General features: G+C 36.1%; 1 protein-coding gene across 1 annotated transcript in view; it reads left to right on the top strand.

The window, feature by feature from the left end:
• Nucleotides 1-71,628: 71,628 nt before the first annotated feature.
• The window catches only part of LOC145685167 (uncharacterized), a 4,926-nt gene continuing 4,465 nt past the window's right edge, over nt 71,629-72,089 (top strand). Inside the window, exon 1 of the mRNA XM_081757519.1 lies at nt 71,629-72,089. This exon is cut by the window's right edge and continues 4,465 nt beyond it. Within this exon, the coding sequence (XP_081613645.1) occupies nt 71,629-72,089 (461 nt within the window).

The raw sequence follows: 72,089 nt of genomic DNA, 5'->3' as shown, positions 1-72,089 counted from the left end.
CAAACATAACACACTCTGTCTCAAACAAATGATGTGTAATAAATGAGTTCACATTCTCATTTGTGGGAATATTCAAGCCTAAGTTCAAGTGTAAAATCATAACTTTTACATTTAAATCAATATTGTGTGATATGCAATATGGCGGAATAAAAGATGCCTTCCATGGTGACCACACTCCAAATCAATGCAGGTTTTGCAATAATACAATTTCTAACATTTATTTTTCCTCCGTCCGCGCATGTCGTTATTATTGTTCTGTCCCAATACTTTTCACTAACCCTGTATGCAGATCCACATATGTATTCTCATAGTATATAAAATTAAACTAATCTTCCCCACAGAAGATTTTTCATACTATACTTTGATCCAGGGGTAGAAATGTAAATTTAGAAGTAAGGGAAAATCAGCAATAGATAAAGTTTGATTGGGCTATGTCACGAGAACACAAACTCAGAAAGACAGGAGTCAGGGGCAGACTGGCCAGAGCCGTTAGGCCGCAATCGCGGCCAAGGCCCTCTCAAAAAATGAAACAATAAAGAAAGAAAGAGAAAGAGAGAAAAGCTAAAACAGAAAAAAAACTAAATAATTCGGTAGATCACTGTTATTATGCTGCCAACACACACTCCTCTTCTATTCTTTCATCGATCAGTAAGTTATCTTTTTCAATAAGGTCCTTTTGTTACGGGATTTGTGGCTTGGTTCCTCTTTCACTATGGTCTTTTATTATCAGAAACTGTGATTTAGTTTGTACCTGGGGCCTTGGACCCTTCTTTCAATATATTGGACTGTTGGGACCTTCTTACATTACATTGAGCAGTTGTGGCCCTGAGTCCTTTATTCATTATATTGGGCAGTTGGGACCTTCTTTCATTTCATTGAGCAGTTGGGCTCCTCGGCACTTTCTTCATCATGTTGAGCTGTTGGGACCTGGAACTTTTTTCATTATGTTGGGCAGACTGGGGTCTGGTTTGGGGTCTCATCGTTGAAGACTGGGGTCTGGTTTGTAGCTGGGCCCATATTTAACCATAGGCTGATTGGTCCTTTATGGATGTTAATACATCTTGTAGGTCTATATTTGATAACTCAAAAATGGAAAAACGACCTATTTTTAAAAAATTATGTTCTATCAAAAACGTTTACAAAATTGCAGGAGAAAACAGTGGAAGACGGCAAGAAAGCGGACATTTTCAGCATAATGGTTGATCCTATTTAAGATATTTCAGTGCTGAATCAGCTTACTATAGTAATTCTCTGCGTTATAAGCGGTCAAGTATTTGGGCGGCTGTTAGCAGTTGTTGTAAAGAGTGACACTACAAGACAAGTAACTTAAAATGAAAACAAAAGAATACTTTGTGCCAACAATGTTTTGATCTCTGATATTGTAAGTTGCTCTTTTGATGGAGCTGCTAACTTGAGTGGATGCTATAAAGGAGTTGAAGCATTACTGGAGAAGCATAATCCTAAAATCATTTACACCCAATGCATGCCTCATGCTCTTAATTTGGCTATGACAAATTTGACTGAGTAGATCCCTGAAGCTGCAAACTTATTTGGTGTGGTTGAAACCAGTACCGTGTTCTGTCTGAAAACTACAAAAGAAATAATGTTTGGAAGAAAATGATTGATGCAAGCCACGAGGAGCATGACGCAACTACGAAAAGTTCAAGAAGTTGGTGCAACATGATTGTGGAGCAAAAACAAGGCACTGAATGCGGTAGTCGATAGTAACGAGTTTCGTTACGAAACATGAAGCCAAGACGAACACTGTAATGATGTGCTCTGTGTTTCAGGACTTGTTTACAGAAACGAAGCACGTTTCAAAATACCTGCAGTCTCACGGATTGGACTATCGTACAATCTGGAGACTTTTAGACAACTTGCTGCAGTAGCTTCAGAAGAAAATAGAGGCAAAAGATGTCTGTTTAAGCTTTACGAAAATACAAAAATATTTTGTGTGAAGAAACAACAGCTTGTGCACTCCGGTGTAGAGATAGCAATGGAAAAAGACTTTCCGCCCAGAAGAATCTTAAAGAAGAAGAAAATGTCAGTAGAGCTTGCGGCAGTTGAACTGGGAAAGAACTTGTGAAAATGATTTATTCAGAATAAAAAACTTCAACGAAAATTCTGAATACAGCTGTTACATGTGTCAGTAATAGATTTCAGCAGCCAAATGAACTCCAAATGCTGGATCCCAAGCACTTCGGAAATCGGGAAGAATGGTGTGTCTGTAGCAGCTTTCAGAGTTCTTGCGAAAAAACTAAATATAAAGTAGGAGGAAATATACAAGGATCTCCAGCAGTTCTTTGTCGTATATTCTGTCACAAAACGTTCTGGTTTTTGATGATCCTGAAGAGAATGATGACCCTGAATCCATAGAAGATGATGATGATTATGCATCTGAGCATGCTATGGGAAATTGAACATTTTGGACGGGATTCACGGCAAAAGTGATAGTGATGCTGCAAACAGCTTGTGTAAAAATTTTTGTCATGTGCAGGGAAAATTTTGTACCAATTTCTGTCAGTCTAGTTGTTTTAATAATTTACACATTGCATACAAACATGCGTTGTCTCTACCATGCATACAACTGACATGTGAAAGGTGCTTCTGAAAGTTAAAGTTAGAGAGTAAACAATTCTCAGAACTAATTTGTGTGAAGACATTTTGGAAACATTTTTACTAATGAAAATGGAAAGAAATATGTTAAATTTAGTATCTGTGAACAATGTTATTCAGGAACTCTGCCATTAATTATCTGAACTGAAAAGAATCTTAAAGTTTTAAAATTATTAGTTTTTTGGTTGATCAGCAGTGTTTTTCATTTTCAGTAAAACGTCGTGTTCATTCCAGAGTCAAAAGTTATTAATGTTTGTTGCTATTTTCAGTAAGCTGTTGTGTTCTTTTCATAGTAAAAAGCTATTGGCTACTATTTGTTTAGTGTTTCAGCTACTGGGGCCGCGGTGGCTCAGTGGTAGAGCGTTCACCTCTGGTGCTAGGGGTCTCGGGTTCAAACCCTGCTCCCGCCAAGTGAACTTTGTGGTGGACAAACAACGTGTGCGTGGGTTTTCTCGGGGTTCTCCCGTTTCCTCCCACTTTCTTCATTCCACCATTTCATTCATCTCTCATCATCACCGTCTCCTTTAGCCTAACCGGCATAACCGTGGGACGTAAAACTCAAAAATTTCATTTCATTTCATTTTTGTTTCAGCTACTATGCAGAGTGTCTCAAAAGACCCATGGCATACGGTAACTCTCTTATTATCAGAGTTACAACAAAATGTAAGAGGGGAAACCGTCTCCAAATATAATGTTTTCAATTTAAAGTGCAAGAATTTTTCAAATCGGACAAGCCGTTTGGGCTGTACGCTCTATATGCGCATAATGTTACATGAAAATGCAACGTTACCATTTACCTGGACCCAGAACATAAATGAATGAAGTTACTGTCTATTAGAAACTTTATTTGAAGACGGTATCTCCTCTTACATTTTGTTGTAACTCTGACAATAACAAAGTTATCCTAAGTAAAGATATTTTAGACAACCCGTTTTCTCTGTATATTTCTCTTTCGACAGTGCCTTGACTTAATTCAATATTCATTTATGCATTGATCTATTTTGAAATTTCACCGAAATTTGTCTGCAGCGCGGCTGTATAAGATAGACCAGGTTTGTTTCGGGGAGGCATGAGCCCCTGAGCTCATACCTGGTTGCGCTACTGATTGTACGATATTTTAGAAATTGATATTTTAGTCTGAGAGCCCTCCATGGTAACCATGGCTAGGCTGTAATACACCCAGTCCGCCTATGACGGGAGTGCAAGCAAACTTTCATGGAGAACGACTTAAGCGAAAGCGATTGTTGCAAACCAATCAATAAGCAAACAAAACTAATATCACCATTCAAATTTCCTTTTTTTACTAACAACCACAGATATAGTTCCTTCTTTTGCACAAACACTTCAATTCACTAAGAGGACACAAACCCCTTGTGCATGCTTGATCTCAAACCTTGCTTTGATCTAAAGCTTTTTACCCGTGAAACACCGGGCCCTTTACACCTAACAATATTCACCGGGCCCTTTTGACGCGGGAACCTTCCTGAATTGTGTCACTTTGACGTGAGGAACTTTTGACTCAGGCCCGGCTGACGCCTGGCCGTTTTAACCCGTGCCCATTTGTAGCGGTGCCCCTTTGACCAGGGCCCGTTTGACGTAGTTCCCTGTTGACTCGGGACATTTTGTCGCAGAACCATTTTGACCCAGGCTCTTTTGACGCAGCGCCCTTATAACTCGAGCCCTTTTTTCGCTGAGACTTTTTACCTGGGCCCTTTCGACGAGGGGTTCTTTTGACTCAGACATTTTGTAGCGGGACTACTTTTGACCCGGGTCCGTTTGATGCAGGGCCCTTTTGACTCGGACCCTTTTGTTGTGGAACTATTTTGACCGAGGCCCTTTTGATGAGGGGCGTTTTGATTCTCACCCTTTTGACTCGGGCCCTTTTGTTGCGCAGACTTTTGGCCCAGGCCCTTCTGACACCAGACCGTTTGACTTAGGCTTTTTGTAGTGGAGCCCCATTTCACCTGGGCCCGTTTCACGCTGAGCCCTTGAGATTCGAGACCTTTTACTTGGACCCTTTTGTAGTGGGACTATTTTGACCAGGGCTCTTTTGATGAGGGGCGTTTTTATTCTGGCGTTTTGACTAAGGTCCTTTTGTTGCGAGGACATTTAATAGGTCTATATGACGCAGGTCCGTTTAACTCTTGCCCTTTTGTGTTGGGGCCCCTTTTTGACATGGGCCTGTTAGACGCAGGGCCTTTTGACTCAGGTCCTTTTGTCGTGGCACCATTTTAACTCGACCTTTTTTATGAAGGGCGTTCTGATTCGGGCCCATTTGATTCAGGCCCTTTCGTTGTCGAGATCTTTCGACCCAGGACCTTTTTACGCGGGGCCGTTTTGACTCGGGTCCTTTTGTAGCGGAACCCCTTTTGACCCGAACTCGTCTGAGGCAGGTCCCATTTGGCTCGGGCTCTTTTGGTGTAAGACCCTTTTGACCCGGCTGTTTTGATGAGGGTCGTTTGGATTCGAGCCCTTTTGACTTCTGCCCTTCTGTTGCTGAGATGCTTCACTCGAGCCCTTTTGACTCCTGCCCTTTGATCCGAGCCCTTTTGTCGCGGGTCCCTTTTAACTCGTGGTCATTTTAGCGGGGCCACTTTTGACTTGTGCCCTTTTGTTGCGGAGAACTTTTGACCAAGACCCTTTTGACGTGGGTCAGTTTTGACTCGGGTCTTTTGTAGCGGGGCAATTTTGACCAGGGCCCGTTTGACGCAAGGCCTATTTGTCGCGGACCCTTTTGACCCAGGTGCTTTTGATGAAAGGTGATATGATTCGGGCCCTTTCTTGCTGAGACCTTTTGAATCTGGCCCTTTTGATGCGGTGCCGTTTGACTGAGCCCTTTTGTAGTGATGTCCATTTTTGACCCGGGTATGTTTGACACATGACCGTTTGACTCGGGTCCTTTTGTTGTGGGTACCTTTTGGCCAGAGACCTTTTTACAAGGGTCGTTTTGATTCGGGCCCGTTTGACTGAGCCGCTTTGTAGCGACGCCCATATTTGGCCCGGACCCGTTTGACACAGGACCTTTTGTCTCGGGTCCTTTTGTTGCAGGACCCTTTTGGCCAGAGCCCTTTTTATAAGGGGCGTTTCGATTCGGGCCCATTTGACTCAGGTCTTTTTGTTGTACAGACCTTTTCACCCGGGCACTTTTGACGTTGGGCCGTTTTGACTGTGGCCTTTTGTAGCGTGGCCCCCTTTCTCCGGGCTTGTTTGAGGCAGTTCCCTTTTGACTAGGACTCTTTTGACTTGGAACCCTTTTGACCCAACCCTTTAGATATAGGTCGTTTTGATTCGACCCCTTTTGACTCGGGCCCCTTTGTTGCGGAGATCTTTTAACTCAGTCCCTTTTGATGCATTGCTCACTCGGACCCTTTTGTAGCGGGGCCCCTTTTTACACGGGCTCTTTTGATCCAGAGCTTTTTGACTCGGGTTCTTTTTTGTGTGATCCTTTTGGTCAGCGCCCTTTTTATGAGGGACGTTTTTATTCGGGTCCTTTTGACTCAGGCCATTTTGTTGCGGATACCTTTTCACCCGGGCACTTTTGATGCGGGATCTTTTTGGACTGGCCCTTTTGTAGCGGGTCCCTTTTGTCGCGGGCTGTTTTGACTCGGGCCTTTCTGTGTTTGCCCTTTTGTCTCACCTTCTGATATGGAATCCTATATATAGGGCAGCAGCTGAAATACCTGGGACAGGGGACCTGGTGCAGTATGAGTAAATCAATGATCGATCGGTCCAGGACGCAGTAAAACTAATTACACCACTGTTTATATATCTTCCTTTCTATTCTCTGAACATCATGTCTGGAGATGAATGTTCTGACTAATGGGCTACAGCGGCGAAAGACGATATACATTATCAATATTAATGTTATGGATTTTAACTTAACATATATAGAGCAATAAGATGAAAAACACTATATCGGTATTTTGCCCTCCCCCCGTTGGAAAAAGTCCTGTGGGCGTAAGTAATTATCATGTTTCTTAGTTACTGTATTACATTGTTCTATATACGGAATAAATACTTCTGTGTTTTGTATAATAATAAGAACCTTATCTACATTTATTACGGTCCTTGCTTTACGACAGCGAAACATGTTTACGTTCAGCGTAATCAGTTTCCATTCTCAAATAATTACAGTGAGAGGAATGAAATAATTCACGCACACATTTAGCTCTTAGAAAAGTGCCCTGCGAACATGTCGTAGTAAAGTCCTGAAGAGTGAAAAGCTCTAGTAGCAGTTCTTAGCACTTATTAACTTAACATATAAGACAGTAAATTGAAAAACTGAGAATACGAATATTTTCAGAGAGGACTGTGCGGTGATGCTTCTTATCTATGTCTTTAGTCCCTATATCTACATTATTTCCCTAGTCAATATAAAAACTCTTCAAAATTAATCATACTTTCTTATGCAACCATCCCTTCCTTAGAGTACTGCGCGGTCACATACCCGTCACGGCGATGTAAAGGCACTTTTGGCGACAAGGATACATAAGGATATAAGTAAATATATTTTATTATAGTTTGGTTTGCGTATTTGTATCTTTCTTTATATAAGTTAAGAAATGAAATCCAGTTTACCTGAAAAGTCAAAGTTTGCGATTTTTTCGAGCACTTCCGGTTCGAATTTTTAAATTCTGTTTTCACGGTTAGTGAGACCTAGTTACCCGCTTTCCGAAAAAAAAATGCATCGCTTCTGTGTGCAACCGTTTCGTCGCAAAAAAAATCGAGAAATCATCAAATTTTTAAAAATTGCCAATTTTGGGTGCCATTTTCTCGAGAACACCATAATTAAAATTCTGAAATTTTGTCAATGGTTCAACTTTACATGAATAATAAACACACCAAATAGCATTCTCGACCATTGCTTCATGAATTAACTACAGCCTTTTGAAATTAGCCTTTTGAAGATTCGTTAACTTTGATGTCACAGTTGGCAGCACTGGAAACAATGAAAGTGCAACAATTTAATGATGCTTTTGGTTCACATTCATTAAATAAAGAACAAAAAGTTTTCCTGGCTACTTTTTATTACTTTGATCGAAATGGCTCTCTGAAATGGTAAAATGAGCCTCGAACTACTCCATCTTATTAGATCGATCTAATCTGATATGGACATTACAATTATGAAACACACACATTTTAAGTGTACTCTAAACGGCCGTCCAATAAGTCCTGATGATCTACAAACTACCTGAACTATTACCTCAATGAACAATGGAATGCTCCAGACACAATCCCAATAAGTGCGATGTCATTACAGTGATCGAAAATGGACAAAAAGTTAAAAAATCGAAAGATTTTCTTACGCGTACTACCAAAGAAATTTACGGGGTGCTTAAACATATCAATCTCACCATAAGAATGGTTCACTCGAAATTTTATAGTATTCGACCAAAGTGGGTCAGTCCGCAACCTGTTAGGGAGGTGTTTGTGTGTTGTGCAAATTTTAAGTTAGCTGCTACTGCGTTGCAACAAATCAAAGGAGTAGCCTGTGTTGAAGCTGTCATGAGTGACCTATTTCCATTAGTAGTATGATTCGTATAAAATGACAGTTGTCTTCTAAAAATAATGTGGTGATTGTCATGAAGCGGAAGAAGTAAGTATGGAGTCTTTAATTATTGATCCTGATGAAAATGAAAATATTACATATGCCATATGGCAAATTATTAATGATCTTGTTAAAAAAAATCTGTGACACTTTGTTGCTGGTTAAAACTGTAAGAACTTTAAATCATGAATACATTGAGAAAATCCAAAGAGAATTAATTGCTACCGAAAAGCATCGTGTAAAATTTCAAGATACAAATTCTATTTTACTGCATGTGGACTTCGTTGAAAACTGTATTCTTATTCTGCAAAGTGAAATTCAGAGTGATCACTGAAAAACGATCAAATCTCCATCTTTACGGCAGTGGTATATTATTATAAAACAATTGACAGTTTTGCTGTAATAGGCGACGACAAAACACATGATTCTGCTTGTACTCATAGCCATGGATAAGATTCTAAAAAATACTTGAAGAAAAGCAAAAATATAGGTTTTAGAAAAAGGTTCGAATACGTGTAGATAAGTGTGTAAAATTTTTTAAACCGTTTCAGTGATTTCTAATGTGATGCATCCCACTTTAAAAATTGCTTTAAGATGTTCGAGACACGGACAGGTCCAATAAAGCAGTGGCTTTTCAGTGAAACGGGCCGTGGCAAGGGTCTCTGCGACGGTATTGGGGGTGTGGGGGGAAAGGTATAAAGAATGTGGCAACACGGCATAACCTTATGCAAGAACAGATTCACAATATTAAAACTGCAGAAGAGTATAGTGCAAGTACAAACTCCGGGTATTACTCTCGTAATGTTGTCAAGAACCGAATTGGACAATTTTCAAGAAAGAAAGAAAAAAAACAGAATGGGAAAGTGTGCGACCGGTAACTGGTATTCGACGAAGTCGTCTTTGGCTTTTATGGCAGTAACGGGTCACCATGGACTAACTTCGTTCTTTCCCCAAAATCGAGCTTCTGCAATTCAAAGTGTAAATTTAAGATTATATTACGGTGTTTTTTTTTTGTTTTGGAGGGGATGTTATGTTCAGCAAAGCAACACTTAATTAAATTGTATTAGAATTAACACGATGCTGGTGTTGCTTGCACACCGCTTGTTCCTTGCATAAAAATAAATAATTAAATAATTATTTATTATTAAAATGTTTTAAAATGCAGCGATAAGTAAGGTATTTTCCAATAGTTTACATTAGCTTGATATTTCAAGTCTTTTGTGTGTTTGTAATTTTCACTTTTACCCAGGGATAAAGTAGATACCTTTACCTATCTTTTCCCATTGTAATTTTTAGAAGCGTGTGATGCCACAGGTATTTTCTGGAAGTGAGGAGACGACATCCACCTGCGTTCCCCCACTTTTAGCCCTGCTTTCACCCAGGGGTAAAAGTGGATCTGAAAAGGTGAGGGGACGGTAGCGGCATGACGTCACGGCGTTCCCCCTGCCTATCTTTGCCCATTGAAATTTTTTTAGGAATTGAGGGACGCGGTATATATTTTTTCGAGGTGGGGGGACGGCGTCAACGCGCATTCCCGCACTTTTATCCCTGCTTTTACCAAGAAAGAGCTCACTGTTGCAGGTTAGGTTGTTGTACGCCTAGAAAAGTTGAGAATGCAAGAATTTCCCGTTTTCAGCCTATTTTAAAAAAATCTGCGCATTCCCGTCAGTGATCAGAAATTTATGGTTAACGGGAAATTTCCCGCCAACTGGTATCACTGACAGAAGTTGAAATACTTGCTCCCTGGCGCTGCAAACTATATGTAATATAATTAAGTGTAAAAAACATCCACATGTATCTTAACATCGTCATTTTTGTTATCATTATTTAACGTAACAAATGACGTTATATTTCTTCGCCTGACGTGTTTGGAATTTCATCTCCAACATTTGACGTTGTTATGACGTAAGTGTGCTACTAAGGCCGAGTTCGATTCCTAGCGGGAGCTCATTTAGTTAGTATTCCACGTTAATCAGTAGGTTTCTTTAAGAAAATTTCCCGCGAGTGACAAAATTTTTCCTTTTCTTATGAATTTTCCCTGGTTTTGTAGTGTCCAATACCTATGACAGAAGTTATGTAGTAAGATTAATTTAGCTATATTAAAGGAACTACGAACCGCATTTGTTTTATTCATTTGCTTTTTGCTTCTATTTTTTCGTGTATTTTTTATGCATTTTTAAAAAAAATATACACCGAAAATCTCCAAGCCAACAAAATGAAATGAAATCTTTCGGTTTATCGTCCCACGTTCATGCCTTTAGTCTGAGAGAGACGAGGATTAAAGCAAGTGGACGTCAATGTAAGAATTGATTGAATGAGAAAGTAGAACAAAACGAGGGTATCCCGAGACAGCCCACGGACACGATCTTGTTTACAACAAGCTTACTTGGCTGAGGATGTAAAAAGGGACCCCACGAACCAGAGATAAGCGCTCTACCACTGTGAAACCGTGACCCGCCCATTCAGCCAACAATGGTTGCAAATTATGCTACTTTCAGCACACAAAATCTATATCTATTGTATTGGTTTACTTCTGAAGAACAAAGAAAACTTTAAACATTGATATTTGGGGATTTCCCTGGGTTTTTTACATTTTATCGAAAATTTCTCTTTTTGTTAAATTTAACTATGAAATTTTCCTAGATTAGGGAAATTTCACTCAAACTACGAACACTGATCAGTAGGTCCAAGGCACGCTCCTAAAAGGAACGTTAAACTCAATGTTAACTCAACAATATATATATGTGTGTGTGCTTATGTGAATTTCCTCACGTCTGTATGGTTAGCACATACGCCTTGAGCGCGGGAGACCATGGTTCGATTTCCGCTGGGATCTCTTGTAGTTGTTATCCCACATTAAACTGTAGATCAATGTCTTAAATAAGCACATATATATTGTATACACCTTTGGTACACTTATCTTCTGATCCGTCGAAAATTTCGGGACACAGTGTCCCGCAGACCGAAAAGTGAATAGCATGGGTACAAAGAAAACTTGTCATGGAAATTTAACCTTTTCATGCTATGTTAATCCTTAATACAATGAAACTAGCTTGGCCAAGTTACAATGGAAGAAATGCAATCACCTGCAATACCCTGATAGCAGAAAATATTCTCCAGGTATTATTATCCCCCTCTCCTGCAGAATGAAAGCCCTGACGAAAACGCAATATTATTTACATATAATTACAACCTTAAAAAGCTAACTAACTAGCCAACTAGCCTATGGAACCTGGAGGTTCAATGCCGCGTTCACAAAAGCTCTACACTGACATCTATCCTTAGTCAATTAGATCCAGTTTCTACTTTGTATTCCTACCTCTGCGAGATCCATCTTAATATTGTTCTCCCATCTGCGGCTAGGTCTTCCTAATGGTCGTTTTCCGAGTGGTCGTCAAGTCAAGACTCTGAAAACGTTTCAACTTTCATCCATTGTAGCTACACGACCTGCCCACTTAAGCCTTCTAGACTTGACGACCCATGTTGGGTAAACCTGGGTCCTCGTTATGAAGTTTCCGCCATTCCCCATTCCCCCTCCCCCAATAACTAAAATAAATAACAATTGCGATTATTTTTATTTCTGCACAAGGGACGCAATTAAAGTCCCAGTTCAGCACCTTCACACTTAGATTTTGCCCTGGAAGAAAACCTATTAGCATTGTTTCTTGGTTTCTCATATGATCTCACATACATAAACAAAGTATTAGAGTGTATAACTTCATATGACATAGTTAATGGAAATTTTCTCCTGAAATCAGGAATTCTTATACGGATAAAAGTAAAGTCCCACTTCAGCACCTTCCCACTTAGATTTTGCCCCTGAAAGAAAACCTATTAGCATTGTTTCTTGGTTTCTCATGTGATCTCACATACATAAACAAAGTATAAGAGTGTAGAACTTCATATGCCATAGGTAATGACTCGAATGTAGCTAGGCCCCACCCAGCCCAATCCAGGTCCGGGAAAATTTTGGAAATTTTTGTCCCAAGCCAGACCCGGAACAAATTAATAGTGGAGCCAACCCGCCCAAGCACGGTCACTAGGGAGAACAATTAATTATCTATATAGCAAAAGTGGAGCCGCTGAGAAATACCAACTGTAAAGGTTGCATGGTTTTTAATACATTTCAGTCTTGCTTTCTTTATTGCAATTACCAATTAACTAAAGTCAATAATAATTAAAGAACTGCAAATAATCCTCCGACCCCGGCCCTACCTGAAGCGCAGGCCCGCCCAAGCCCGTCCTGGGCTAAGGAAACAGCATAGCTGGACATCCCAAGCCCGACTCGTGCAATGCACACAAACACACAACACATATATATATATATATATATATGTGTGTGTGTGTGTTTGTGTGTATGTGTGTGTGTGTGCGTGTGTGTGTATATATATATCTCCAAAATATTAAAAAATATCCAACATAATATATAAGGATATGCAATTTAAATTAGAAAAATATTCCAGAAACATTTGCCGTAAAATTCATTTTAGGTACAACAAGGAATATTACTTTTATGTAACTGAAGCATATATTGTGATAATAATATGAAAGTATTTCTTTGATATATCAGAAAATATTATTAGCTAAAACCACAAACTATATTCCAAAAACGCGATGGTAAACAGATTCTATTCATTATTAATATATGTTTTAAAGGTTTAAATTAAACATTAGATAAAATATTCCGAAAATAATTCTAAAATAATGTATGAAAATATTTCATTTAAGTTACAGGAGAAGATAATGAAAACATCTGCATACAAAATTAATAGGCGTTTTAAAATCACTTCTGGAAAATATTTCTAATATTACGAACGAATTTATTTTTAAAATACTCGAAACATTTTAAAAATTGTATTACATACGTTTTCTCGTAACAGTAGAAAGGATTGCAAATACTACGCTGGGAAACTTTTATAAAATATATGGAATACATCTCCTATTCTGTTTCTAAATCATTTATGTAAAATATTTTTAGTATTATTTCGAAAACATTTTCTCTCTGAACATTGAAAACATTACATTACATTCAACACAATATTTCTAGTACAATTTGTGAAAATTTTCCTTACATTATTTTCTCCATAAGTAGAAGCTTTGCTTTGTTATAATTAAATATAAACTAATTATTTGCTGCGCAAAACTATATATTTTCATTAAAATTCAACATGTGTTACAGTTTCGCGAAATAACTCTTTGGCTTCATCAGACACTTAGTGATACAATATAACTATACAACTGTATATACAGTTTTGCTCAGCAAATAATTAGTTTATACATTATTTTGCTTCTAACTTTCTAAAAAATATACTTCCTTTACTTCATAAAATGTTTTCTAAACATTTCTTAAAAAAAATATTTCCTGTAAATATTTGGGATATTTCTCAGATATAACGAGGAATATATTTTCTCCAGTAACGGAAGAGTATATTCTGAAAACAATATAAAAATGTTTCTATAATATATCAAAAAATCTTGTCAACTTCAAACACAAAATATTTTCCAAAACATAATAAAAAAAATTTCTATTCATTTTTAATGTGTTTAATTTTCCATGTTTTGAAGTTTTACATTCAAAATTCGGTAAAATATTCTGGAAATAATACTAAAATATTGTACGAAAATATTTTATTTAAGTTATAAGGGAAGATTACCAAAATACTTTTGTAAAAATTAGGTAAACCTTTAAAATATTGATGAAAAATATTTCTTATAACACGAAAGAATTTATTTTTAAAATATTCTAAACCTTTTTAAAAATATATATTCAATATGTTTTCTCGTAAAAATATAAAATATTGCATATAACGTATTAAAAAACATTTTCTAAATATATTGAATATATTTCGTTTCATTGTTTTCCGTATCATATATGGAAAACGTTTTTAGTATCATTTCGAAAATATTTCCCTTCTCAACAGTGAAAACATATTACATTACATCCAAAACCACATTTCTAATATATTTTGTGAATATTTTCCCCGATTTACCTTCCGGCAAGCATTCTCAAAATGTACTCGCGGTAATTTCTAAAATGTTTTACAAACATTTTTGGGAAAATATATTCGGGAAATATTCAGAATACATTGGGGAAACCAGCATGGAAATCTCCAGCGAATGAAAACCTTTTGGAAACCCAGGAAAATATTTTCTTTTGATTGAGGAAATATTCCTTGCAGTGTGGGAATCTTGTCCACCACAAACTTACTTGCCAAACCAGAGGAAGCACTCTACCACTGAGCCGGCGCGCCCAATTATTAAAACAATTTAATGATAATAGAATAATTGGAGGAATGAAATGTAGGAGGAAGCGGGATTACCCTCACAAAACCCACGGATATGATTACCCCGAACACCACAAACTTAGTTGACCCACCTGAGGAATCGCTCTACCACTGAACCACAGCGCCCAATGATTAAACAAATTCAATAATAATAGAAGAATTGGTGGAATGAAATGTGGGTGGGAGCAGGAGTACCCTGATAAGACAGACGGATACGATCTTGTACACAACAAACTTACTTGACAGACAAGAGGAAGCGCTCTACCACTGAGCCACGGCGCCCAGCGATTATGGAAGGTCAATGATAATAGAAGAATTGGAGGAATAAAAAGTGGGAAAAATCGAGAGTACCATGACAAAACCAACGGATACGATCTTCTACATTACTTGGTCCAACAGAAGAAGCGCTCTACCACTGAGCTACCGCTGCCAATGATTAAACCAAGTCAATGATAAAAGAGGAATTGGTGGAATGAAAAGTGGGAAGAAACGGGAGTACGGTATGTAAACCCAAGGATACACTCTTCTCCACCACAAACGTAAGTAGCTCACCAGAGGAAGCGCTCTAGCACTGAGCCACGATCTTATCCACCTGAAACGTACTTTGCCCACCAAATGAAGCGCTCACCTACCAGTGATTAAGGTAGGTCGATGATAAAGAGGAATCGGTGGAATGAAAAGTGGAAAGAACGGGAGTGCCATGAAGAAACCCACGAATACGATCTTGTCCAGTACAAACTTACATGGCACATCAGGCGAGTCTATCTACCAATAATCCACTCCGTCCAATGATTAAATAAGTGCATGATAATAGATGAATTGGTGGAATAAAATGTGGAAGTAATCGAGACTACCTTGACATAACCCAGGGATACTATCTTGTAAACCACAAACTTACTTGGCGCACCAGAGGAAGCGCTCTACCACTGAGCCACCGCGCCCGATGATTAAACCAAGTCAATGACAGTAGAGGAATATGTGGAACGAAAAGTAGGGAGAAACCTGAGTACCCTAAGTAAACCCACGGATATGATCTTGTACATCACGAACTTAATTAGTGCACCAGAGGAAACGCTTTACTACTGAACCACTGCGCCCGGTGATAGAAGCAAGTCAATGATAATAGATGAATTGGTGGAATGAAATGTGGGAGGAAGCGGGAGTAGCCTGAAAGAAAACATGAATACGATCTTGTATACTAAACTTAATTGGCCCACCAGAGAAAGCGCTCTACCAGTGAGCCACCGCACACAATGATTGAAGCAAGTCAGTGATAATATAAAAATTGGTGGAGTGAAAAGTATGAAAAGCGGGATTACCCTGAGAAAACCCTCGGATACGATCTTGTCCACCACATCCTTAATGGTCCAACAGAGGAAGCGCTTTACCACTTAGCCACCGCGCCGAATAATTAAACCAAGTCAATGATAATAGAGGAATTTCTGGAATGAAATGTGGGAACAAGGGGGGTACCCTGAGAAAACCCGCGGATACGATCGTGTTTACCACACAACTTAATTGCGTGGGGAACGAAACAATAAGGACCCAACTCACAAGACGAAGCGCTCTACCAATGAGCCACCGGACCCAATGAATAAAGTAAGTCAGTGATAATAGAGGGATTGGTGGTATACAAAGTGGGAAGAAGCAGGAATACCATGAGAAAACCCACGTATACGATCCTGTCCTAACACAACTTACTTGGCTGCGTTTCGAAAAATTAATACCCCACGCACGAGAGAAAGCGCTCTACCTCTGAGCCACCGCGCCCAATGATTAAAGCAAGTCAACGATAATAGAAGAATTGATGGAATGCAAGTGAAAAGAAATGGGAGTACCCTGAGAGAACCTACGGATTCGATCTTGTCCACCGCAAATTTACTTGGCCGAGGTCGAAACAATAAAGACCCCACGCACCGGAGTAAGCGGTCTACGATTGAGGCACTGCGCACCGCAACAAGAACAAGAAAATTGGAAGTTACTAGGAAACATTTTAAGAAGCAATATTTTTCAATGGTAAAGACTACTGCGCGATGATCGTCTTTTAATAACTCCATGAGCAGTAAAGACTGATACGTCCCTCTCTTATTATGTCTTTTTAACACCATATGTTATCCGGATATGATCTTTTTTCGTCATCCGGATGTAATCTGTTATCCGAATATTCTATTATCCAGACATTATCCTCTACCTTAATTTTATAAATTATCCGGATAAATCCATTATCCTAATATATATATTATCCGTCATCCGTTATCGGGATATCTGTTATCCGTTATCAGGATATCTGTTATCCGTCATCCGTTTTGTCATCGGTCAACCGGATATTGCAAATCCGGATAAGTTTCTATGTAATATCAGAATAAAAAATATCCAGTTGTAGCCCTCCCTAATCAGCACCGTCAGAGGTATACACGACTAAACGTCTTCAATTCTGCTACATATTAGCAGGGCGGTTCTACGGGGTGATCGTGGCGATTGCTCCCCAGAAAGGGAATCTTTCTTATTTTATATATGAATAAAACCCATTCCAGAGTTCGGAAGTCTTAAAAGTAACTCTAAGTATTTGCACTATGAAACACCGAGCCGCCAGAAGTCCATCGTAGGTCCGCCTCTGGACAAGAGAATGGGAAACACTTATTATTCACATTCAGTTTGCACATCTCAACAAATATACTCTGTTTTCTCTCACTTACATCTACTACTGCATTCTGCTTAACTGTAACGACTTTTTATATTTAAAAATAATTATTCATTTTTTAATAATTGTACATGTTTATGAGTTCAGTAATGTACCATGAATATAGTCAACTAGAAGTGTTTGTGTAGCGAAGCAATAACAACATGAACTGTGAAATATTTTCTCACAAATTGTCGAGAATTGAGAGCCGACAAAATTTACTTTTTCTTTTACCGATTACCTCGAAATCACGGTAGTCAGAATTAGCCCAGGATAGTGGATTTATATTAAGAAAATGAAAATCTCAGGAAAATGCAGAAGTATTTTAGTCAGAGAGAAAAAAGGAATGAAGTCTCTAATTTCTAGTTCTTTTAGTCTTATAGCTCTTAGTCCGCACCAAAGTACTGATAGAAATATGGCCAATGAATTATGAATATTTTGTAAAACATTCCACTTTAATATTACAAGAAATTCATCTTCCGGCTTGCTTGGTTGTGAAAAGTAATAGTGTGTATTGTTATATTATGTAAAGCATGTGTACTGTCGCTGATTTGTGATAACAATCAGAAACAAAAGTAAAAGGTAAATTACAGTAATAGCTTTCTGTTAATTTTTGTATTCAAGGGGAGGTGGAAAACCTACTTTTATCTTAACATTTGTTTTTCCTAAAATTTCTATTCGGGTTCACACCCTTCCCCCTCAACATTGAATACGGAAATGGGGAACTTATTTAGAATTTGATTGTTGATTCCAGTATATTTCAAGCACCACTTCTTGGGCCTCGGCCTGTGATATGTCGATACATCACTATCGTCGATATCTTTATTATCATATATCAACATTCGATATCGCGAATATATGGACATGAATATATCATTCTAAATTTTCGATATCAATATTCGGGGGGCGGCGAGGTATAAAGGACCCCTAAGACTTGCGATGGATGAAGAAATTAAACTTACATTTTACAATATTGTTTTCTAACAATAATATCTTTATTACCATAAATTGCAATGTAAATACATCCACTTGCAAATTTGCAATATGGTATAATTTCATAGGCGCCAGAACTTTTCTATTCCTTGAAAAAAGTAACAAAAAATCACGTGCAAAAGCAAGTGCTTCGAACTTTGAACTAGAATTTACCATAAGAAATTTTTTTTTATTTCTCTCTCTTGGAGATTTCCACCCCTTTTGGCCTTTGGGATCGCTCATTGACAAAATGTGCACACATGATCACTATATGCATTCATGCTCTTAGCCAGTCAGAGATTTTGAAAATGAAATGACTTTTTAATAATAATAATAATAATAATAATAATAATAATAATAATAATAATAAAAATTATTATTATTATTATTATTATAACATTGGGTTTTATAACTAGGGTCCAATTTCTTTATCTTGCAATTCTGCTACGCCACTGGTGTCCACTATTCTGTGTTTGTTTCTTTTTCGTTTCGTTTAGCTATTTGTTTTCGTGCTGTTAGGCTTTTATATGAAACCTTTCTACTATATAACTTTTTCTTTCTATGGGTTTCTTTTTTGGGGTTGGGAGGGAGGAAAGAGAGAAATGCTTTCTTCTTATATCTGTTTCTTAGCATTCATCTTGTTTTAACTGCTTAAGCAAGTCATTTTGTAACTTTTGATGTCACCCAACTCCGTCACAATAATAAAATTGTTATTCTTAGCAACTTGTTTTATTCTCTTATTTGCAGTTGGCCACACTGATATGTTTGTGACAAAATTTAGGTTTAGTCCAACGCCTTTCGAATTTGCAACCAACCCAACCGCCGAGCTTTTTGTGTTGCCTGCTATTGCAGGAAGAGGAGAATTGCAGGTGGTAATGCACTTTTGGAGTCGTGTATACAATGGGAATAATATTGAAAGCGATAACGGGCCTTGAGAGATACCAGATTGTAGGAAAATTGGATGAGTGCGTTCTGTTAATAGAGATATTAGTTATGAAAAATAACAAGAAAAAATGAATTATTAATATAAATTATATAAAGATTTATATGAAGATGAAAAATGATAGGTATGGGTGATGTATATTATACCAAGCTTGTAGATAGTGTCAAACGCCATTCCTACATCAAACGTACAGGCAAAATAGGAAAACCTGTTTTATATCGATTGTAAACAAACGCGGATAGTCATAATAATTCATGCATCTTCTAAAATAACGTCGAAAATCAGCTTAGTGAATTGGAAGTAGGTTATGAGTGGGTGTGCAAACAGCGTACCAAATAAGTTCCAATATTTTGCAGAGGCAAATAGTGAAGTGAATAGGTAATAAGATTGTATGCCAAATGGAGGTTTTTAGCCTTGAGAAATATAACAACTTTTGAGTATTTCCCGTCGATTGGCAGAAGTCTACTTCGCACAAACAGTACAGTACAGGGCAGTACAGCATGATTCTGTGAAAAGTAGAGAGGACAGTAATGATTGAGAATATGTCACATTTAATTAAGTTCTGGGGCAGTGTTGCGCTTACTGCATAGTGACTGATTATATCGATTTGTTGGATCGAAATAGTAACTTAATTATTGGATTCTAAAGTGTGATTGATAGATGGGTGCAGAGATGTAGAAGTTAAATCTGTACGTCGATTTATTGCAGTTTATATTAGATGCTGTGTGCCAACCTTGGAGGGGTGTAAAATATGTTGGAAAAATTAAGCAAATGTGTTAGCTTTATCTTAATCAGACTTTACTGCCTTATTATTGATAACAATGGTGTATGGCGTACGGGAAACTGTGACAGTTAGATAATGGGAATATTGTAAGTATTTTCTATTACGTATTTATTTTCAAGTGTACCCGAGATCATATTATGTAGTCTGCATAAACAGTGTATTAAGTGCTTTGTCTAAATAGGCGGAACATTGATTCCAAATAGCCTATTTGTAGCAGAAAACTTTCTGAGCAGGTAGTTCAGGTTTAGAACGAGGAGAACTGTGGACTGGAAGCTTGAAGTGAAATAAAATTTAATGTTGAAGTTTTACGTCCGATAGTTATGCCGCCAAGTCTAAAGGAGACAGTGATGATGAGAAATGAAAGAAATTGAGAAATGGAGAAAGTGGAATTAAATAGGAGAACCCCGAGAAAACCCACGAGGACGTTGTTTTGCGCCACAAAGTTCACTTGTCGTGCGCTGGGATCGAACCAAGCACCTCGTGCATTACGGATGAACGCTCTTCTACAGAAAGTGTAAGTTTGATAGGGACATGGTGGCTACCGACGGAATCATGCATATCGATATGCATTCTCTGTGAGAAACATATTGATGTGATATCAGGCGTAATATTGCGTTTTGGACTTCGGTAAAGCTTGGAACTCAGAAACTGTTTCTGTGTGTGAAAGTCGAGAAAGTTATTTTGTCACGCTGTGACCATAGTCTGGAGGAAATCCATCGAAACTAAAAATTTCAGTATGTTAATGTTTCTCTGTTACTTTTACCTAATTTTAGGGTGCTGAATCTGAATCTGCCGGGTGTGCAAATGTAAACCTTGAGCGTTTCGAGTAATTCAAGATGGCGGCCAGGATGGTGGCTCTAAAATTGATAGCAATATTGTTGAATATTTTATCAAGATGGGTATCAAATGATATGCTTTTTTAGGTTGCAGATTCCGCTAATAATGTCAAAAATGATATGAATTTGATACGAATCGAGGTATTCAATATGGCATCCAATATGGCGGCCGTAAAATTGACAAGAATATGTTTGGAGTATTGTATCGACATGGGTATCGAATTATAAGTTTTTCGGGTTGCAGATTTCAATAGTTACTTCAAACACCTTATGAAATTGATAGAAATCAATATATTCAATATGAAATTATCAGATTCGCGACCCTCGAGCTAGGTACATACTTAGAACAATATCTGATACACTGAAATTTTGGATTGGGTGTTGATGCTTTCTCTGTCACAGCAACTCACCTTGTTTGCGCTCCAGAACATTTTTTCCCACATTTTGGGCTTCTCTATATTTATTTACAAAAACCATTTCTTTCTGTGTGCTAAAGAAAACAAACAACACAAGCTTAGGTTTGAAAATTTTCTTATATTTTTTCCTGGACGTTTTCTTAATCAAGAATTATGTTGCTGGCCACATTAATGAGAAATATGTACATTTACAATACAAAATTCCGATGTTTCTATGTTACTCTACAACAAAATAATAAATATCACAGATCAGTAACTTGTAAATCTTCGTCAGAAAAAGTATCCATGTTTTCGTGTTCTAGATTCCTAGTATTTTGACGTGTGAAGATATTCTGGCATCGTTTAGAGGCTTCACAATTGCAGATGTCAGTGGAGTTATTATTATTATTTGCCGCACAGCCACAACGTCCTTTACACATGTTTTCAGAAGAACAGTCGCAACTCACCATCTTCAAGATGTCTTTCGGTGCCATCATAGTTTCCGGTGGTACAGTAAATGGTTCCAATGTTTTGTTCAACCCATCACGATACCACCCAAAATGTGTCGGATCCATATCTGGTGGGTTTGGTTTATCTGCTTGTTTCCAAATCAAAGCCTGGAAATGAGCTCTTTTTACACTTTCAGAGAATGCATCCGTAGTTGGTAGCTAGCTCTTCAATTTCTGGATATGTACGGCAGACTTCTTTGACAGTTTCTTCAGCCAGACATCTCTTCTGACATCAGACATTGTAGGGCCAGTTATCCTATTACCATAGCAAAAAGCTATACACTCAGTTGCCTCCTGAATCACATCTTCAAGTAGTGATGTCCTATTTTCAAGCTTTTGAAGCTCCTTCCCACTTTGTAGTACTTTCATTGCCTTCTGCTTCCCAATGCCATAAAGAGTAGGAAATGTATCGCAGCCAGAAAGAGAATGAAGTGCTAGTAAGTTTGAAACAATACCACGGTTTTTCGACACGGACAATCAAATGTCAATAACTCCTCTATGACTTTGAGTTGCCTTCATAAAAGTGTTACAAGTAAGTTTTTGTGTGGTAGTGGTGCATCAGGAGGAGAAGAACAGTCGTGTCACCACTAATTACATTTATTGTACAATTTCTGTCCAGCAGATTGACTACCATCACTACTTGTGGGATAATTATGGCATCAGTCTCTTCGTGAGTCTTTTTCATATCTGGACGTTCCTTGATACAATCAGCAGTTATTTCTGTTGTAACATCTTCTGGTCCAGTGATGAATAGGCTTTTGGTGGAATCTGATGGCAACCCTTCTGTCATTAGATACTTGCAGATCAGCTGTACTAGTTGTACCTTATTCTTCAGAACATTCAGCACAGCTTGTTGGGAGGGCAAGGACGTGTTGAAAGACAATTTATGATACCTGCTACATGTTGATCCTGTGCTGTACTCCTTCTATTAGTCAAATATTAGGTACATGTTGCATTTGTTCAATTTTTGAAGCACATATGACCGATACAATTTTATGATGTCAAGAACAGTTCCGTTAGATGGCCAGTTGATCACACAGAAAACAGCAGAACCAAGCACGATAGCATCTTCGTGCTTGTACGATCTCAGACTTCTCTACCTGTAATATTTGTTTCAGTTTTGAATTACTTTTGCAGAACCTGACAGTCCCATATTCATCAAACAAAGATGTGAGGACAGCGTGTAGTGCCCTTTCTTCCACCGTTCTGGTACGGCCCAGGCAAAACCACAATAAGTGTTATGCTTAACATTAGAGCATCGGACTTCCAAGAGCTGATTCGTTGCCAACGTAGGACAGGCTAACAAGGAAGGAAACTGGTCCTTAGCACATCAGGAATAAATACGCAATGCATTCCATAAGATGACAATGGAAATCGAATACAAGTATAGAATATTGACCTGCTTTTATTATCATTAATGTATATAGTACACAAACAGTTCATCACCTCTCATCACCTCGGTATAGTCAAGACGTTATGCCAATACAATTATATGTAACCATTCATATATCTCCAGAGTGATCCCCATTAACATCTAGTTTACTTAATAACATTCCTGTTCTAGATCTGACTCATCCCAAAGCACATAATTAATATTTATTCATTGTACATCATCAATTAATTCTTAAAATTGTCGCGTTTTCACCACATATACTGTACATATCAATAAATATTTATATTATATTTATACTAACAGCAAAAGGATGATCACTTAATTACAGGAAGCAAACTGAATCATTTGATATGGCAAAAACATACACACATAATAACGGATTAAATAAGTATGAATGGGTATAGGCGTCTGTTGTCAACTTTGTGATGATCTTAGCAATACATATATCTTATTCTTCCTGATGCAAAAGACGTTATTTATAAACAGGAGAGAGAAAATAATCCAGTTACGGAATCCTCATGGATTCCGGACTATTAGATCTAGTATGACATATTTAAGTTTTCTTTCCTTCTGAACGACATTACTATATATACACAGCTATTTCAATTTCAATCACTAATAATATAAACAGCAGAAAATCTCAATTCAACAGAAGAAAGCGAAGATAACTGGCTATAACTTCTTGGTCATTAACGCCAATATACCAGTGGCGCAGATTAAATATAACCCAACATTAACTTACATAACAAAATAAACAAAAATAATAGCATAAATGCAATACTAACAATAACTAATAAATTTTTGGTAATGGTAAAGATAAACAATAAGGGTTTATTAAAAGAAAAATAATCTTATTCTGTAATGGAGACAAAACGGGTCCATTACAGTTTGCCCCGTCTTCAAATAAAAATATATACATACAGTATATATTTTTTTATGTTTGTCTAGTGCAAGGCACTTAAATAACCGTCCACACTCAAATCACAACAAATAACAAAACACAATAAAGGATAATGGGAACAAGGAACGTGTGAGCAAAATTTACATGGATCAGGCTTCATTCACTACTCTTAACTTTCTTTCGGAACTTCCAATTCATCTCTTCTTTTCCGTTCTTCTGTTGCCGTTGATCAATCTTCCGTTTCATCTTAAACCATACCCTCACAGTTACTGCCCTTGTTTTCTTTCGTTTCTTCTTTCTATAACGGTTCTTCCTTTCCTCTTTTCCAAGCTTGTGTTTCCATGCTTTAGGTTTCCTTTTGTATTTCCAAGTCAAGATATCGCTATTCAAGTTATTCTTCAGCTTACTGATCCTCCTTCCAATTTCATATACTTTTCTTCTCTTCTTTCGATGCACATTAAGGATCATCTTCTTCACTTTCTTTGCGCTGGTCTTTTTCCTAGTTTTGTAATTCACACAAGTAGGCCTATTGGCAGTATGCTCCGATCTTTCTTTGCTGCTGCTTCTTTTCTGAAGAAAATCGAAATCTTCACCCTGTGATCCTTTTTGTATTTTTCGTAGTCTTCATGAATTATTTGACACGCAATTATTTTCTTTATTTTCTCGGAGTACTATTTCCTTTTGCAATGTCTTGGTTCCCTTCCATCGCGGGTCATATTCGTCATAATTCTTGTCAGATTCCGACAAATAATCAGGGTTTGATGGTTCTTTATTAAACCTCCGATAATTATGTTCCCTACTACACTTGTGAACGGATTCTGAAAGCTTTTCATTCTGTTCTTGTAGCTTGGAGTTATCTGCTTCCAAAGGCTCAAAATCGACATTCTGTGGTGTACTCTTGAATAGCACATCCCTAAGAGCTTGAACTTCCTTCTTCTCTCGGTTTAGTTCCTCTTGTTTTTGTTTCAAACTCACTTCAAACTGTGACAACAACTGGCCACGATTTGTCTTTAATGAAACCATTTCCGTTTCCTTCAAATCTAAAGCCTCCTTCAGACTGTCTATTTCCGTTTTGAGACTATAATTCTCGTCCCGAAGACTATCACATTCTTGACTTATAGTCTTTATGTACCTTTCATTCTTCTCATAAGCTTTAAGCTGTATTTGCAGCTTCTCAATTTCAGCATCTTTTTCCTTTATAGCAATAAAATTATCACGTATAACATCTTCGACACAATACAATTTTTCAGAATACATATTAATCTCTGCATTCCTTTCTTCTTTTTCTTTTGATTTTTGAGAAAGCATTTCCTTCAGTGCATGTTGTAATGAAGTTAACTCGCTTTCCTTCTTAGACGTTTCTTTATGTATCGTATTTTCCTTTTCATGTAGCGTCTTTCGTAACTCTTCAACTTCCGCATGCAAATTTTCTTGAAGCTGCTGACTCTTTTCAAACTGCTTTCTCTGTTCTTCTAAATTATTTTCAAGGCTCTGAATCTTTTCGTTCTTCTCTTGCGCAAGGGTTTCCAAATCCTTCATTCGTGTTTGAAAAGATTCAATCTCACATTTGTGCTGTGAGGCCATATTGTATTTAGCTTCTTCAAGAGCGTTACATCTTTTTTTCAGACTCTTTTTATCTGCACGTAACGTTTCAATTTCTTGTTCATAATTATTCAACTCATTCACTCTATCCATACACATTTCAGTTTTATGTTTTAGCTCACACTGCTGTGTTCGTTCGACTTCGAGAAGTCGCTGGCATTTACATAATTTTTCACTAAGCATACTAAGTTCACTGTCTTTAGCACCAATAATACTTTTATAATCCGCTACACACTCCTTATATGATCTGATTCGATCCAACAAAGATTGTTGTACATTTGTTAGTTTTGATTCCAGCTCCGTCACTTTATCATTAAGAATGGAACACTTACACGCTTGAGTCCGTTCTTCAAGAGCTGTAATAGTTTTCACCTTTTCAGCTATTTCTCTGTCCTTTTGTTTTAACCTGTTCATGATAGAATATTGGTTTGCTTCCATATCGCTAATTCTTTTCTTCATCTCTTCAGACTTTGCTTTCTGTTCATCCAGAGAGAGTAAACAGTCTTGAAGCTTCTGTTGTAAACGATTATTCTCTTCGCGAAGACACTTAATCTCGTTCAGTTGAGAACTCGTTTCAGTTTCGATGCTCTCTTTCATTTCATCCAAAGCGTTAACATACACAGCTGCCTTTCCAGTATATGTTGGCTGTGGTTCCTTCCTTGTGGCTTCTATATTCTGCCGTGATGCATATTCTCGCAAGCTAGATACCTTCTGTTTACTTCGGCAGCAGTCGCAAATCCAAATTTATCCGGCGAAACTCATTTGTACATAGTTTTCAAATGTCATATTAATACACTTAAAATGATAGTAACATTTACATTTTTCACATATAATTGAAGAGACTATTTTGCGTCCTTCCTTAGGTGATACTTTTCTTTTTATACAGCAGGCATATTGCCAATCCTTGCCTAAGTCTTTCTTCTCACTATTTACTTCCATCATTTTCATATTGTCCAAACTCCAGTGATTCATCCGCATCTGGTCATCTTCTCATGTATGTAGAATCTCTCATGTTTATCTTCTTGTTACCTACTCACCACGTCGTGCTTCAGTAATACCAGACTTTACTGTGTCCTGGATAAACGGTCGCCAATTTTGTAGTGCCCTTTCTTCCACCGTTCTGGTACTGCGCAGGCAAAACCACAATAAGTGTTATGCTTAACATTAGAGCATCGGACTTCCAAGAGCTGATTCGTTGCCAACGTAGGACAGGCTAACAAGGAAGGAAACTGGACCTTAGCACATCAGGAATAAATACGCAATGCATTCCATAAGATGACAATGGAAATCGAATACAAGTATAGAATATTGACCTGCTTTTATTATCATTAATGTATATAGTACACAAACAGTTCATCACCTCTCATCACCTCGGTATAGTCAAGACGTTATGCCAATACAATTATATGTAAACATTCATATATCTCCAGAGTTATCCCCATTAACATCTAGTTTACTTAATAACATTCCTGTTCTAGATTTGACTCATCCCAAAGCACATAATTAATATTTATTCATTGTACATCATCAATTAATTCTTAAAATTGTCGCGTTTTCACCACATATACTGTACATATCAATAAATATTTATATTATATTTATACTAACAGCAAAAGGATGATCACTTAATTACAGGAAGCAAACTGAATCATTTGATATGGCAAAAACATACACACATAATAACGGATTAAATAAGTATGAATGGGTATAGGCGTCTGTTGTCAACTTTGTGATGATCTTAGCAATACATATATCTTATTCTTCCTGATGCAAAAGACGTTATTTATAAACAGGAGAGAGAAAATAATCCAGTTACGGAATCCTCATGGATTCCGGACTATTAGATCTAGTATGACATATTTAAGTTTTCTTTCCTTCTGAACGACATTACTATATATACACAGCTATTTCAATTTCAATCACTAATAATATAAACAGCAGAAAATCTCAATTCAACAGAAGAAAGCGAAGATAACTGGCTATAACTTCTTGGTCATTAACGCCAATATACCAGTGGCGCAGATTAAATATAACCCAACATTAACTTACATAACAAAATAAACAAAAATAATAGCATAAATGCAATACTAACAATAACTAATAAATTTTTGGTAATGGTAAAGATAAACAATAAGGGTTTATTAAAAGAAAAATAATCTTATTCTGTAATGGAGACAAAACGGGTCCATTACAGTTTGCCCCGTCTTCAAATAAAAATATATACATACAGTATATATTTTTTTATGTTTGTCTAGTGCAAGGCACTTAAATAACCGTCCACACTCAAATCACAACAAATAACAAAACACAATAAAGGATAATGGGAACAAGGAACGTGTGAGCAAAATTTACATGGATCAGGCTTCATTCACTACTCTTAACTTTCTTTCGGAACTTCCAATTCATCTCTTCTTTTCCGTTCTTCTGTTGCCGTTGATCAATCTTCCGTTTCATCTTAAACCATACCCTCACAGTTACTGCCCTTGTTTTCTTTCGTTTCTTCTTTCTATAACGGTTCTTCCTTTCCTCTTTTCCAAGCTTGTGTTTCCATGCTTTAGGTTTCCTTTTGTATTTCCAAGTCAAGATATCGCTATTCAAGTTATTCTTCAGCTTACTGATCCTTCTTCCAATTTCATATACTTTTCTTCTCTTCTTTCGATGCACATTAAGGATCATCTTCTTCACTTTCTTTGCGCTGGTCTTTTTCCTAGTTTTGTAATTCACACAAGTAGGCCTATTGGCAGTATGCTCCGATCTTTCTTTGCTGCTGCTTCTTTTCTGAAGAAAATCGAAATCTTCACCCTGTGATCCTTTTTGTATTTTTCGTAGTCTTCATGAATTATTTGACACGCAATTATTTTCTTTATTTTCTCGGAGTACTATTTCCTTTTGCAATGTCTTGGTTCCCTTCCATCGCGGGTCATATTCGTCATAATTCTTGTCAGATTCCGACAAATAATCAGGGTTTGATGGTTCTTTATTAAACCTCCGATAATTATGTTCCCTACTACACTTGTGAACGGATTCTGAAAGCTTTTCATTCTGTTCTTGTAGCTTGGAGTTATCTGCTTCCAAAGGCTCAAAATCGACATTCTGTGGTGTACTCTTGAATAGCACATCCCTAAGAGCTTGAACTTCCTTCTTCTCTCGGTTTAGTTCCTCTTGTTTTTGTTTCAAACTCACTTCAAACTGTGACAACAACTGGCCACGATTTGTCTTTAATGAAACCATTTCCGTTTCCTTCAAATCTAAAGCCTCCTTCAGACTGTCTATTTCCGTTTTGAGACTATAATTCTCGTCCCGAAGACTATCACATTCTTGACTTATAGTCTTTATGTACCTTTCATTCTTCTCATAAGCTTTAAGCTGTATTTGCAGCTTCTCAATTTCAGCATCTTTTTCCTTTATAGCAATAAAATTATCACGTATAACATCTTCGACACAATACAATTTTTCAGAATACATATTAATCTCTGCATTCCTTTCTTCTTTTTCTTTTGATTTTTGAGAAAGCATTTCCTTCAGTGCATGTTGTAATGAAGTTAACTCGCTTTCCTTCTTAGACGTTTCTTTATGTATCGTATTTTCCTTTTCATGTAGCGTCTTTCGTAACTCTTCAACTTCCGCATGCAAATTTTCTTGAAGCTGCTGACTCTTTTCAAACTGCTTTCTCTGTTCTTCTAAATTATTTTCAAGGCTCTGAATCTTTTCGTTCTTCTCTTGCGCAAGGGTTTCCAAATCCTTCATTCGTGTTTGAAAAGATTCAATCTCACATTTGTGCTGTGAGGCCATATTGTATTTAGCTTCTTCAAGAGCGTTACATCTTTTTTTCAGACTCTTTTTATCTGCACGTAACGTTTCAATTTCTTGTTCATAATTATTCAACTCATTCACTCTATCCATACACATTTCAGTTTTATGTTTTAGCTCACACTGCTGTGTTCGTTCGACTTCGAGAAGTCGCTGGCATTTACATAATTTTTCACTAAGCATACTAAGTTCACTGTCTTTAGCACCAATAATACTTTTATAATCCGCTACACACTCCTTATATGATCTGATTCGATCCAACAAAGATTGTTGTACATTTGTTAGTTTTGATTCCAGCTCCGTCACTTTATCATTAAGAATGGAACACTTACACGCTTGAGTCCGTTCTTCAAGAGCTGTAATAGTTTTCACCTTTTCAGCTATTTCTCTGTCCTTTTGTTTTAACCTGTTCATGATAGAATATTGGTTTGCTTCCATATCGCTAATTCTTTTCTTCATCTCTTCAGACTTTGCTTTCTGTTCATCCAGAGAGAGTAAACAGTCTTGAAGCTTCTGTTGTAAACGATTATTCTCTTCGCGAAGACACTTAATCTCGTTCAGTTGAGAACTCGTTTCAGTTTCGATGCTCTCTTTCATTTCATCCAAAGCGTTAACATACACAGCTGCCTTTCCAGTATATGTTGGCTGTGGTTCCTTCCTTGTGGCTTCTATATTCTGCCGTGATGCATATTCTCGCAAGCTAGATACCTTCTGTTTACTTCGGCAGCAGTCACAAATCCAAATTTATCCGGCGAAACTCATTTGTACATAGTTTTCAAATGTCATATTAATACACTTAAAATGATAGTAACATTTACATTTTTCACATATAATTGAAGAGACTATTTTGCGTCCTTCCTTAGGTGATACTTTTCTTTTTATACAGCAGGCATATTGCCAATCCTTGCCTAAGTCTTTCTTCTCACTATTTACTTCCATCATTTTCATATTGTCCAAACTCCAGTGATTCATCCGCATCTGGTCATCTTCTCATGTATGTAGAATCTCTCATGTTTATCTTCTTGTTACCTACTCACCACGTCGTGCTTCAGTAATACCAGACTTTACTGTGTCCTGGATAAACGGTCGCCAATTTTGTAGTGCCCTTTCTTCCACCGTTCTGGTACTGCGCAGGCAAAACCACAATAAGTGTTATGCTTAACATTAGAGCATCGGACTTCCAAGAGCTGATTCGTTGCCAACGTAGGACAGGCTAACAAGGAAGGAAACTGGACCTTAGCACATCAGGAATAAATACGCAATGCATTCCATAAGATGACAATGGAAATCGAATACAAGTATAGAATATTGACCTGCTTTTATTATCATTAATGTATATAGTACACAAACAGTTCATCACCTCTCATCACCTCGGTATAGTCAAGACGTTATGCCAATACAATTATATGTAAACATTCATATATCTCCAGAGTTATCCCCATTAACATCTAGTTTACTTAATAACATTCCTGTTCTAGATTTGACTCATCCCAAAGCACATAATTAATATTTATTCATTGTACATCATCAATTAATTCTTAAAATTGTCGCGTTTTCACCACATATACTGTACATATCAATAAATATTTATATTATATTTATACTAACAGCAAAAGGATGATCACTTAATTACAGGAAGCAAACTGAATCATTTGATATGGCAAAAACATACACACATAATAACGGATTAAATAAGTATGAATGGGTATAGGCGTCTGTTGTCAACTTTGTGATGATCTTAGCAATACATATATCTTATTCTTCCTGATGCAAAAGACGTTATTTATAAACAGGAGAGAGAAAATAATCCAGTTACGGAATCCTCATGGATTCCGGACTATTAGATCTAGTATGACATATTTAAGTTTTCTTTCCTTCTGAACGACATTACTATATATACACAGCTATTTCAATTTCAATCACTAATAATATAAACAGCAGAAAATCTCAATTCAACAGAAGAAAGCGAAGATAACTGGCTATAACTTCTTGGTCATTAACGCCAATATACCAGTGGCGCAGATTAAATATAACCCAACATTAACTTACATAACAAAATAAACAAAAATAATAGCATAAATGCAATACTAACAATAACTAATAAATTTTTGGTAATGGTAAAGATAAACAATAAGGGTTTATTAAAAGAAAAATAATCTTATTCTGTAATGGAGACAAAACGGGTCCATTACAGTTTGCCCCGTCTTCAAATAAAAATATATACATACAGTATATATTTTTTTATGTTTGTCTAGTGCAAGGCACTTAAATAACCGTCCACACTCAAATCACAACAAATAACAAAACACAATAAAGGATAATGGGAACAAGGAACGTGTGAGCAAAATTTACATGGATCAGGCTTCATTCACTACTCTTAACTTTCTTTCGGAACTTCCAATTCATCTCTTCTTTTCCGTTCTTCTGTTGCCGTTGATCAATCTTCCGTTTCATCTTAAACCATACCCTCACAGTTACTGCCCTTGTTTTCTTTCGTTTCTTCTTTCTATAACGGTTCTTCCTTTCCTCTTTTCCAAGCTTGTGTTTCCATGCTTTAGGTTTCCTTTTGTATTTCCAAGTCAAGATATCGCTATTCAAGTTATTCTTCAGCTTACTGATCCTTCTTCCAATTTCATATACTTTTCTTCTCTTCTTTCGATGCACATTAAGGATCATCTTCTTCACTTTCTTTGCGCTGGTCTTTTTCCTAGTTTTGTAATTCACACAAGTAGGCCTATTGGCAGTATGCTCCGATCTTTCTTTGCTGCTGCTTCTTTTCTGAAGAAAATCGAAATCTTCACCCTGTGATCCTTTTTGTATTTTTCGTAGTCTTCATGAATTATTTGACACGCAATTATTTTCTTTATTTTCTCGGAGTACTATTTCCTTTTGCAATGTCTTGGTTCCCTTCCATCGCGGGTCATATTCGTCATAATTCTTGTCAGATTCCGACAAATAATCAGGGTTTGATGGTTCTTTATTAAACCTCCGATAATTATGTTCCCTACTACACTTGTGAACGGATTCTGAAAGCTTTTCATTCTGTTCTTGTAGCTTGGAGTTATCTGCTTCCAAAGGCTCAAAATCGACATTCTGTGGTGTACTCTTGAATAGCACATCCCTAAGAGCTTGAACTTCCTTCTTCTCTCGGTTTAGTTCCTCTTGTTTTTGTTTCAAACTCACTTCAAACTGTGACAACAACTGGCCACGATTTGTCTTTAATGAAACCATTTCCGTTTCCTTCAAATCTAAAGCCTCCTTCAGACTGTCTATTTCCGTTTTGAGACTATAATTCTCGTCCCGAAGACTATCACATTCTTGACTTATAGTCTTTATGTACCTTTCATTCTTCTCATAAGCTTTAAGCTGTATTTGCAGCTTCTCAATTTCAGCATCTTTTTCCTTTATAGCAATAAAATTATCACGTATAACATCTTCGACACAATACAATTTTTCAGAATACATATTAATCTCTGCATTCCTTTCTTCTTTTTCTTTTGATTTTTGAGAAAGCATTTCCTTCAGTGCATGTTGTAATGAAGTTAACTCGCTTTCCTTCTTAGACGTTTCTTTATGTATCGTATTTTCCTTTTCATGTAGCGTCTTTCGTAACTCTTCAACTTCCGCATGCAAATTTTCTTGAAGCTGCTGACTCTTTTCAAACTGCTTTCTCTGTTCTTCTAAATTATTTTCAAGGCTCTGAATCTTTTCGTTCTTCTCTTGCGCAAGGGTTTCCAAATCCTTCATTCGTGTTTGAAAAGATTCAATCTCACATTTGTGCTGTGAGGCCATATTGTATTTAGCTTCTTCAAGAGCGTTACATCTTTTTTTCAGACTCTTTTTATCTGCACGTAACGTTTCAATTTCTTGTTCATAATTATTCAACTCATTCACTCTATCCATACACATTTCAGTTTTATGTTTTAGCTCACACTGCTGTGTTCGTTCGACTTCGAGAAGTCGCTGGCATTTACATAATTTTTCACTAAGCATACTAAGTTCACTGTCTTTAGCACCAATAATACTTTTATAATCCGCTACACACTCCTTATATGATCTGATTCGATCCAACAAAGATTGTTGTACATTTGTTAGTTTTGATTCCAGCTCCGTCACTTTATCATTAAGAATGGAACACTTACACGCTTGAGTCCGTTCTTCAAGAGCTGTAATAGTTTTCACCTTTTCAGCTATTTCTCTGTCCTTTTGTTTTAACCTGTTCATGATAGAATATTGGTTTGCTTCCATATCGCTAATTCTTTTCTTCATCTCTTCAGACTTTGCTTTCTGTTCATCCAGAGAGAGTAAACAGTCTTGAAGCTTCTGTTGTAAACGATTATTCTCTTCGCGAAGACACTTAATCTCGTTCAGTTGAGAACTCGTTTCAGTTTCGATGCTCTCTTTCATTTCATCCAAAGCGTTAACATACACAGCTGCCTTTCCAGTATATGTTGGCTGTGGTTCCTTCCTTGTGGCTTCTATATTCTGCCGTGATGCATATTCTCGCAAGCTAGATACCTTGTGTTTACTTCGGCAGCAGTCGCAAATCCAAATTTCTCCGGCGAAACTCATTTGTACATAGTTTTCAAATGTCATATTAATACACTTAAAATGATAGTAACATTTACATTTTTCACATATAATTGAAGAGACTATTTTGCGTCCTTCCTTAGGTGATACTTTTCTTTTTATACAGCAGGCATATTGCCAATCCTTGCCTAAGTCTTTCTTCTCACTATTTACTTCCCTCATTTTCATATTGTCCAAACTCCAGTGATTCATCCGCATCTGGTCATCTTCTCATGTATGTAGAATCTCTCATGTTTATCTTCTTGTTACCTACTCACCACGTCGTGCTTCAGTAATACCAGACTTTACTGTGTCCTGGATAAACGGTCGCCAATTTTGTAGTGCCCTTTCTTCCACCGTTCTGGTACTGCGCAGGCAAAACCACAATAAGTGTTATGCTTAACATTAGAGCATCGGACTTCCAAGAGCTGATTCGTTGCCAACGTAGGACAGGCTAACAAGGAAGGAAACAGGACCTTAGCACATCAGGAATAAATACGCAATGCATTCCATAAGATGACAATGGAAATCGAATACAAGTATAGAATATTGACCTGCTTTTATTATCATTAATGTATATAGTACACAAACAGTTGTCCTCTCATCACCTCGGTATAGTCAAGACGTTATGCCAATTGTAACTCTCCTATCCACCCGTCTCCCCATAAGAACCCGAAGCAATCAAACAAAATCAAATTTATCAAAAACAAGTGATTCCTCCGGACTCACACGAGGAAACTAAAGGCAGACGGAGCATTGAGGGAAGTACAGGTCTCAGCCGAGTTCTTTTTCGGTATACATCTATGATCCAATATTCGGAAATTTGCATAAATATTTTTCAATAAATATAAATAAACCACAACAATTCAGATGTTCATATAAATTTTATTACAAACTGGGGTGGTGAATATGCAGTCAATCGTTAGTTGACCATATATACACAACGTTAAAACCAAGCAGGCAAAATACACTAGAAAGCATACACTAGAAATTCGGTTTAGTAGAAATTTAAAATGAGAATCCGGGCTCTAACTTCTCTCAAAAATTTCAAAAAAGCTATCGATTGTAATCTAATTCCAATAATTGATCAACTAAACAAAAATGTGAAGGAGATAATTCAAATACTAATCAACTGTGTAAATACCTACCAAAAATTTTTCAAAAAAAGGCCAAAAACAATTCAAAATTACAATAATCTCGTAGTTCGCAAAAAAATATATAAATCCGAGCTTTTACTATCTATTACTTTACTAATCGTGATTCAAATTTCAAAGAAAAAACTCAAACTCTGAAAAATTCATAAATTTCAAAGCTACTTGACTGAGTTATAACAAATTACAAATAATATTTGGAAATTCAGAAAAAGTTACAACAAGGTTACCTCAGCAGCCGAATAATTCAAAATTAATTCCAACTTCGATATCTCTTATCAATCAGGTGAAAAATAATCCAATAATAGCATTAATAAAAAAGTATAAGAACTTTAGAAACAACCTACGAATTTATAGAATTAATCGGGAGAAAGAAAAATCTTTCAATCCATTTACTAATTTATCCGTCTAAAGAAATTCAATTCTCGCAAAGTTGAACTATTTAAAAAAAATGTTAATACTACAAAAATTCAAAAAATGAGAAAATCACAAGTTGTATTAAGTTTTAGCCTTAAACAGTCATATATCCTGCATTTCTAACTAATCTGAAGCAAAAATACGGCAACGAATGATTTTTCAAGTTTTAGTACTAACTTTCGAGTCAACCTAATATTTGTTCTGAATTTCACTTAAATACAAAACCACTTATACCAAGAATTTCCATTCCGTAAAGACAAAAAATCGGATTAGTTTTACAAAATTAAAGAAAGTTATGATTTTAAACTTACTCGTTCAATTTCTAAATCCTGAACGATTAAATAAAGTAACTGGTGTTCAGAGCATTAATTCGCTTTTTCTCGGCCAATTCAAAACTATCACAAAAAGTACAGGAAAAATATTCTTAAATTAAGCAGAGAGGAAGGTGATCAAGAATACTGGATCATAAAACCACGACTCGACATTCTTCATGGGGGGGGGGGAATTCCGTAGAGAAAAGATATTTAAAAAAATTAACAAAATCACAAGAGATAAGCTGAAAGACCAACCAAAATGGACTAATCTACAACCCACTCTTCGGTTAAGCACTTCTACCCCTCTACACATGCAGTCAAAATAGGTCACTTACCATTAATATTATAGACGTAACAATTTTAATCCTTTTCGTTTACCTGTCCCGGACTTCTGAATCTGCACCCTTTGGTCTTTTTGTAGACTTGTATTTTTTACACTACTGACCGATCAATGGAATTATAGCAGTGTAACGTAGTTTTTGTCAAAGCGAGCCTACTGATCAAAAAGGACTCTCGACAAAGACAAAGAAATTTTCAAGAAAAATCCAAAGCAGCAAAAACCATTAATATTGTGCAATAAAAGGCACAAAATGGAAGCACAAACTTCAATAAAATAAGCTTGTAACACACTCATTACTATAGGTCAAACAGACCATGCTGCCCACTCGAATCACATCCGACCATTTTAAACTTTTCTTCTTTTTTAAAAAAGAAAGAACAAGAAAAGCACAAAACCAATTCGTAATCTTTCACTCGTATTTAACAGAATTTAGCAGCACTGAAATGCGTAATATTGCCTTTCATAAGTCACTCACTTTCAAAACCACGCTACACTGTCGATCCACGTCAACAATAACCACTACACGAAGCACAGCCAAGAGGCAGAAACAAGCAAAAGAACAGAACTCAAGGCTAAGACATGTTGTCCCCGAGGAATATAAAAGTCAAGTCATCGCCGGAAAGCTTCCTCCCCCAAACGACAGCTTGAATTCGAATGCAAGGTTGCCAGCTCTGAACACCAACTTTATTCTCTCGTTCTTTCTAACATTTTTTTAAAAACTACCAAATGATTAATACATTAGAAAACCTTAGTTATATTACTTTTTAATATACAAACAATGAAATCTTTTAAATTTTAAAAGTCGGCAATTATGAACCACTCAGAAAAAGATAAAAAGTACATTTCTTTACAATAACAATTCTCCTTTGACTCAAACCAAAACTGAAAAAGTGCATCTAAGATACTTATGTAACTGATCGTTACACAATACAATTATATGTAAACATTCATATATCTCCAGAGTTATCCCCATTAACATCTAGTTTACTTAATAACATTCCTGTTCTAGATCTGACTCATCCCAATGCACATAATTAATATTTATTCATTGTACATCATCAATTAATTCTTAAAATTGTCGCGTTTTCACCACATATACTGTACATATCAATAAATATTTATATTATATTTATACTAACAGCAAAAGGATGATCACTTAATTACAGGAAGCAAACTGAATCATTTGATATGGCAAAAACATACACACATAATAACGGATTAAATAAGTATGAATGGGTATAGGCGTCTGTTGTCAACTTTGTGATGATCTTAGCAATACATATATCTTATTCTTCCTGATGCAAAAGACGTTATTTATAAACAGGAGAGAGAAAATAATCCAGTTACGGAATCCTCATGGATTCCGGACTATTAGATCTAGTATGACATATTTAAGTTTTCTTTCCTTCTGAACGACATTACTATATATACACAGCTATTTCAATTTCAATCACTAATAATATAAACAGCAGAAAATCTCAATTCAACAGAAGAAAGCGAAGATAACTGGCTATAACTTCTTGGTCATTAACGCCAATATACCGGTGGCGCAGATTAAATATAACCCAACATTAACTTACATAACAAAATAAACAAAAATAATAGCATAAATGCAATACTAACAATAACTAATAAATTTTTGGTAATAGTAAAGATAAACAATAAGGGTGTATTAAAAGAAAAATAATCTTATTCTGTAATGGAGACAAAACGGGTCCATTACAAGCGGCAAGTTCATATGAAATCACTCCTTTAGCTTCAATATCTCTTGTAGATGTGAGTCACATTGCACGCGTGTACAAGAGTTCTGTGTCAATGACACCAATACTAGCTGTTCTTTTGACGTCATCGCAGGAAACGTTACGAACCGTGAAAACAAGCTGGATGTTTTTCTTCGTAAGAACCCAACGCCTTCTCACCAACAGCATTTTTAACATTCACTTTCTGGGAAAAAATTTTCCCTGTCACAATACTCACAATAGTTTTTGGGTGATCATCGGTCTTCAGAGGATCTATACAATGAGACAGCTTTTCCTTTAACTTAATTCGGTCTGCTGCATCTCATTTTACTCGAGATAGCATTCCTTCTTTATGCTTACTTATTTCCATATCTCGCCAAGCATCTCTCATGACATAAATGTCATTTACTAAACGACTACAGGTGTGAAGGCTGAAAGCCCATCGCTTCACTGCTGATGCATTTAGTAAAGTTCGATTATTTCTCCTGGTCCATGGCCATAACGCGTAAATGTATTCTCAATGAACATGTCAGACCATATAGCATTTCAGATACCCAGACCATGTTCGCCTTTCATAAATCGTTCTAGTATTTCACTTGGAAGTATCTCTTATTTTGTTTCTGAGATATTTTTCCTAAATTCTATGAAAATACTGCCATCTGTGAGCACGAAATTAAGATTTTACGATTTATTATTACTCACGTCAGTATATATTTTTTTCAAAAATAGGTTTTAGAAATGACAACATAAATTTCTTTTGCAGTCGCCATACTGGGCGCCATATTGAATATCTCGATTTGTATCAATTTCATAACATTTTTGACTTTATTACTGGAATCTGCAACCCAAAAAACATATAAATTGATACCCATCTTGATAAAATATACAAAAATATTCCTATCAGTTTTAAAGCCGCCATATTGACCGCCATCTTGAATTAATCAAAATGCTCAAGGTGTACATTTGTACACCCGGCAGATTCAGATTCAGCACCCTCAAATGATACTAAAAACCGCTGAAAAACATTAGACATACTGAAATTTTTAGTTTGGTCCAAAAGTAGGGCTTTTCCTCCAGACTACCGGCTGCGAATGTGTAGATTCGCTATGATAATGTAGTGCGTAAAGATAGAAAATGTGTATCTTAAGAAGTCATTTTAGATTGCTTTGTCTGGATGAAAATAGATAGTGAGAAGTATGATCTCCAAAATAAATAATCAGGGCATTATGCTCAAAAGATTATGGAAGGAAATGTGACTTTTCGATAAGAAGGACGTTGTTTGAAACCATAGTTGTAACTCCGTAGACTCACGGACCAGATGGAGCGTCATGTAGAAGTAAGTAATATTTTGTGAGAAAACAAGGGAGAAAAGGGACGAGGTACGTTTTACTAGACTCAAAGACTGCAATTTGTTCTTCTTTAAGAGGTTGTGTAAAGAGCATGTGATTGGCTAAGATTGATAGAATATGAAAAAAAGTAAGTTATAAGCCATAATGATACTTAGTATACAAATGTAAGTAGAAGTAGCCACATTAAACGTAGACTTCGACTTGTAGATTATGAAAGTAATAAAATGTCCGGAGTAGGCAGCAAGAAGTTGATATTCAACAGTAGTTGGAAGCATACATAATCTGATTTAGGATATGGTTTCAATTAAAACCAATAATGTTCTAAAATAAATAGTATTGGATCGTAATAAGTATACAAGAGTTATTAGATGGTATAGAAAATTTGCTGTTGGTTTTAGAGTGTCCACGGAACGTATCTTTACAAGTCCTAGTTTAGATGAATGAGGTTCAGGCTTAACTTTACAATTGTGGCTCTAAGTAAGGTATCATTCTGAACATGACTTGCAATGTAGTGTTTTCTACAGATTTGTGCAGCTTTTCAAACATGTTCAAGTGAACAGTAGCCATATTTATATACCTAGATGTCAGATGTACACACACACACATACATACATATATATATATATGTATCGGGTGTTACAACTCTTGGGAGGTGACTCCAGCCACTGAGACAAGAAAAAAGTTCTCTTGAACTTTCGGCTATCTGACATGACTTTCGGACGCCAATAGTTCGAAATCTATCCAACGTAAAGAGGGCGGGTAAAAAATTCACTGAAAAAGTCATATCTGCTCTATTGAATTTTGCATGTTTCACAATCCTACCATGCACGCGCAAGGGATTTCCCAAAGGAACGTAGGAAGTCCCGGATAATCTGCCAAAATCTGCCAAATGAAAATTGGCCTAAATGGATATGAATTGATAGGGTTTCTACTAGGTAACAATAATTCGTTTGTATTAAGTCGATATCTGGAACAAATACAAAATGGCGGACACCTTCATGCCCGTTGTATGGGGTTGCATAATCGCCAGTTACGGATTCTGGCCAACAGTGACGTTCTGAGTATTAAGTTCTGAGTTAGCGAAAAATGCCCAGAATAAATGCCCACTCATACTAAGTAAACCTGAGTTCAAAGTGTCGGAAAATGTAAGGAATAGCATCAAGAACATGAAAGTGATTGCTAATTCACCAATAATATTCCATCAAACCGATGCAATATGATCTGCACAGTTGCATTAATGAGGATGCAACAATTGAGGCCAAGTTGAAATTGTGCAAGGGGACTCAGAAAGAAACTGGGTAAGCTAAAGGAATATCACTAGAGGGATCGCATGATCGATATTGAAGTGTGGCCAATGTGTGTGTTGATATCAACATATAGCTAATGGACAAATGTCAACATGTCCCACTACTGCTGGGACATCGTCTCATGTGGTGGCTCAGTGGCAGAGCGCTCACCTCTGGTGCTTGAGGTCCCGAACTCAATCCCCACCAAGCAAACTTTGTGGTGGATCCTGTGCGTGAGTTTTCTCGGAGTCCTCCCGTTTCCTCCCACTTTCTTCATTCCACCATTTCATTCATTTCTAATAACCACGGTCTCCTTTAGCCTAGCCGGCATAAGCGTGGAACGTAAAACTTAAAGATTTCATTTCATTTTTTTGCACCGTCTCACGAGGAAAAACTAGGAAAATAATATTGTACATTCTGCTACTACATCTGGTGAACTTTTCGGTAGAACGTAACTAGAACACGATTGTATCAATGTCCCTCTTTGTCTGGGACAGTGTCCCACAGTCAGCACATATGAAAAGAAATCTCTCAATCCATGGTTCAACTTCTGATATAGCGTGAAAATAACAAACTTTATCATGTCCTACGTCTTCTGGGACATATGACGTACTCAAAATATAGGAAAATACCTCAAGAAATTCGTATCTTACACACAGTGGGCATGCCAAGAAAAATACGAAAATGAACCAATTTATCACATGTGACACTACAGCTGGAGCACCATAAATATGGAAAATAAAACGACATGAGAAATAGGAAGAAACGTCTTAAGGCTGTGATTGTTTACAACTGTGCAGTAGGAGTAACAAAATGAAACAGAGAAGCATGTCGGGAGGCTGTACAAGAGCACTTGTCAAACAAAGTGGGTACTCCATAAAGAAATGAATACAGAGAAAGTGCGGCTCCCTCGAGGCACAACGCTAGAGCGATCGCTTTCGCTCGCGTGGTCGCAGTTTTCAATCCTACTGGGAGCCCACGGCCTCAGATTCAAGACCCGAGTAGTTATTTTCCTATTTTTCGCACGTGGGACGATGTCCCAGCAGTAGTCGCTTATTCTTTAGCTACATGTCGATACCAACACACACATTGGCCACATTTCAATATCGATCATGAGATCCCACTAGTAACATTCTTTTAGTTTACTCAGTTTCTTAGTGAGTCCCCTTGCGCAATTTCAACTTGGCCTCAGTTGTTGCATCCTTATTGGGATGCAACCGTGCACATCATATTGCATCGGTTTGATGGAATATTATTGGTGAATTAGCAATCACTTTCATGTTCTTGATGCTATTCCTTACATTTCCGACGCTTTAAACTCATGTTACTAAGTATTAGTGCATTTCTGGGCATTTTCCGTTAAGTGTTTCTACACGTGAAACACCCTGCTTAATTTGTTGTGCTCTACCGACATTTCAGATGTCTTTCTAGAGCATTTGACTACAAATTCGCTACAATTAAAACTCAGAACGTCACTGTTGGCCAGCATCCGTACCTGACGATTATGCAACCACACACAACGGGCATGAAGGTGTCCGCCATTTTTTATTTGTTCCAGATATCGGCTTAATACATACGAATTATTATCTAGTAAAAACCCTATCAATCCATATCCATTTAGTCCAATTTTCATTTGGCAGATTATCCAGGACTCCCTACCTTCCTTTGGGGAATCCCTAGCGCGTGCATTGTACGATTGTGAAACATGCAAAATTCCATACTGCAGGTATGACTTTTTCAGTGAATTTTTTACCTGCCCTCTTTATGTTGGATAGTTTCCCAACTATATATATATATATATATATATATATATATATATATATATATATATATATATATATATATATATATATATATATATGCACTGTAAAGGACAAGTTGAACGATTAACTGTTGTTGGTTAGTAAGAACGAGAACTACGCATAGAGAATCTCCTGTTTCTTCATGCGTATACAGCGTTTGGCAGGTAATCGTCCTTGATGTAATTCAGAGTAAATTTCATCATCTGTGAAGTCAGATTCGACATCAAATGACGACTGATAACATTGGAAAAATTCATGGTGGAGGAGACGTTTTGCACCGAGTCGAATTCAAAGTTGATATCTTTCCTATCAATATAAATATTCCGTAAGTAATCTTGTTGCAGACATGTAGAGCGAAGTTTGGATAGCCGATTTCAGTATCTGTTGATAATTTCTCGTATTTCGGAACGAGGAACGAGGTTCGTAGCCAACCCAAAAGGTAGGGGTGCCGGTAGAAATTTGGAGCCCAATCAGATCATATTATAATTCATCAACATATTATAGTTCATTCGCAAACCTACAGTGAAATCGTCAGGGGAACACTAAAATGTTTGCGGTGCCCGGCTTGACCGTGTTCCCCGTGGATACGGGCTTGCGGAGAACATACTTAACAACTTCTTATTTATTTATTTAGTCCTTTTTAAGTGGCAAAGTTAAGGCTAATCCTACCTTGTCTCCTACTTGACCATGCAATGATCATAATTAGTAATATAATAATAATATTAAAATATGTTGAAAATATAAGAATCACTCCCAAACACACAACAGACACACACATAAATACGCATCACATCACATACACACATTTAACCACATAATACATTCACATATGTTCAGTGAACAAAAGAACAAAAAAGGCAGGAAGAATAAAATTGTGATTTTCTTAGATTTTTGTTAGTAAGCCTTGCTAGGGTTATGGAGGGTCTGTTTAATCAACTTCTTAAATAAATTGATAGACTGAGATTGTCTTGTGTTGGATGGAATGTCATTCCATGTACCGACAGTTGATGCAAAAACGCATTCAGAATTTTGAGGAATGTAGGTGGAGAGAAAGGTGTTTCTTTACACCTGATGTTGTATTGTGATCGTGGTAACTATTTAGTGGTTGTAAACATTGTTGGAAATTTGGAAGTAGTTGTTGGAAGGCAGCATGCACTGTCACATTTTAGATCGAAATCAGTTAACAAGAAGATATACTGTTTCTTGATGTAACATGTTTTGACTTTGGTGTTGAGCGTATTAGCAACAATAGGATATACGATTCACGTAACCAGTTGTTAGTTTCGCATGTAATGTCTGCTCGCATACAAAGAGATCTGAAACGAACTCGTTGTTATCTACTTATGTCGCGTAAGTTGTGGGAACAATAGTGATAGCTTGTACTAGCCGTGAGGTACCATTTACAATAAGCGTTTTGTTTTTTGGCTAACATATGGGCCCTTGTTTCATGAATTTGGTTGAATCAAGTACGGTAGTATGGGAGTTTGATGAAGTATCCTTCAAAAGTGGAAAGTTTCGTTAATCCTCTAAGTGTCGTAATTCTCCTAAAGAAATTCAATTTATATGCAATGCTAAAAGCATGACATTCTGACAATAAAATCTTTTCGTAAAACGAGTGTGTATATGCAACCAGTCCAACATGTCCGTAAGTCTGTGTCAGGCGTAGGAAAACCTCATATATTAAGAGTTGTGTTGGGTTCCAGCCTCCAAGACGTTCTAATGGGAATTTTCAATAAGTTAAGTATATTGCAGGATATAGTTTTGACGGTTTGAAGGTGCTTTTCTCAAATCAGATGGTTACCGTATGTAAGTTCCAAGTAGGTTACCGTTGGATGTGCCTGGATGGAAGTAAATCTACCAGGAATGAAAGGCGGTTAGGAATTCGATGCATTCTTGATGCTCCTTTCGTAAGAATGAACAGAGTGACCTATGTTTTCATTTTATTGATCGTTACTTACCATTTGCCACACCCGTGAAAGAAACCTTTAATTCATGACTGTAGAGCAAGCTGATGGATTGGATAGTTGATTCTAAGACAAGGAAAGGGGTCCCACCAGTATATTGAAAAAGACATATTTTATCAGGACGTGGAGGCATATCTGCAACATAGCGAGATAAAGTGGCGACAAGCCCGACCCTTGTTGTATTCCAGAGTGAAGAAAAATAGAATGTCAGAGACATTTGTTTATTGAAACATGAGAGACGGCCGATTAAAACAAATCAGTCGTATATATGAAACACATATACGACATGATAAAATAATTTATATGGAACTGCCATGGCAATACTCTGCCAAATGCTTTCTCGAGGTCAAGGCATGGTGGCTTTACCAAGTTGTAGTATTATTTTCCTAACTATAATATTTAAGCGAATAGTTGATCATGGATACAATAACCTTACGAAATTTTACTTGGTTAATGAGAAGATTCTGAAGGCTTTTGATGTATACATACAGGCGCATTTCTAGAATGTGTTCCAGGATTTAATTAAAAGTAGATCTGACGTTAATTGATTCAGACGTTAAGGTGATAAGTTGGTTGGAAGTTTCTTTGATTTTGGGAACATTGAGGCCTTGGAAAATTTCCAGGGGACAGGAAAATAAAAAGTTCTGAGAAGAAAAGTAGATTGATGGTTAACAAGATAGGCACTAATAAGTGGAATTCCATTCACATGAAGATAAGTTATTGCATGGAAGCAAGGTGTACTGTTCCGTTTATTGGGACAACTGTTTGAACATCTTCAATTGACTGGCTCTGTCAGATGTTGTATATATGGAAGAATTTGAAGAACGTGAGATTGGTATGAAGTAGGGGATCGATTGACTGTGTCACCTGAAAGTATATATGTATCTAGGAGACTGAATGGTGTGAGGATGTCTTCGAGTAAATCGTCGGAGTCAACTTTGGCTGAATCAGTTAAGATAGATAATAAAGTTGCTTCGAATTCGAGTGACATCTTGCCAGGTTAACCCTCGAGAAGTCGCGCTGAAAAAGTAACGCGAGTAGTCGCGCGCGGTCAAAAGGACCGCACGAACATAATCTGTTGCAAATATCGTTTTAAATATGTTTCTTGTATTAGAAACGTAATTTTGTATATTTTCTGATTAAGAGGGAATAACATTTTTATTATTATAATAAGGTTTACAGTAATAACTATTAGAGAAACCTACAATTAGGCATGTCCTTTTTTATTTCTCATTTGGAATAAAATATTTTTTCTTTACATATTTCTTTAGATACATAGCTACGCACTGGTTTTATTGAAAATTCTAAATCTGATGATGATCTTTTGTTTTTGTCAACTCTGTTTCGTCTAAAATTAGAAATGCAATAGTAAATTAGTTAAAAATATACTATATAAACATAAGACTAAAACAAAGCTTCACAGCGCATTTTACATTGAATTAGAGCTCACTCATAGCTAAGCGGTTAGCATACACGCCTTTGGCGTGGGACTTCCGGCTTCGATTCACGGTGGGACCTCATGTGGTTCGGATCCTTCGTTAAGCAGCAGGTCCACGTCTTACATAGCCTTGATGCTGAAAAGGGTGCTAAATTGAAATGAAATCAAATTTGCATTGAATTATTTTACGGTCCTGTTATTTTGAAACTTAACCTATACAGCACTACATTGAATTATTTTAGGTTATCTTCAAATTTACAGTGTTCTACACTTCGTCGTCGCTTATTTTGTCCTCTCCTGCTTTGACTACATTCGGGGAATCGCTTGTTATTTCTGGGTTTAAGATCTCAGATTCGCTCGCAGACTCTTCACTTCACTTTTCGTGTTCACTCATATATATATATGTATGTATGTGTGTGTGTGTGTGTGTGTGTGTGTGTGTGTGTGTGTGTGTTATGATCTTCCTCAGACAAAGCTTCCACGAGATTATCTCGGCTGATTCATCCAAATAGTCCATTCCTAACATTTACCTCCGTTGTTTTAAGTTATTCATCTCTAATTTTCTCTTTTTTTCATACTTGGTATCAGTTTGTTAACTCTGTCGACCTCTTTTCCATCCATTAAAATAATATTTATGTTTATAAAGCTTAAAACATCTCCAAAGCAAAGGTCACATGCAGAGCGAAACACTGAGAAAAAACATTACACGGTTAGTCGCGCGCGGTGGAAAGCACCGCAGAATCACTAAACAATCACTAGTAGTTAAACTAAACAACGAATAACGGACTGATTGAGCAGGAATGTTCGGGAAGGTGAGGGGGAAGATTAGCTAGACGGAGAAGTCTGTCGGACAAATAGAATGGACACACGATCGAAAATAATTTCCCTGCGGTGCTTTTGACCGCGGCGCGACTACTGGAGGGTTAACCAAACGTGACGAAATTGATGCTCCGTGGCACCTGATAGCGGAAAATACAAGAATTGTTCATTTAAACTAGGTAGGCCAACTTTACTTTGAGCAAATGGATTTTATGTCAATTACAGCCAGATATGGTCTGATATGCATTCTGAACTGCTACTTGCAGCATTATAGAGATACAAATTGCAGACAACGTCAGATCAAAGCTCTATACAGTGACAAACTTAAATGTGTTGAAAATAATTCATACCAGATTCGTTTGTAGATCACAGTGTTCACTTGCTACGTACAATTACACTATTCTAAACACACTTGTACGCACTAATGTCGAAGAGACGGGGAAATGATATTATCGCTTGATAGTTTACAAAGTTTGCTTCTTTTTAGAATGTTTTTCCAAACTATTTACATACACAATAAATATTTTCCTTTTCACTACAACACTTTCCAATTAAATACTTAGAATGCCTACTTTATAGTATCTATCCTTAATTTCTATCACTATCTTTGGTAGATGATTAACATTTTCATCTTTGTTGGCCACTTGCTGCAACTTTTAGACTCTAAAAATATCTACAGGCAGCTGTAGCTGATTTTAGCTAAGTGGCTTTGGGTGACTTAAACCTGGATCTCTGTCTTTCTGCTTTGTACATGCCATAATTATAGTCGGAACTTCTGTCAAGCCTCTTTATAAAACTTCTGTCAAGACTCTCATAGCCGGGATCTGGAATGAGACACAAATTTCTATACTTGAGTATTCACATCAAATTTCGATGAACAAAACAGATATTGCTCCGAACTAGTGACAAAATTGCGAAACAACTCTTACACGCTTTCATGTAGGCCCCACTAGACTGTATTTAAATGCATAATTCTTGTATTTCTCACTATCAGGACGTCAAGAAGTACCGATTTCGACATATTTGGTAACCCCAATAAAATGGTATCCGAATTTAACACACTTTAATAGATAAATATCTGTTTAATAGCGCATATGGTGTTTTAATAAGATTTCCACAAAACGAAAACGGTTCCAGTACTTGCTGGATGCATGACGTCAGAAAGAGAATTACTGATTCTAACCCAAAAGCGTAGTTTAGAATTACAGATAGTTCTTAAGCAGCCTCTGAAGTTGCTGATGCTGTTGGAGTGATTCATTGTTTGCTTGCCCGTTGATAGTGATCACAAAACTGTCTAGAGCGTATGATAAATGTTATATATTGTAGGGGAAACGTGGGTCAATGAAGTGTTGATGTAGTGACAGGTACGGAAAGTGATCTGACTTCTTGAATTGAAGTTGTAATGGGACAGAGTTTTAATGCCATAATACAATTCGTCCTCTGAGTTGCAAAAGTTTCATCTCTACCGATAGATATTTAGGTTACTACTCCCGTTTGGCTTTGTCGAAATGAAGAATAATTTTTTGAAATTGTAGAGAGTAAAGCGTAGGATAAGACTGAGTTGAGAAGTGAATGGTTTGAAGAGTAAGCGTGAGGAATTCAAGCAGTTTATGTACTGCTATAGAAGAGTTTTGTGATTGAGGAACATCAGTGGAATAGTTATGAATACATAACCGTGCGAGGTACTCTCTATGAGCTCCTGCAGGGAAAGGTTTGCCCTTGCACTTGTAGATATATGCTGGTTGTTTATCGTGGCAGGTAGAAAGATTCTGTGGTCGTTGTAGATTCGGTTATGTACGAGTGGAGCATTCACCAGAACAGTAGCAGCAGACCGTGGTATTAGGGTAAGTTGCGGTAGAATGTTGCTTATATGTCTGGCATTTCTTGCATCGAAGTGAGAGATGCTGAGGAAAGTGAAGGTTCGACTCAGCCTTCTGTTACAGAAATATGACCCATTAGTCAGAAAAATATAGTTGGTGATTGGAAAAGGAGTTAGCACTTGAACAATGTACTTGGGACCTGCAGCGTTTCAAACTCGCATTCTGAACTATGTGTCCTCCGTACTTAAGCTCCTCCTTAATCACTTCATCGCTATAATAACGAACAACACCTCAAAACACCACAGAAAGAAGTGGTGAACTGCGATGGGGAAGCATTTGTTTGCGCTGATATACACTGCCATTAATAGTATCTTTACTGCACGTAATGTTCAATTAAGAACATAATACGTATTTTGCTGTAACAAACATGAGTAGTATCATATTATGTCAAGCTACGTTGAGATATGTAAAATGTTTGTGTGTAGTACAAGCAGTAGTTATTTTACAAATTCGTGATGTAAAATAAATGATGGTGAGTCGGTGTACTTTGTTCTGTGGTCTACTTGGTTGCATGTTTTATTTTACTGCTATATCTTTTTCACAAACGTAACTGATAATTATATACACCTGTCGAGTCTTTTAAGACAACTGTATACATTATTTTCTCTAGTTCGTATGTAATGATATTTCGAAAGCAAATTTTTTGTAAACTAATTATTATTGCAATTAAATAAATTATTATTGAACTATATATTATTATTGAATAACATTATTGAAATTAACAGTCGAAAAACCTAAGCAACGTTGCTTCTGGGAGCTTATTCTTTGCCCTAGTTTTAGTGTTTCTAATAGGTAATAGGTGATATTTGTAAGAATAGCTATATTAGATGGATGTTTAAAAAAAATCCATCTGGTATTCTCCTTTAAGCATACTCACAATGATCTGTACAAGTTGGAAATCTTACTTGATTACATTTTGAATGAATTCCAGTTTTCGTCTTTACACAAACTACAGGGTAAGTATTTGCCTCCCTATAACGGAAAACATGTTGAATAGACCATTTGCTCAATTGAAAGATTCGGCTTAGTATAACGGCCCTTAGCACTTCCCAAAATATTTGTTCTTTCTCACCGAACACCCCGTATGCTTATCGTTTTAGTTTTGAATTATGATTTTCAAAGCTTTAAAACGCCTAACTAATAGCCAGCTGGTAGAATTGTGTATATATAGATTTTTCTCATAATAATAGGCAAAGATACCAGCCTGATAAAAAAAATCAATTTGTGTATTGAGAAAAACATATAATGCATTTATTTATTAATTAACGAAACCATACTATTGTTCGTTTAAGTTGATATATAAATTGATATGTTAGCAATCACTAAAAGTGAACAAGCTCTAATATTCCTTTTACAATAATAACATTTCAGCTATCTAAGGTGAATATAGTAATATAACAAAATGTGTATATCTTTCTGTGCAGGAGTAAGTGATTTTAAAGAGGAGTGTGGATGCTACCCATCATGTGATGAAGAAAACTATGAAACAAGCTTGACAAATAGGGAAAGGTAAGTTCTTATTACATTATTTAGATGCAAAAAAGAGTATAAGAGAGAATATAAATTTCATTTCTATTTCCTTTGCATACGATACTTATATATTTTCGTATCCAATATTCAATTTTTACTTATTAAATTATATTTCTTATGGGTTATGGAGGAACGGAGATGACTTATATCAAGAATATCATTGGGGATATCATAATGTGATTCCGCACTTTATTAACACAATTTGCTACTTGATTTCAAAAGAATTAGACATAATTCGATATATTGACATAACTTACAAAAATATAACAAATATTCAAACCTTATTATTCTTATATGTAACAGTGGCCTGAGACATTATGACACAGAACAAATGCTACAATAGTTGTTTATAGGGCCATTTTCTTTTTCTATATTGATAGCTTCTATTGTTCTGCATTTTATTACACAATTAGCAGGAACGGTAATTAACAGTGTATAAGCAACAAATTGGTTTTAGCTATAATTGACCATTACGCTATTAATTTCTCTCATCTAAAAAAGAAAAAGAAACTGGTTTTACCCTGCTCGAAACAAAAATGTGTACAGATGAAACAAATTTTACTGGGGTGAAATACAAGACGACTCCATGTCAATATATTTCTATTAAATGATATGCCATATTCAAACATTTGAGTTTCCAAATAAGTAAAAATGTCGTGAACACGGATACATTTTAGCGAACAAATAGATTCCTTGTGAGTCATGTGGGTGTGGTGCTTGAATTAGTGCAAATGCACGGCTAAAGAAATTAAGCATAAAATCTTAACTTTCTATCTACACCATGAAAATACTAAACACAAAATCAAATATTATTATCAAACCAATAAATGATGCAGGTCGGTTTAAAAATTGGATGATATTCACTAACCGAAGTAATCCTATGCATGTCATAAAATTGTATATATCAGAAACCCTTATATTACAAGGTGTGCAACCACTAAGAAAAGTCAAAGGAATACATCAAAGACATTATCTCATATATCAAACATATATATTGTATCTTATGTATGGTATATATGAAATATATGTACGCCATATATCAAAGACATCAATCGTTATGTATAATCTTTCCACAGGAGATCTTTTATTATCACACGAGGTATAGATTGAAATTGACATATCTTCGGACCTCTGGTATTCGAATCCGAGTGTTTTACATGAAATTCGTGTGCGTTAACTACCCACTTACGCTAACCTTCTCCTTAAAAATTACTCTAAACTAGTTAAAATACTTTAATGTAATTTTCGACGAACCCGTAAGGTCGTATGGATTATCATTGAGTTATATAACTTATTTTTAAAATTTTATTGTTTAAGTAATTGTTATTGCAATTTCATTGTTACTTTATTATTAAACCTCGTAACAACTATTTCGATCCCATCATTTTAAAGATTCAACCTGTTTAACATAAGTTATTGTAATCTTTAAAACTATAGGCAAGTCGGTGCTTTTACACTACAGCTACTATTTAAACTACACACGTAGTACGTTTATATATTACGAGATATATAATTTCCAATTATTTACCGCCAACACACTCGTACTTGACTGTGAGCAAAATCTAGTGTGGAAATGAAAACTAGAGTATGCATACGAAATTTGAAGTACGAAATAATTTAGGATGAATAGATTGTTGATCAAGAGATCTTGTCTTCAAATCCTAGATTAAAGTCATATTTTTGCTTCTAACCCAACATGGAAACAGATATTATTTCTTTGACTAATTCTTGTTTAAATATATCATTTCTTCTCTTGTCAAATTCGATTGGAAAACACTATTATAAGAATTGCATTTCTGAAATACAAAAATTAAAAAGGAGTATTAAGTATCTTCACAATTTTATTATTAGTCACTAGAACACGAGAGACCAGGCTTTGATTCTTGGTAGGAAATTTTGTAATTCCCAGCCTGCTTTTAGTTGTGGGTCCACGTCTCAAATAGGACCACTGTTGAGAGAAGGAATAAACTCTAACGAAACAATTATTATCTTTAATTGTAATATAGAATCGTTCTTCAATGGTTTCTAAACAAATAGAGTAGTCCATTCCATATTGAAGTGGCCGTTCATTTTAAATTTCCAATCCTGAGGCCATGCTAGATCATTTCTATTTTACAGATAAAGTAGCTTCGGACATTGATGTATTATCAAACTTGTCACATGTAAGAATATCAATTGAAGTTCTAGTTTGCATTACGTTGTATAAGTTCACATTCATTTTAAAGTATTAAAGAATTTTACTTGGTTTCTAAAATATAAAGGAAACGCACGAACTTCGCTGAATTAACTTTCTCCTTTTTACAATACATTCATGATTTCAAATCATAGCGGCATGGCTTCCAACCTTAAGAGTGTGGTTTATTCTATCTTTATATATATCTTGTATGTACCTTAATTACAGAAGGCAATATGTTTGGCAGGAAATATAGACACTAGATTTAAACGTAGAAATTCTAAAGCAGTTTGCAAGATATTAAGCAATTTACAAAGAGACAGTATTTACATCAGTGACTTTTTGACCAGTTCTCTTATGTAAGTATGAAAACAATTCTCCAACGTCACATGAATTGCACTGATACATATATATGTATACACACAACCTGTATTTATATTCACACACGTACTTATACAAGAATACAATTGATTTCATATTAGAAGAATAATTCACACTGACATCAGAGAAACTGTTCTAATTATTATCGTTAGAAACAGCTTCATAGTAGAAATGGTCAGACTTCTCCGTATATCAAAACAGGCTCCAAGGTCCTGAGCTTGGTTCTAATATCAGAGCCAAATTTGTACACATAATTTGAATCCGTAATTCAGATTTAAAAGGGGATTCAGACTCTAAGCTAAAACATAGCCGAAAATATCTGTTCCGAAAGATTTTGTAATCTAGATTTTTCTTCGGTAAGAGTGTGAGAGACAAAAAGGACATACAAATCTCTTTGCAGTTCAGTTCTTTATATTCAGTTCTTTGATTTTCTCTCCATTTCTTTCTCCGAATCTGTACTGAAACATAAAAACGAAAGAAACTTCTAATACAGTTTCCCATCAATGACGAAAAATGGATAACGTAAAACATTATAGTAGAAAATCAGTTGTTAAAGAAGTGAGAAAGCTTCACTGTCCGCGGGAAGCCAATTTTGAAGTTCAAGCAGGTTATACTTTGCTTTGTTTTAGGATTCGAATGTCAATGTACATCATGAATTGCTTCTGGCAGGTAAAACGATAGACTCGAATCTCTAACGTGGTCAACAAGCTCGAGCAATTAGTAAATTTGACTTTTGGGAACATTTTAATAGCGGTTCTATTTCAGATGTGGACTCACATCTCAATGTGGGATCCGAATCATAATCACCTACCGAGAATTGAAGCCAAATCTTTTGCGCTTTGGAATACAATAGTGAAGTCCAGTCTTTTCATACAGTCTTTTCACATAAGGGATTTTACATTTACAATATTTGTAATAAAAATTTTGTTTCCTAATCGAAGAAGGGAAGAACTTGATTTCAAAAAACATAGGAAGAAATATTCTCTCTTCGGGTTAAAGTAAGAGCCGAAACAGTGACAATACTTAAGGATTTAAACATTTCAGGACACCACATGATTAACAAACTATTCACTGAACCAGGTCAAATCTGGTTTGTGTAGAGTAGTTTTCTGCCTCACACTGGGTCTTGTTTACAGTCTTGTTTGAATATATTGGAGTAAATCGCAGTTTTTTATGCTTCAATAATTGACGAAAAAATACATTGACACCATGAAATGATAGGGGTATGAACGGTCTTTAGTAATAATAATACAACAATAAAATTATATTAGCAAGTATATAAACAATAACATTTAAAGAAACAAACTAATTAACTAACAAAACGATAATCTATTCGTACGGTCTTAGTTCCTTGCTGAGACCTACATTAAATGCTTCTAAATTGCTAATGATTATTTTTAAGGAAAATATTAGCGTGAGTGGTTGACGCATTTTCATGTAGAAAACCAGTGTTTTGACACCTAAGTATCGGAAGATATTTCAATTTCAATCCCTAGTGAGAGTGATAAGAAAGATCTTCTGCAGAAAACAAGAGAGATCGTGGAATTGCAGTGATTGAAGTAGAACCATAAATGTAGACAAAGATATACACACTTATTTCCTTCAACTGTTTCCAGATTTTATATTTTCAGTTAACTTACATAGTTTTTAACTTATGTGTAAATATTTTTCTTTCTTCTTTTATGCAATATGCAGTGAAATAATACGTTATACACAACAGCTTATTATGCCTTTAGTATACGGCACTCATTGGAAAACACGCCCGAAACAATAAATGTTAATCTAAAAGTGGATAATTATTTCGTGCATCAATTGCACAGCGAAAGCGTGGTTTCGTGCTCCCTAGCTCATCAACTAATTGAAACGTTCCTTGTAACTTTGGTTTCATTTCTTCAGCAGTTTGTGATACTAACAAATGTCCTGCCACAGACCTAATGGACTTATAGCAGTTAAGTTCTTCAAGTACTTTTATTACTAACTGTCCAATAACTGAGATATAACTGTTCGAATTAAGCTTGGTTAAATATCTAATTCTGTGTGTGTACGAGACCATTTACCGTCATCTTATATAGTACATGATCAAGCTCGGTTACCATAATCATAGAATCAGGTCATGAATTTGTGTCCCCTTTTTCTCTCCTATTTTTAATAAGAAATATCAAACTGTGTCAATTTGTCTACGTAAAAAAGTATCTTTATTGAAGCAAGTTACAATATTATGTTTCAAGTTATTGAAATTTAATTCTACTTTGTCCTAAAGAAAATGCTTTAAACATATTTTTGTGTACCTTGACGGCTAACTAGCCCTTTATGTTATTGTCGTGGTTAGCACTCATATCTTAGTTGCACCGGATCACAGATTCACCGAAGTCTGATAGACTTAAGATTTCAACATTTTACTGTGTATCGGATTCCACAGGTGTTAAGAAGGGATGTTGAAATAAAATCATTCAATGAAAGCAAACTATGCCTATTACACATTCTTTTTATTTTCTACCTTATTTACGTAATCTCTTGATTTAGTTTCGCATAATGGATCATGTGACATTGGCGTTAGATTTATAGGTGTTACTTTCTGTAGTCGGTAAAACATCATAAGATATATAACAATTTTTCACAAATTGATTGTCATTCATAAATCTTGCAAACAAAGCTTGTAATGGGTGTCGTTCCTTACTAATCTGCTTCAACGTAATGCGTATTCTGGAATACAATTATAGAATAATGTTCATGTTATCATCCCATTTTCTTCACCCATTATAAACACGTCATTTAATATGGTACTGTTAATCAATTTTCCGGTCAACTATGAAGATATGTCAATTATTTATTGATTTTTACAAAGGATTAGGACTCAGTAAGGATAGAAACATTGTACAATGTTCTTAAATAATTTGGAATACCGAAAAAGATAATTAGATTAATTAAGGTTTTTTAAATGAATCTCAAAGTAAAGTCCGGGTGGGAAAATGTTTGTCCACGAGCTTTCACGTCGGGAATGGATTGAAACAAGAATATGCATTGTCGCCCATATTATTCAACTTTGTCCTGGAATACGCTATAAAGAAGATCAAAGATAGCAACCAGGTCCTAGCGTTGAAGGGTATTCACCAGGTTATGCCGTATGCTGATGATGTAAATTTAATAGTGGATGATAGGAGCACAATAGAAAGAAACGCAGAAGTCCTACTAAATGCTTATAGTGACTTGGGTTTAGAAGTAAATGCAGAGAAAATTAAATACATGAAAGTGCGTTTCGGGGCCGTAATACGGCAAATCATGGATGCGTTATAATAGTAAATAATACTTTTGATGAAGTGGATAGTTTCAGCTATCTAGAATCAATATTAACAGACGAAAATCATATTCACGAAGAAATTAAATGTCGATTAAAAGCTGGGAATTGGTGTAATTATTCAGTTCAAAATCTCTTATTGTTGCGAATTCTGTTCGAGGAATTTGGATCGTATAATACAGAAAACGATAATCATGCCTGTTTTCCGTACGGTTGCGAAACAGGGTAGCTTAATCTGAGGGAACAATATAGACTAAAAGTATTTGAGAACAAGATCCTGAGGCAAATATTCGGGCCCAAGAGGAACGGGAATGGTAATAGAGGAAACTTCTTAATGAGGAACTACATAATTCAAAAGGTTCACCAACATTGTTAGGGTCATCAAGTCTAGGAGGCTTAGGTGGGCAGGCCATGTAACTAGGATGGAAGAAAGTAGAAACGATTTCGAAGTTTTGACTGAAAGACCAATGGGAAAACAACCATTAAGAAGAACTAGGCGCAGATAGGAGGACAATATTAAGATAGATCTCGCAGAAATAGGAATACAAAGAATAAACTGGACTCCGTTAGATAAGGATAGAAGTTAGTGGAGAACTTTTGTGAACGCGACATTGAACCTCCGGGTTCCATAGGCCATAAAGTTAGTTAGTTATGATAATACAGCCTGTTTGTTCCTTACTTCGGTTGTAACCTGTAACTGTATAAATCAAGCACTCAAAATTGATCAAGAATCTTACATCATTTGTGAAATAGTATATATAGTGCATAAAATAGAGAACAGTTGCACTATATACATTAACATGTTGATTTCTACGTATGATTAGCGTAGTGTATATACATACGCTGCAGCGCGCTGTTGCAGTATTAGTTCACGTTAAAATAAATGATGTCTTTTAACAAAAGATTATCATAGAATAACGTGAAACACTTTTTTCAAGATACCACCATATCTTAATATATTTTCTTCACGCATGCGTATACGTAAATTCACTTCGTTCAAAGTCGTTTCTCAAATATGATAGATGGAGAAGTTTCAAGAATCTGTAATTAGAAATTTCTTTTCCAAATACATTTTTAATTTACACTGATCAATTTAAGTATATTGTGGGACCTATATTAAGTAGTTTGTGGATGCTTGAAGTAAATTTGCACTGAATCATCATACTTACTACACACACAGTAGTGTTGCTTCTGTATTTAAAAGTGAAGTTAATTCCACGTATTTCAGACAGGACGGTCGTCTACTTCACATCTGGCAAATAAGTTTAAACATAGGTGATTGCTTTGACACTACCTCAATTGCATTCCCAGCTTTGAAAGTTGAAACGGTTACTGTTCGCGTAGCCATAATCTTAAAATATTAAATGAAGGGTAGTTAATTTTTATCCAATCTCAAATTAATTTAGTAACTAGGCTTTTGTAATACGCATTCAAAACATTGTGAAATTAGAATAATTCTCATTATTAACCGATTTTAAAGTGTATACTGTAGCATTATTATTATAGCAATTTATATTTTCTTATTAATGTATTTGCAGGTATGGAGGAAGATTTGAAGGGAATCACGGAATAGCATATGCTATGTTTTATTTTCCAATGTTCGGGTACACAAGAGATGTACTCTTTGGGAAACTGGAAATGTTAGGTTAGCGAGTATTAATATAATTATAGTAAGGAAACCATTCCGATTTATCGTATAGTTTATAGGACATAAAGTAACATTTCTGATTAGATTCGATAATTTTTGTAATGCGTGCCAAGATAATTTAAAAACATGTTCTCTATCTTCTTTTCCTTCTAATTTGTACCACCATTTCGCAAATATTCGTTCCAATTGAGTAAGAACTACATGACCGGTTCTTCAGTTTGAGACAGTGGAGAATATGAAGCAAGACATATTTGAATGAATGATGGAAATAATGGTCGAGGAAGATAATATACTGTTTGTATATAAATTTCACTCACTTTTATACAACATTTCAATTATACTTATCAATAAAATATAACTATTGAAATTAAATGACAATGAAACTCGAGCTGATGTCATATTCCAATATTTTTCGATTTCATTCCGATAATTTAAGAAGGAAAGTTATATATATATATATATATATATATTGCAACAACAAAGTTATTAAAATTAAAAGAGATGAAGAGAAGGTCGAAGGTGGTACAGTACATAGTAAATTCGGTTGCAGAAGGGAATTATATCATAATAGATACAGATTGAGATCAGAAAAATGGAAACACCTGTAGTTGGCAACAAGTCAGATATATGGGTTGGCAGTGGTGTCGTCGCGCCCGCAGCGCCGGACCGCTGGTAGTGGTGTGTTAGGTCGGTCTCCATACTACGTCAGGCACAGTGGAACAGCAGTGTCCAGTGGCTGCAGAAGACGGAGGTTGTGTAAAATGGGAGACCTCTCAGATTTTCAAAGAGGGCAAATTGTTGGTGCGCGGTTATGTGGAGTGAGTGTGACGGCAGTGGTTACTGTGTTAGGTGTGTCGCGTGGGACAGTGTCGAAGGTGATGACGGCCTACACAACACACGGGAAAACCACATCGGGGAAGCGGAACAGTGGGCGGAAGAAAATCATGAGTGACAGGTCACGCCGGGTATTAAAGCGCATTGTCACGCAGAACTGTCTTGCCACTGCGGAGCAAGTGACGGAGGAACTCAATCATCACCTCCCCCACCCTGTTTCGACAATCACAGTCCGCCGCGAATTACATGACATGAACTTACAGGGTCGTGTTGCACGGGCCAAACAGCTCATCAGAGACCATAACGCTTTCGCATGCCGCAAATGGTGCCGCGACCATTCAACTTGAACCGTTGAGGACTGGAAACGAGTGATATCGTCGGATGAGTCATCCTTCACCCTATTCCCAACCACGGGCCTTTTTTATGTGTGGAGAACGACCAAAAATGCTTATGATCTGCAGTGTCTCCGCCAACTGTGAAACATGGCGGCGGCTCGGTGATGCTGTGGGCAGCAATATCATGGTTTTCATTGGGTCCTGTGGTCACTGCCACGAATCACTGCCAACGATTATGTCGCAATTTTAGGAGACCGCTTGTATCCTATGTTCCGGATGTTGTTCCCGGACAATGACGCCATCTTCCAGGATAATAATGCACTCATTCACACAGCTGGCGTTGTTGCAGCGTGGTTTGAGGAACATCGGGATGAAGTTCAACACCTCCTCTGTCCTGCGCAATCCCCAGATCTCAACATAATTGAACATCTGTGGTCCGTCTTGGAAACACGGAGTCCGTCTTGGACTCCGGCGACGATTTCCACCTCCATCCTCTCTCACAGAACTGGCCCATGCCCTGCACGAGGAATGGTGTAAAATTCCACTTGCTACCATTCACGACGTCTATGCCTGCATCCCACGTCGCATCAAGGCTGTTCTGAAGGCGAAAGGTGGTCCGACACCATATTAATCTGGTAAGTTGCAATTTCGTTCAGGTGTTTCCATTTTTCTGATCACCATCTGTATGTACATTCTTTGCTCGTACTCGTAGGCGCCAAACCAAACCATACCCAACTTCAACAGCATTATTTTACCTCCTAATTTTACAAATAAGATAACAAATAAGGTATAAGAAATATCAGTGTAGAGCTTTTATATCACTATAGGAATTATTCCCTGAACCTTTAATTCTTCTTATTTATTTGTTTAAATTAATCATTACTTGATAGAGAAACATTTATGAGAGCATAGGGGACAGTTAATGGGACTTTTATTTTAACGATTACTGGTAACCTTTTTCAGGAAGGAGAATATATGAAGCAGGTAATACTGCTTCAAATAGCATCCCAACTATTCTTTCACGTGTATGAGGAGCGTTCCCAACTGCAGATAATTATGTGCAAAGAAAAGGTGATGGTCGACCTGGATTGCCGCTAAATTTTGTAACAGGCAGGAGAGAGGTAACATCAAACTGCGAGTATAGTTACCATTTAACGAAATTGGAAGGCGAATACTGTCACGCTTTTCAGTGGTACATCAGCTGCAAAGGGTGGGATGTTGTCTGACGGTCTTTACTTTGTGTATGGTTGACACCCACTCGGGGACGGCACTGTTTATGGTAATGCCACAAACCTCAGAACGGGACGGAGGATGAATGGGCTCAGATGAGAACATATTCATTCTGAGTGGGGATTCCTGATATATACTTTGTCCTAATGTGGCACTATGCAATGAAGACAGGAGCATTGTAAAATATGGTCATTTTGATAATCTCCGATTTCGTGTGTGTGGAACCATAACTTGGATGGGTCTACTGGTATCTGAATTCTTGAACTTGGTATACTCAGCAGTCAACGTTAATACACTGTTCTTCTCAACGTGTGGTTTTGAAATTTATAGCCGACATTGTGTTCTCTTTATGGATAATTATGAACTCCATCGAACAGCACAGGCGGTAGGTTGAATTGTCCTGCTCTTCCCCCGACATAAATTTGTTCGAGTCCATTTGGAATACTGCACGAAGACATCATGCAGCTTGTCTAGATGTCAAGGATTACCAGCAGTTGTCAACAGATTTGGTGAGGAATTAAGCTTCATACCACAACTCATTGCCAATATTGTAAGGAAATTTAGAGCACGTAGCAGAGCGTGCATCGTTACCTGTGATGATGATACAACATCAAAAAGTATATTTTACTTTTTCTGTAGTGTTAGGGTGCACCAACCCAAATATTTAATACGTTATTTTTACTACTGTTAGATTAGCCTTAAGTTATCATAGCTTTTTGATAACAACCATAATGAAGTTGAGAAAATTGAAGGAAATGAGACATTTATAAAACCATATTGTTTATTCCAAGTCTCCCTTAAAATTCAAATTGCGAAGTTTGTTATATCTGCTACTCGGGTCATAAATACACTCCGATGTTAACTGCAGTTTTCTTACACAATTATAAGGTATTCCCAAACGTAGGGAAAATACATAACAATCTTGACAATTATTCATTGTAGCTTGATGACTAAGGATATCTTCTATGACATTTTATGTGTAGTTATACCCCATGAATAAATGACAAAAATGATCATTACAAATAACCTGTAGAAGGGTCAATTGAACAAGAGATGGGCGCTATACAGGTTAGTTTGATAAAAGGGAGTGAAGATGGAGTAATAAAAATAAAATAGGAAACTGGAGAGAAAGGCTGATCTTTAGTAAAATGGTAACAAGAAGACATTTCAGGGAAATTTATGACAGTGTTCATACGGAATCTCTTAGCTTCAAGACATAGGGTTGGTTCAATGAATATTTGTTCGATTCCATAAACCAAACTGGGGTTAAATTTATGTTCAAAAGCATTGGAATAAAGAAGTAAATTCATTTATTGATTACTCAGAAAGCACTGGTATACTTCGTGACGGGTAAGAAGATAACACATTCATTACCAAAACTAGATTTTGTAATGAGACTTACAGTGCATGTGGTTGTTGTGTGCACATCATTTAATGGTTGAAAATTTATTTTTGGTTTTTGTGCAGAATCTAGGATACGTAGATATAGCTATTCGAACGTTCGAAAGAGAAATCCCATGTAACTTTATCCATCTTGAATGAAACTATTACTTAAATAACACCTGTCAACACTGAATATGCTTCGGAGATAAAACTAACCAATTCTTACAAATTTTAGAGTGCTGATAACGAATATGAAATTAGTTTTTGAATATAGGTTCAGGTTTCCAAGAAATATGTTATCACCCGATGTGCTCTGCTCCGCAAATTAAGGGTTCCTGGCAACAAGAGCTGTCTATTTATTTGAATAAACTTCCATTGTTTGACGGTTAGTTTCATTGCTATCCTCAGAGACATACGCAGAGGTGGGTCGTGCGGGTCGTCACACCCCGACTTGTTTGTAAATTTAGTCTAATTTCCGGTGCAATTTTACCTATATAGGTTAAATTGTAATATAATTTAGCTTCAAATTGTATTTGGACCCCCGAAAAGCTTAGGGCCCCTCCCGAAATAAATTCCAGCGTAGTTTCTGGCTATCCATATTGCTCGCACTTCATCGCTAACAAAGAAATTTCAACCACTTCAAAGTTTAGTTTGTATTGAAGAGTTCCCAGAGAAAACATGTTGTGTAACGTTCTTTTGTACTTACAATTTGCCATCTGACCTAGTTGTGGTGAGATATTGGGTGGGTGGGTGCATGTTATTATTATGATTATTATTATTATTATTATTATTATTATTATTATTATTATTATTATTTATCGTTGTATGACTATACTAAGCAGAAACATGTCGCGTAAATGTGCTTGCAGTGCAGAGCAAACTGTTGTTTTAAACGAAGTGAAGCGAAAAGTGGAATTTCGCTCCTATCATAAAAAAAGCCTATCACTTGTACTTTGGTTGTAAAGTGGGAAATGCGGACGAGAAGTGAGCACCACATATATGTTGTAACGCTTGTTTTACAAATTTGCACGGGACAGGCTACACGGAAAAAGGACAGACGTGCCTATGGAGTTCCAATGATTTGGAGAGAACCGACAGATCGTAATTCAAACAGCTATTTTTTGCATAGTTCTTCCAATTAATGTTCTATCCAAAAATGTAAAAAGGTTTCCTAAGTACGGTTTATACAAGGAATGTTTTTACAATACACGTCTGATATAGCCTCACTGCTGAACGGGACTTTAAACTCAAAATGAACTCAACTAAATTTTTTACAATACTACTTACTTATTGCAGAAACCATATCAGAAAATTAGTGGAAATCCTATGTAATTTTTCTGTTCGTCACCCAATAGCATATACCTATGTTCGTCAGCAAGATCCTATTATCAATTTCAAAATGGCGGGACATGCAAATTTTCAAAAGTTCGTTATTTTCACCATTATTAACCTACTTCACAACTATTGACTAAGAAAATGTTAGCATAAAGATGGGTAGCCTATGTACAATATATCAGTTGTGCGTTAAAACCAGCAATGTTTCTGCAATTTTTTCAATATGATACATGTTTGAAAGAAATATGTTTTTTTCTTGCGGCTTTATGTCAAAAGGTTTAATGGAAATTACCGGAAACATTTACAGTAGCTCTTCATCTCTAACAACAAAATGATTCAGAATCGATTAACAGGTAGAATCGTAGTACTTATTATCAAGAACAAAATATCCAAAATCACACAATAATCACTGTATTTTTGCTGCTCATAAATTTCTTTTCTAAGTAAGAAACACATTGCAAAGAAATGTCTATTTGCAAATCAGTAATCTAATTTATATGTTAATTTCCGCTGACAATTTACAATTGTCTTACAGCTAATTTCCTCAAAATAAGCTTTGTTTAGAATAAACTCATATATGTTGTTTAATCGTCCACACTCACTGTTTACTATTTTTCTTTCATCGCTTTCTTTCAAGAATTAAAAGAATGATAACTTAATACATGTACCATAAAAGTAAAAAGAGAGACAGTTCTAACAAACTACATTTGAGGCTCCAGCACTTCATTGTTTTCTTCAACTTGCGGAGATTCAGCATTCTGACATCCTTCACCATTACAATGACCAAAGGCCACAGTGCATTTTAGGCCATACCTATTACATGAGCAAGGACTTGCTCCACATGGGCGCTTGGAGGACATCTTGCATTTAAAACGTATGACTCGGCAGGTCATCAGGAACAGGTTCTTGGTTAGTCATAATGGGTGCCAGCTTCCCATGTTTGAACTTCCATCCCTACTCAATAGTATCCAGCGCCTGAGGTGAAGGTAGTCTCCATGTCACAACTTGAAGATTAGCGCAGAGTCAGTGAAAATATGCTGCTCTTTCTGTGTGTCAGTCTTTCGGTTTAACCCTAGATTACTACACTTTTTTTTTGTCTTCTAATACTAGACTGGGTGAAAATTCACCCACATATTTTTTATTGTTTTTCTCTATGTTTGATTTATTTGATTTGAAGCTTAGAATTATATTTTAAAGTAAATACACGTATGCTTCTGTTGGACAAAGTTTCGGTAAATAATATCAAAGAAACCTGTGCAAAACTTAAATGAACTAAAATCTCACTTTCACCAATAAATTATTAGTCAGCATATGTTTAAACAATCATAATTAAACTTTTGTTTTACCTAAAAGGTTTACAAAACTAAAACAAACATTTCCATAAGTTTTCATTGTGTGTATTTTATTTCTTTCGGCATATATTAAAATACACTTTTTTGGACAATACGAGAAAAGGTGATTATGAGACAATTCTGAGAGATTATCTATACATTCAACACTAAACTGGATGAAAATTCACCCATTCCTTTTTTAATGTAAAATGCGTATTAAGGAAATGTTTATTACTGAAAGTCTACTACTCTTAGAGCACAGGATTTTACTCAAATATTGCTCTCAAAACTTCGCTACATTTTCATTCCACACGTCCTTTAACTGAACTTTATAGAGGAACCCTTACTGACAAGCTTTACAGAAAGCGCCTCTGTGCTCTTTACACACAAAAGAGGCACATTTGGAGCATTTCACAGCATGCTTTCTGTTTGCACGAGAAGGGCACAAGCGACATCGACCCTGAGGGGCATCTTTCGTACGAAGTGCTGACACAGAATCTGAATATGAATTTCCTTCCTCATAATTTATCTTCAGAATACTCTTAATTCTTGATCTCACAAACAACTGCAATATTGGAGACTGTAGTCTGGTTATCATATGCGTTTGTGCTCATTTCAGTCTAAGATTAAGGTTAAATTCTTGGTGGTTCAATTCTTTTAATCCACTTGATGCCATGTTGAATTTGTGAATGATGTTTTCATTAATGGCACTTGCATTACGAATACCCTAGAAAATTTCCTACTGCTGTCTAAGTGTTTTTCTGCTGCAAGAATACTGTTTGCACAGCTTGTCAAAACATCTACTCCATCTTTTGTTCTATTATAATATTCTATGACCTCCGGCTTGTTAGTTTCTTCTGATATGGTGGCTGAATTGTGCATGGAAGAAGCAACCAGCACAATTTTGTTATCCTTTGGGCTAAACGACACAAGTTGCAATTGGTTATGGTTATAGAAAACGAAAATAGAAGTTTCCTTCTCAAGATTCTTCGTACATAGCAACTGTGGTGGTATTTCTGGTTTGTTAGATCTCACAGTTCCTACCATAGTCAAATTGTCGTCTTTGAGCATTTTTGTCAAAAAGAGGAAGCTGGTAAACCAATTAACTGTTGTTTTGTTACTATTAGATCCATGAATTGGCAGTGATAGTTCCTCCACAAAATATTGAGCCAGTCCTTGGTTACCATTTGGTGTTTCCTTCCCGATATAAGGAATTCCGCTTACGAGGTAAATGAGTTAGAATCGACAATAAGAATTATCTTAATACCATATTTGTCAGGCTTGCTTGGTATAAACGTTCTAAATCTGCAATTTCCTCGGAATTCAGGAGTTGTTCGTCAATGGCCACTTCACACGGTGGTTATAGTGCTTCTTACAATGAGTAATAAATCTCTAACACCCAGCGTATGTGGGTAAATGGATCTTTAATTTGTCTTTTAGCTCTATCTGTTTTATCATCAAACAGAAGGCAGTTTGAAATAAATACAAATCTTTTATGAGGCATCACACTTGGATACACTTGCGAACGAAGCTCTCCCCATAAGACCTTAGTTGACATGTGGTTGTCTTGTCTAGCTCCTGAAATGAACATAATACCAATATACACCTTGAGTTCCTCAATACTGAGATAATTTACCCAGCCTGGGTTTCGAGTATAAGCTGTTCTTTGATGTGACATCTCCAGATTTGTGTAAAGTACAATTTTACTAAGCAGTTCGATATCCACCAACAAAGACCAGCAGTCCATTTCAGAAGTTATTTTTCTTGCATCCCCTATAGGACCAGGAATGTTACGTATTATATTTTTCGCAGAGACTCTCGATTTATTTCAAGGTTCAACAGTTGACCACATTCCATGTTTTCTTCCTTTGATAGCTGGTTCCTTCAGAGGAAGATGATGTGAATTTTGAGAATTAGGTTTCCAGAGTAAACTTCTTAATTCTTCAGTATTTTTTGAAGATGTACGTCTTTGTTTTGAAGGATGTTTCACTGAGAGTGAATCGGTTTTTCTCTTTTTGGGACGTTGTTTTGAAAAGCTATATTCTTCGGAGTCGGAGTAGTTTTAGTTCATGTTTGATGTACCATGTATATGTGTAATTTGGTATGATGTTAGTAGGTCTGATGTATGAGTGAAAGTGTTATTAATTTATTTGAGGACAGTGTATTGTTGACTCGTAAATATGCATCTCTTTTGGTCCATTCAAATAACTAAATTGCTCAGTAATGCAAATCTACAGTGATTATGTACTGTTATCACATAACATATAACGCGTAGCTAGCTTTTAATATAGTACAAAGCATGTTCAGTAGTACAAAGTTTATTTTATACAACAGCGCCATATCAGGTCTCGTAAAAGTTCCCATCGTTAGTGTTTTGTTGCCCAGAGAGCTAAGAAGTGAATTAACCCAAACATCGCCTCTTTTTCCTGATTACTTAGAAATATTTCAGAGCATCGAGCCATCTGAGTAGAAAATCAATAAAATTCATCACTAACTAACTACACTGAAAAGTACAAAACGGTATGTAGTCTAGTAATTAAATATTTAACAAATAACAAAAAACTTCACTCTTGTGTTTAAACATAAGCCAGAATACATGGTGCTACTCCTTGTCAGGTCGTAATTTCAATTTTTTCTTCTTGCGTTGATTTCAGTGATTAATCTTGTTGATGTTTTTAGAATATAAACAGATTTATTATAGAGTACAGTCATTAATATTGAATTTTCCTTGGGAATGTATGATTTTTAAGCTGGGGAGTGCGAATGTGCTGTGGTTTGAATTGAAAGAATTGAGTGTTGGTTCATGCGAGTTTCCACATACCGGTTAGTGCGCGATAAAATCTGTTGTGGATTGTAGTTTTAAAAGATTGTTTGAGAAGTCTTGGGAATAATTAAAGAACACGGCGTCTAGAAATGAATCTACGTTATACAATGTTAATGAATATAAATTAGTAATATTAATAACAGTAATAATATATATAATAAAGTGAGTGTGATTAAATGATAGGACACCTGTAAATATGTAAGCCAATTTGTATTTTCTGCCTCAAAGTTTGGTTTGTTTATATAGAATGATGAATGTTTCCAGCACTGACCATCACGTCAGTATTTTGTGGGAGGGAGTGTGTTGTGTGACAATAACTGACGATGTGTCACTTCGTGGTTTAACATTTAACTATAATTGTACATCCTAATTGGTCACCTGGTCGGACAATGTGAATGGTGTTTCTGTAGCAAATGGTTGCGGATAGTGTCCAAGTAGCTACCGATTAGTAAAGCCGTTTCCATAATTGGTACAGTTTTAGTATACGCGTCCAACTTTATACAGGGTGTCCAATATACAATGCAACCTGGAGTTTGGGGTAGTAGAACTTTTGAGCCTCAAGCGATACACAAATAATGGTTAAACCAAAATAAAGATTTCTTCACGCATATATTTTTAAACAAGGAAGTAACGATTGATGTACACTAGGAACCACACAGTGTTGCCCGATGTAACCGCAGGTGTAAACCATTTTTCTGCAAAATATCAAAATTGATTTATAACTCATACATAGGGATGTTCTGTCGTTAATTCTCAGTTTGTTTAGTTGCAGTAGCTTGGAAACTATGGAGGAGAAAAAATAATTTTTCATTACCACCGATAACTAATTATGTGAGTCCTCTGTAAGGAGAAAGTAGAAACATTGTAGTTTTCATAAATTAACACTCTGAATTGACAACATTGCTGATGTTTCAGCGCACCAAAAGGTGTGCTAAGGATCTGTCTAAATTTTGCAATTCCTGAAAACATTGAAAAATAAACTGAAATTATCATGATAAAACATTTACTTACATGCACTCGGCAGCACTGCTACTTCCACGCTATAAGTTATCAGATCTACAGCAGATGCTGGAAGTGTCCCCTGTTTTGACTCAAACACTCGTTCACACGTTCCACCATGTTGGCATCAACTTTACGAAGAGTAGAAGACTTTATATTCTCACTGCAAATGTTCTTTTCCTGGTCTTCTACAGTCCTAGAAATCTTCTTGTGTACGTTTTGTTTTAAGTAACTCCATAGAAATGAATAACAGTGTTATGCTGGGTGCATGTAAGTAAAAGTTTTATCATGATAATTTTAAAATTTCTTTTTCATTGTTTTCGGGATTTGCATAACGTAGACAGTTTTCTGAGGGGTCAATAATTTTTTTGTTTAGAGATAATTAATTAAGAGACCACACTTACCTTCCGGTAGTTCCGGAGTCTCCAATGGCGTTGATTGGATACAGCGTGTAATAAGCCCTTGTCTTTGTGAATATCTTCTTCTGGGCACAGATTTTTGTCGCAGTTGGAGATATATATTTTAGGCCATGCATTTAGTAGACCACCTGTTTCGGCATTTGAAAACTATATTTGGCTCTGAAGTTGAATTGTCCTTTGTTTAAATTCAACCAATTTTATTTGTAGTATTTCGTGTTCTAGCTTATTTCTTTGGCGCACCGCTGTTTCTCTTTGGCTATCTTTGTATTTCTCTTCTTTAAGAGTTTTTTCAAACTTTCCCTAGTTTTAACTTGACAAATTTTAACCATTTAACATACGTAATTTCAACTTTAATATTCAATTGACATATAGCGAGAAAATTCGTTTCGTTATTCACTTTTGTCAAATATAAATTCACCATTTCCATTTCAATTCGACGCACTGCAGTCGCGAGCGAACCTCAAGTATACAATCTAAGTTTGCTTTCGTCTCCTTTACCATTCTCTGATTGGAGTTTACCCAAGTACTATTCGTTATCTCCATTTTTAGTTCTATCGGTACAAAAGAGATGAATCTCTAAGCTCATGAAGGATAACTAAATCTAAATAATTCTAAATCTTCTCTGAATGGCAAGCCGAAACAAGACAATGAGCTGAGATAACGACAGTCTTTTCAAACATTTCAAAAACTCCAATTTGTGGAAATCATGAATCATTTGAAATTCTTTTTCTTGGCAAACGTAAAAGTGTGTTCGATCTCTATTATGGAAATTCAGTTACTGGAAAAATCAATGCTTCTCATCATCTGGTCTGGGTCAGGGTAACTCCCACTTCTGCAGTTACCTGGATCCAGGTCGGATGAGTATGAGGGAACATGTGTCTTGTCAGAAACATTTCAGAATTGAATTTCAATTAATAAAATTCAATCATCCTTTAATATATATTTAAATTTTCATACTGTATTTCCATAATTATTCGTAATTCTTCATTTCTAACTTCTTTTTCTTCTCTTTTTATATTCTTCTATATTAAACATAGACTGTGCAACGTCTCTTCTCTGCAGTGTTTCCTCCTGGTCTCTCCCAACCTCTAACATAATATTTCTTTAGAAACCTTTCCAACCCCCTTGCTACCTTTCTATGCTTTTCTTCTTATTATTCTTTTCTTCTACTTCCTACTCGACTATTATATATATATATATATATATATATATATATATATATATATATATATATATATATATCTTTCTCAGTCTTTCTTACTTTAAATAAAACTGAAGAGAAGTCGTGACTAGGAGTTGTCGCTATAGACGCGATCAATACAAGTCCTATATTAAATAACTAGCTATGAAACATACGTAGAACAAAAAGTGAAATTGTTTTAGTTTATATACTGAATTCACTAATCGAAGTTTAAGGTGGGGCAACCCAGAAGGGGTCATTACTTACTCCTACTACTTCTTTTCCCAGCCACAACGCTTCTATGTTTATACCAGCATTTGAGTATATCGTGAACATTCAAACGAGCCCAGTACTTAAACTGTATGAGGTAAGATGGCAGAGATATAACATGTTTTATAGTGGAAAGTTTAAGATATTAAACGAATTTGAGAAACGTGAAAAGTTTGTCGGTAGAAGACTCTAAGTCTTGAGAAAGTTTCAATGAATGTAAATTTATTAATTTTAACGTGTTTATGTATTAACGAATGTGGTTTCAAAACATGTAATGACAGAAAACGATGTTGAAGGTGGCGAGCAGAGATTTGTATAAAACAGACATAGACTAATAGCCGAAGAAGGTTCAATAGTAAACTTTTCACCACAGGTACTACATATATTTCAACTAAAACATTTCCGCGAAGAGAGAACTTTGCATTTAGACCAAGCATAAAGGAATCAAATATAGCATATTCACAGGGAATCCACAGATATGCAAGTAGAGACTTCAGTAAAGTACTTGTAGTGGAACAGCGTCTTCAGAAGTACAAATAATTTGTCGCAGATAATTCCCGGACATCAGGATTGAGGTTGGAGTATCTCGACTATGAAATTTTTTGTTCATGCAAGCGTATATGTGATTTATACTTGCACTTGCTTACTGTCTGTCGTATGTTCAATCTCTCTGAAGCAACTGGATACACACAATACGCACAAAGTATTTGCAAACCATGCACAATCTTCCGACATCTCATGCCTGGAAATCTGAACTGTCCATATCAAATGCCTGCACAATCCGCGGATCAAGTTACGAATGACCAGACCCTCTCGTTCAACAAAGGCGAATGTTAAGCATCAAAACAAAAGGCTGTTTGATCAAGGAAGGGAATTCTTTGACAATGTAAAATTGCTTTGGATTATTATAATGTATGCTTGTTCGGCTGTTTATGATGCTATTACTTCATTAACTCAAAATCGTTACATTTCCGGAAAACAACATGTTGAAATAAGAACGATTACAAGGAACTGTGATACAGCTGATTATATAGAATAGCTGAATAGTTTGAAGATCAAAATCCATTTGACATAATTGGCGAAGACTTCGAAACTTGTCGTTAGATACTCGTGTTGTTTTGGGAGATGGCATTAACTGCGATGACGCTGAATATATTGGTGATAGAACACAAAAGACGTTGGACAACAAGAACGTGTGCAAAGCAAAGTGTTCTGTTAAGTCTTATATTATGTAGTAATATTTTTAAGAACTGGAAACACTGTTTTTACGAATTGTAGATTTCATTTGTTATTCAAGATGGAAAGTGTTGAAGAGAGACGGTGCATAAGGCACGAGGCACGAACATTTCTTCCATAATTTTAAAGTTAAGTTTGTTATTTAAGTGCAATGAACACAGTGAAGTTATTATATGTACTTTGTGGTTTATTTTAAGTGTTAGTTAAAAACCAGCAATTAGTAACGTATAATAAAAACTAAAAACAAGTATTGGAAGTTTCCATTGTTAGAAGACAGTCCATTACCAGTTAAGTAAATGGCGAACATTTAAGAACGTAAGCATAAACAGTTTTTTTGGTCCTCCAGTGCCGAATGGAGGAAGTGTTGTGCCAAGAAAAGGAATAAGTGAATCATTCAAACATTCATATTGACTATGTGTGTGTAAAGACAGTGGGTGTTAAGAATCAGAAGCAAAATTGACCTAGTGGACTTATCACGTAAGCGCCCACGCATTCAGCTGTGCATTGCAATCTGAAGAAAAACAAAGGCGCAATGTAGCAGTCACGTAGCTAAGTATATTTTTTTTTGTTTCTTTTACTTGTGTAAAGGTCTGTTGTTATAAGGACTTCAGGTAGATATATCACAAGCAATGGATGCAAATACAAATTCTCTTATAAAGGCAAGAGGCCTAGCTAAAGCGTCCCTTACAAGAATGAAAACATTTGTTGAACAATTTGGAGCAGACGGTGATGTAATGCAAATTAAAGTTAGGTGTGCACGTTTACCCAATATATTCAAATAATATGATGAAGTGCAAAAACAGCTTGAATTAAAGGACGAAAACGATGAATACACACAGGATAGAGACTTGTTTGAAGCTACTTACTACGATACTCTTGCAAAAATGACGTCAATTGTTGAAACAGCTGAGAAGGCTAGTAGTAGCAATACAAGTTCGTCAGGTGATTCAACCGCAAATACAGGGTGTCTAAAATTACCAGTCATAAAGCTACCAACATTTAAAGGTCAAGTTATAGATTTCAGACATTTTCATGATACTTTCAGTAGTTTGGTTGTAAACAATCAAAGTTTAGATGATATTCAAAGATTTCATTATTTGTTGTCCTCATTATCAGGTGAAGCAAGCAAATTAGTTGAGAATATACCCGTGACAGGTGAAAATTTCAAACTTGCTTGGGAAATGATATGCAAAAGGTATAATAATCCAAAGCTAATAGCAACTGCTCATGTAAAGGCATTGTTTTCATTACCTACTGTCAGTAAAGATTCAGTGGCGGACTTAAGGACATTATTAAATCAAACTATAAGTAACGTAAATGCACTAAAGGCGTTACAGTTAGATAC

The sequence above is a fragment of the Thermobia domestica genome, chromosome 5 (genome assembly GCF_964235325.1).
Source record: "Thermobia domestica chromosome 5, izTheDome1.hap1.1, whole genome shotgun sequence".
Taxonomy (NCBI): Eukaryota; Metazoa; Arthropoda; class Insecta; order Zygentoma; family Lepismatidae; genus Thermobia; species Thermobia domestica.
The sequence above is the reverse complement of the archived record's forward strand: the minus strand, read 5'-3'. Positions and strand labels throughout refer to the sequence as shown.